At 39.6% G+C, this 72,089-nt stretch overlaps 1 protein-coding gene across 3 annotated transcripts; it reads right to left on the minus strand.

Moving 5' to 3' along the window:
• Positions 1-213: 213 nt before the first annotated feature.
• tasora (transcription activation suppressor a) lies at positions 214-55,964 on the minus strand. 3 transcript variants are annotated; one of them, XM_043708103.2, is made up of 23 exons: positions 55,487-55,962; positions 45,538-45,686; positions 45,368-45,460; positions 38,577-38,649; positions 38,319-38,410; positions 37,773-37,907; positions 37,479-37,603; positions 26,679-26,698; positions 24,082-24,184; positions 18,353-18,456; positions 17,569-17,672; positions 17,142-17,211; positions 16,959-17,030; positions 15,644-16,384; positions 12,628-13,151; positions 10,471-10,609; positions 8,804-9,786; positions 6,445-6,570; positions 5,217-5,376; positions 4,720-4,828; positions 3,120-3,298; positions 2,873-3,031; positions 214-1,776 (listed from the first exon to the last, which is right to left on the minus strand). In XM_043708103.2, the coding sequence occupies exons 1-23, from the start codon at positions 55,818-55,820 to the stop codon at positions 1,166-1,168; spliced, it is 5,205 nt and encodes a 1,734-aa protein (XP_043564038.2). In that variant the 5' UTR covers positions 55,821-55,962; the 3' UTR covers positions 214-1,165. The 3 variants fall into 3 exon arrangements, with proteins under 3 accessions (XP_043564038.2, XP_043564037.2, XP_043564039.2); XM_043708102.2 differs by having other exon boundaries at positions 8,804-9,828; XM_043708104.2 differs by having other exon boundaries at positions 1,637-1,776; positions 2,862-3,031; positions 8,804-9,828; positions 55,487-55,964.
• Positions 55,965-72,089: the final 16,125 nt, after the last annotated feature.

Genomic DNA, 72,089 nt, shown 5'->3' on the forward strand with positions numbered 1-72,089 from the left:
ACACTAAGACAGTATAGCCAAATGGCCCATGTGAAAGTACGGCAATGGTTTTCTGGATGAGACTATCACAAGTAGGATAGAACATATATTTCACCTGGAATACTCATACATCCTTTGTGGGATCAAGTCATCATCTACACAGCAATCACTCTTTGACTCAGTTACTTTGCCAAAATTCACACAACAATTAAAAAATCAAGAAAACAAAATTGCCCAGACTAATTTGACAGGTCTAATTTTTAATATACAACAGTGTAAGAAAAACAGTTTTATTCTCTCTCTCATATATATATATATATATATATATTTATATATTTACACACATACACAAGTATCCTCAAGTAATCTGTATGCAAGTGTTTTGTTTAATGCTCAATTGAACAAGTGGCAAAATAGGCTCTACACTTGAAAATGAGGTATATGAATATGTTTAGTTCACAAGCAGTCCAGTGTCTGCTGTAAGGCCATTAAATAAAATACCATTACCAAACAGCAACCGCACAACTTGAATTAAAAAAAAAAACTGGTTCATGGAACATTTGTACAAAATAAATTAAATGTATCAAAAGATTAACCACGTGAGAAGAATTTTGTGGCATTTTTCTGAAAAATTAAAAATGTCTTTAACCAAAAAGGCCCATCAAGATACATTTTGGATTTTTCTTAACATAGATCAAGACTGCCAACATGTAATGGATCGAACCGCCAATAATCATACTTAAGTTTACATACAAACTGATTGCCCATCAATGTAACATGCTTCAAAGAAGTGCTTACAGTACAGATGTACTAAAGTTTCAGACCTTGATAATTCTAACAGCCAGATCTGAATTTCTTGTCTAAGAAAGAATATAACTGACATCTTAATTCAAGAACAGAAATGTGGTTCAGGAATTTAAAAAAGCTTGTTTCTAAGAAAAAGCAACTGTAGAACAAAAAGGTCTTAAATCATTTTAAGTAGAAAACAGCAAAAAACTGTAGTTATTTAAACAGAAGAGGAACAAATGTAATGGTTTCCATCTCAAACAAAAGTCACTATAACCAACATATGTATGGTATGCGTCTGAATAAGTCCTTTCAGCACCACAGCACAAGGACACGAGTGTCTAGAAACGTATTATGTACAGTTCAAAAATCACCACAAAAAACAGTTCAGAGTTGGAATTTAGTGATACCTCTGCTGATGTTGTTTCTGCTGGTAAGACAAATTTGATGCACCACCAGCATTCCAGGAATTTTTCCAGTTGTTCTTATAAGGTAAGTTTTGATTGTACTCTGATGAAAAATAACTATTGGCGTCCTGGCTGTTCTGGTTTAAAGGAGGAATATATGATTGCCCAAATCCACTTGTTAGAAAACTCTGATGGGTAATTACATTAAAATTCCTGTAATCTGATTCAACATTTGAATGGGAATAAAATGGAGTACTGTTATATGCAAATCCTTCTCCTCTTTTGGAATCTTTATCTCCTTTGACCAACTGCAAAGTAGAAGTAGGAATATCATTTGATGGCACTTCAGAAGTGATATCCACTGATGGGGTGATCTGAACACCTGATGCCTGTTGTGCAGACTCCTCTGAATGGATCAGCACACCTTTTGTTCCCTGTACCTCAGTTTGAGAGCTATTAGCAACATTTATATCTTCAGATTTTTCACTACAGATTTCTATCTGTGGTGAATTATCTTCAGAGTCCAATGACATATCTTCCTCTTCATTATTTCCTTCGGTTCTTTCCACTTCTGCCAACTCCAGTGAATTAGAAGAAAACGTACCTAGCCATGATAAATTACTGATGAAAATATGGCAAATCATTCAGGACAAAATCTGATCTGGAAGAACTCTTTAAAACAAAATTACAACATTGAAAATTTCCATTTTAGTAAGATAAGTGGATACCAATAGAACCTAACAGCCAGGTAGTAAAACAACTTATTTGTTTCTAAAAGACTATATCCTCAGTGTGTGCAAGGATGCATTGTTGGGCAAAGTAAACAGGACCAATTCCACAATGCCATGTGACAGAAATCACTGGCTTGACTTTACAGGGGCAATAATAATGGATTGTGACCAAAAGGGAAGAATCCACAAATCAACATCTGCCCTTCTGAACAGTCTTTGAGCAATCATGTTAATTGATTTAGTTTTCAATTGTTTGATGAAGTACAGTGCGCCAAAGTAATTTCTTCAATTAGACAGCAAGTAGCATTTAAATAAAAATTAGAATAATTTTTTCTAGTTTAGATTAGCTTCTTAAACCAGAGGTGATAAAAAAATTTCCAGGTAATTTTTAAGTTTTAGCAGTTTCACTCAGTTTTGTTTTTGCATATAATTGCTCTGCCTTAGAGATATGTAATGTTTTGAAATTGACTACATTCAGAATATGGAATTAGAAAATTAATTTTCGAAGCTTTCCAATTTTCATCATGTGCAGGATCTGTCTTCCAGTTTTCTCTATTTTAATTAAACCATGCTTTTGTAGCCTGATCAAAACTGAACACGGTATCTAAGGTGTGATTAATGTAAAACTTCTTAGCTCAATGGATTTCCACATAATTCATTGATAACAATCCTCAGCATTCCTGCATCTTTCTAATAAAATTGATATTACTGAAATTAGTTTGACATTTATTGCATCTCATTTTTTGAGTAAATATGAAAATGCACTACACAACATCTTGATTTTGCAACTATTCTAAATCTTTCTCCTTCATATTTATGATTTGATTTTGCCTTCAGCAAATTCAAGCAGTCAAAATTGAGTTTGTTCATGTAAATTTTAAGCAATACAAGTCTGAGTATTAACTTATTAAGATTTCATTCAACAATTCCCTGAAATATTAAAATAAATTTCCAGTACATTTCACTTGCCTTGCGGGCCATCTTGAGATCCTAATCCTAACAGCTGTTTATCTTCCATGCTGGAACTATGATAGCCAATAAGATTTTTGAAGTTTTTCACAAGATCATCAATACTGGCCACGACTACTCCACATTCTGAGTAATTGAAGAGAGGCTCCATATTTTTCTCTGAAAGTACAACCCCAAAAGTAGATTAATTTATAATCTATATGTACAAAAGGTGAAAATTACATTGTAGCTGGAATTCAATACTTACCAGTCAGGAACACTGCATGTCTGTGCTGTATTGTTTGAGCTTGCAGTTTAACTAAACAGTCTAATTCAATAGTGTTTCGTGATCTGGAGTCACAATCATGGTAAGACAGAACTTCGACTAAATTACACTTCTGATATTTATTCAGCAGTGATAGAATATTGAAAGCTGCTGTATTTGTTCTGTAAACAAAAATAGTTTTATTATTCACAGTACACAGCAAAAAGCTTCTAAGTACCATTACGATTTGAACATCTGAATCAGTTCACACCAATAACAGAATCATGCAAGATATTTATACTAACAAAGACAGCATCTCCTCAATAAAACTTGTACAGATCTTCAGGTCTATATATCCCATTAGAAAAATAATTCAATCCCATTTAGTGCTCGGTAATTTTTATTTTTATATCAATAATTGTGTGCAGTCATAAACAGTCCGACCTTACAGGATAAAATATCACGAATTGTACAGTTTGGGAAAGATGGCATGTTAATTGTGGAAAGTCACAAGCTGTTTAGTCAGATTTACATTCAAATTTACTTGGTTATAGAAACTGTGAAACAGGAGAAGCAGTCCATTTACAGCCTTCACCATCCTCAGTGAACCCACTGGGCACCTTAGTCCCAAATAACCTGCCCTTGCTCTGAAATCATGTCCCTACCTAAGAGCAACATCTTTTCTGGCTCCACCCTGTTGCGCTGTTTTCTACATTATATATTACAATATTCTTCTTTTACGTTTTGTTGAAGTACTTTAACGTTAATAATAAAACATTTAAATTTTCCTGGTTTTAGTCTCTGAGGTTGGGAGGTACTTGGTAGCAATAGTGGTGGGCAGGGCAGTCAAGACACCCAACCAGCGACTATGGTCTAGCCGGGTGTCTCAGGGAGGGATTCAAGCCCAGAACCCAGAGGCTTATTCTGTAAATCTGAGGTAACAGTCAAGGATTAAAGTAGGCAAGGTTAGGGGCAAGGAAAAGTCAAGAGAAATAAAACCAGAAAGAAGAAATGTTTCAGATGTGTAGAAGAAAAGCAATAAGAAATCTGTCTTGCTGTAGGTAAGAAGTGATTACTTAACCCTCTGCACTTTCAGTAACAAGAATTTCCATCATATTTGACCAGAACAGAACAGTTCAGTTTCCCACATAATTTAGAAGTGACTGTATTGGGAATCTGCAATATTCCCTAACAAGCCTCTCTGGAACATTCCAGAAAATCCTTTACAAAAAGTAACAAATATTCTGGGGGAAAACCTCGTCTACTTACATTTCAAATGCCAGTTCATGATAAAGACCAAGAAATAGTGCTCTGCTGTTTGCAGACTAAGGAAGGCCATGAAGGATTAGCAGTCTAAAGAGGGCAACTTATTCAAACAGCAAATGGAAGTGGGGAGGAAACAGCTCACACGAGCATGGATGGTCAATATCCATGCAAATTCATGTAGGAAATGTATATTATTGAAAATTGTGAACATGACCTTTATATTATTGAGATCTATGTACCAAAAGTCAACTTTAATCAATATTCAACAATGATATCTGCAATAGATTATGACTGATTTGTTACTATTCAATAAAATTAAATAAGACAACACACTGACCTTGCCAGCTCCTTCAACTTTTTGTGCATTTTGCAATGAACTTTCCAGACCCACTTACTATCAGGAGTACTCAAATCTTTAAGGAAGTCCAGGAATATCTGAAGTTTTTCTGGAAAAATTGTTTTATATTGTTCAACAAGTACAATAATACTTATGCCAAACACAAATAATACTGTATTTGGAACTTCAATAAACCATCACATTGTGAGCCTAGATCTTAATAAGCAGAGTAAGAGGATTCTGATTCTCAAGACATGTTAACTAAGACATTGAAAGTTGGGGGTAGAGAGCTAAACAGAGCGAAGAGGAGAAGGAATGACTCACATCCTTCATTTCAAAACTTAAAAACGGAAGTATTAACAAGACAGAACCATTCATAATTCTTTATTTTCTAATTTGAAATTAGAAGATTGTCTAAACTCTTAACAATGTCCAACAATGAAATGGCAGAGTTATTAAAACTGCCAGGAAACATTGAGCTGGAGCAGATCACTTACCAACAGTAACACATTCTGGATTTAGGACTGTTTCATCTGACACCATAAATCCACCAGATACGAACAGTTCATTGTAAGTGTGATTCTGTACATCATCCAAGCTATCTACTCCAGCAAAACTGACACGGGACAACTTCTTTAAAGATATCAAAGATGGCACCTGCAATTAAGGTAAATTAAACCTTTCAAATAAATGTACTCCTCAGCTGCAAGTGCTGATACCTCCACATTCACACCAAGTCGAAAAGCAAATCTGAAATATCTTAGTTAGTACAAATGCTGCCTAAATCCACCGAAGAAGTCGGTGCAGACAAGTAGATGAGTGTCACTGCAAGTTTCAACTCGTTAAATTAGGCTAAGCTTTACCTTTGGGCTAACACTGCACCAATATAGTACTTCCTCATTTGTACTAAACTTTACTTGAGGGTTTCCCAAATTTTAGGTCATGACACCCAGGTGAGATTTTGGAGGCAGCACGGACCTCAGCTGTAAAACCTCTAAATGCTGACTTTTCCTTTTATCAGTATTAACTCATCACTGAGGCTTTATCCTGCTGCTTTAGAAAGCCTGTGAAAAGTTGGATGGCCTCTGCCTGCCTTTTCATCAACTTCTCATGAGAGAGGGAGGGAGGAGGTGGTACTGAAGGAGATGGATATAGGGAGGATAGGGTGGGTTAAAGGAGGAGAAATGGAGAAGGGTTAAACAAGAGTGAAATGGGGTACTCCAAACTTCTTTCATCACTACTGTTCCACCTGAAGCCCCTCTAAAAAGAAATCCCACTCCCTACCTCAGGTATTGCTGAAATCTTCACCTGTGGTCACACCAAGTCTGAAACATTAAATTGGGTCACACCCATGATGATGTTTTGGAAGCACTTGACTCCCTCTCAAAAAGTGTGCTCAAAGCAACATATCACCAGACTACATTCAAAACTGTCTTGGAAATATATACCAATAAATTCCACTAAATCCAGAAAATTCCTTTCAAATTTTGTACTCTTAAGTAAACAGATACATTTATATCGAAATGTATAGTACAAGCATGACATTATTTACAGACATGACAAAAGTAACTTCCTGCAATAAGTTCAATATCTCAAAGCTGCAGGAAATTACTTTTTTTGCAGTATATATATATTTCTGGAAATTATTTATATTTGGTTGAACTTCAGGAGAGTAGAAAATACTCAATCAAATGCAAAGGAAGATTTGAAGAATGATGTCTTCACCTTGTGAATGTGAGATGCAATGTCTTCATTTTGAATTATAATCAGTAATTTATCCATCGAACCATCTTTCTTTTTCAAAAACTCCTCTGGATGACACTCCTTATTACCCAATCCGGTCAAATATTCCTGCATCATTCAGAATTAATGAATCATTCACAAAGTGTGTCACAATTTAGAACATTTTAAAACTGAAATTCCATTTAAAACAACTCGTGAGCATATCCCTCCCACCTATTCTTTCACTTCTTCAGTCTATGTTAAACATGCTTTTACATTAACACCAGTGTATCTGTACTGGTCACAAAAACAGAGGGCACAGTTATTAAATTAGACTTCTCAAAACTGCTTATCAGCCTGTCTTGGTATTATAATTATCTATTATCCATCCCTCTAAAAATGAAATTTGTAAAATATGCTCGAATATTATAACTTCCTTATTCCTACTTACATAAAATATTACAAAAAACATGAATATATCTGACAATACTGTTAGAAAAACAGAACAAAGACATTCCCAACTGTAAAACTGAAAGGGAACATAGATGAAGTAACTTATTTCCCCTTCCATGTCACATGAAGGACAGAGGTTCCTCAATTTTCTTCTAACTTCAAAACTAAATCCTCAAATAAGGACTTAATATCTGATTGTATTAAAGTCGTTTGGAGTATTTTATAGACCCATGACCTCCCAAACTGGTTCTCTCCAGGAAAGACTCTGTCAAACCCAGGATTACACAGATAAGATGGAGAAGACCAGCATGTTAAGGGGAAGGAAGTAGTTTCTAATATTCTAATAATCAACAACACAGCAGGTCAGTGCATCTCAATATCACAACAATAGCGTGAGGTAGCATGCACTTATGTCAAGTTAATATTGTTTGGTAATATAAACCAAGTATTTACAAGCAATTAGCAAGCTTTGAAAATATTTGTAGCTCAGGTTGAGGTTCTGGATGTGAGCTAGCTCACTGAGCTGGAAATTTCAGTTTCACATGTTTTGTTACCATACTAGGTAACATCATCAGTGAGCCTCTGGTAAAGCTCTGGTGTTATGTCCTGCTTACAATTTGTGTTTAGTTTGGTGATGTTATTTCTGGTTCTTTTTCTCAGAGGATGGTAGATGGGAACCAAATCAATGTGTTTGTTGATAGAGTTCTGGAATAACGTCCTAATGCCATTCCTAGATATCACAGTAGAGCAGTCAATGGGGAACTTCAAACCAGCGTCTACAGGAAAACAACACATACAGACCAAATACTTAACTACAGAAGCAATCATCTCAACACCCACAAATGAAGCTGCATTAGGACATTACTTCATCAAGCTACCAAATACTGCAGCACCGAGGAACTACGAAGAGCAGAAGAAAGCCACCTATACAATATATTCAAGAAGGTTACCCAATAAATACAGTACATCCATTTCTCAGCAACAAACCCAAATAAACAGACGAAATGTGTCCAGAAATCCTAACCACTTTACCCTACATCAACTTGCACTGAAATGATTGCCCGACCACTCAGACCTCTTGACATCATGGTAGCCCACAAACCCACCAACACACTAAAACAGCAGCTAATGAACTTCAAAGACCCTATACAGACAACATGCAAAACAATTATGTTATTTACAAAATATCTTGCAAGGACTGTAACAAACATCACATTGGACAAACAGCCACCAGAATACATGAACATCAACTAGCCACCAACAGATATGACCCACCATCATTAGTATTCTTACATACAGACAAAAGGAGGACACCACTTTGACTGGGGCAACACATCCATTCTAGGTCAAGCCAAAGAGAGAGAGAGACACGAGAATTTCTAGATGCATGACATTACAACCGGAACTCTTATCAACAAACACATTGATTTGGACCCCATCTACCATCCCCTGAGAAAAAGAACTGGAAAGGATATCACCAACCCAAAGAAAACTAAACACAAATAGAAAACGGGACATAACACCAACTCTTCACTGGAGGCTCACTGATTATGTTACCTAGTATGATGACAAAACATCCAAAACTGAACCTTTTGGCTCAGTGAACAAGCTCATATCCATTTACAACCAATCCTTTCAACTTAACCGTTTAAGTGCTGGCATCATTAGAGTGATCGTGCACTACAACCCTTGTTCAGTTGTCATATCCCAAATTAAGTGCAGTGCTTTAGGTAGGGTCAGATCAAGGCTCTGTACCATTTTGCATACCCATGATACAAACAGAAATAAATTCTTCCTGTGAAACTCCGAATGGTTCAACATTCAGTTAAAATTCAACATTCCCTCTGATTTACTGAAAACATACAAGAACCAAGTTCAGTTCAATTGTCATTTATGAGTGTCATTGTACCTTTATTTCTGCACAAACAGAAGTCTTCTCCACTTCATAAATGTAAAACTTCACGGTGTTCTTCTGAACATCCTTAATAATTTCAACTAAGCTGCAAAATACTTCAGGGTTTAATTGCTGAATTAAGTTGGTTAAACATGGTTGTGCTCCAGGAAGCCCTACAGTCCCACTGGGTTCTTGCGATGGTTGCACCATCTCCTGTTGGTTTCCCAAGCCTGGGGTTTTCTCTGGTGACAATCTTTTGTCCTCCCCTGCCATGTAACTGGAATCATTGACTGAGCTAGTGTGCCCAGAAGTTTGCTGTGATTGCACTACACTCTCAGACAGGGAGACACCAGTTTTTGGATCTTTTTCAGGTCCTTGAATTTTTTCACAGGGAATCGCTTCTTCATAAACGGTGTTTTTGCAGTGAACAGATTCTTCTGTTGTGCACACTGAAGTATTTAACTGAGAACGTGTGGATGGGAGTAGTTCTTGTGCGACTCTATTACAGGTTAAAATCTCTTTTTGCATTTTCTGAGCTACCTTTGGGGACGATGATGGATGAAGATTCAATTTTGTGCAAGTTAAGTCAGAGCAAGCATCAGCAATTACACTGTTCATCCTCTTGCGTAATTTATTTACATAATTTTGGACAGAAACTTGATGTGACTGGACATTTGAATACCTGGATAGTGCTGGGACCTTTTGTGGAACAAGAAATATTGGTTTTTTGTTGTCATGGCCATATTGGACCTTTTCTTTCTTAAGCAACTGTTTCATTTTATCTGAGAATTTGCTGTATTCTGATAGAACAGTATTTTCAATTGCTGAAGCAGAGTCACCCTTCAGATCAAATGGATGGCCATTGGTTTCATAAGTTGCAAAATCCGACTTGAAATCCTTTAGAACATTGCTTGCTCCAGCTTCAGAATCAATGGGCGACTGATGACTAATGTTCGACTGGCGATTTATGACACGTGGATCTTCAGGACATGAATCCTCTGGTGGTAAATAGAACAGTTGTTCAATCCGTGATTTCATATCTACAAACGAAGACAGCTATTATCGTACATCCTATAAACTAGACACGAGGCGTTCTAGTAACTCTAAGGCTTGATGTTATTCAACCAGAACGCCATCAGAGGATTCCACAATTTTAAAATCAACACTCCAATGAATACACTGGAGTGGGAGACAGCATCTATACTGTTTCATGAGGATTTCTAACTTAATGTACTCAACATCGAAAAACCGCCTCACTTTTTCAAAACCTTTGCCACAATGCAGTAAATTTTAAAGAAAGCCCTAATGGCAAGCAGTATGACAATCTAGTTACAGTCAAAAGAGACGCATTACCTTCATCTATCTAACTCAAATCAATGGAGCTCGTCATAAGATGGTGGAACATTAATGTCAATCAACTGAATACAAATTATATTAACTTTTATAATTTCTGTTTCAAGTAGTTAACTATCTGAACAGAGAGAAGAAAAATTATTATAAAGACAAGTCCACAGATTAATCAAGTAGTTTCGAAATCTGGGAAGGACAAAAAACTAAAAGATATATAATTTTTTTTAATAACTGCCTCTCCTATATTAAACATTTAATGCCTTCAAGTTTGAAGTTACAAACAAACAATCACTGCACAGTATTTTTCAACTATCAATTAGACAACATCTTACCGGTTATGGGAATAAGTTTCCAGTTGATTTCACTATCACTGGTGCAACCTGAGGTGGTTATCTTCTTGCTGTACAGCTGTTCAAGGGACGCATTTGTGGTGCATGGACTACAACTTCCTATACTTCCAATGCTCTGTTCCTTAGCAAGAGATACATGAGCACAAAAACAAATTCAGCGATCTGGATTAAATGCTGACACCTATTTATTTTTGAGTGTTGTGAATGGCCTTATTCTTTTCTGGAAAAACTTAACATTCCACACTAGCAATTTAGCACTTCATTTTTCATCAAAAGGTTTGAGGAAATAATCCAAAGTAAGGCTTTAAATAATTATATTGTTTATACTTCATGTGTTCGTATGAGTCAAACTAACTATCAATCACCACTCATTCACGATTTCCACTGGATGTGTAGATTTCCCTAAAAAGTACATGTAAAGACAAAGGGAACTGACTGGTCAATTACAAAAACAAATTCGGCATTAACAGGATTTTCAGAGCAAAAAATGTGTTCTTCAGGGTAACTATAGTGAACCCTTGAAAGAAAAACTGCAATTGAAGCAACTAATGGCACTGAAGAGAACAGCACACAACTTTAGAGTCCCACACTAATATATTTAACTGTTTTCCAGAGTCAGAACTTGTTGTGCCAAATTAGAAGAGAGAGACATGCTGTAATTCCATGGAACCATTAGTTTGTTTCAGTTAAACGAATGATGCTTGAAAGGATCATAACATTCCGTTTGATCACCCTAACAGGGCAGTTATCAAACCCAATACTGCAACCTGCATCATTTTGCTTTTGCCCGCACTAGGCTGATGCAACATCTTATTTAATGGCATTATTGAACAGTCTATTTAAAAAATTGAATCATAACAGAGGTGACTGCCTTTAGGTCAACTGAATTCATGCAGGCCCTGTAGGTTTCATCAGTGTTAGCAGCCAGTCTATACCCACTGTACTGTAAATATTCTTCATTGCTCTTCTAAATTCCTTCTGAAATTACTCATCGCTTCTGCTTTTCCATCCTTGTAGGCAGGTTTCAGATTGGTTTGCTGTGTTAAAGCTTTTGCAATTTGTTATCTGCTAATGACCCAGGTGAAACCATTTATTGCTTTGCACATTTGTGCAAACTTTAGGATTAATGATAAAATGCTTCCCAGTGTAACAACCAGCTAGCAGGTCTAATGGTTCTGGAAGTTGGCACCTAAAGTTTCTGATAAAAGATTTCTGACTTTTAAAGATATCAATATAGTAACGTACAGGTATGTAATCCTTTCAGTGATGGCAGTGATTTGAAACATTAAATCATACAAATTAAATATGATACAAATGCACTTGCTTCCTTTCTCATCTCACCCAGTCTCAAATTTGTATCAACAACTTAATAACAGTCAGAAAACCCCATTGTAAAGTAATGTTACTTTGCTTATTGAATTATCCAGAATTTCTGTGATAGTGGCAAAAATGATAGCATTCCCCATCATTAAGCCATTGAAACAGACAGCAACTCTGCAGTTGGCATATGAGCAGTTAAAAGAAGAAATCTGGAAAGCTGCAGTCAATGAGACAATGATGCACTGTAACTTTTCCCACAGATTGCAATCCTTATTGCCATCCTGATTTGAGAGAAATGCCCATGTCTACACTTGCAATTTCACTGAAAAACATCCTTGTAAAGAAGTACACTTTGTTGAATGAGATATCATTTCACTAACTTTGGTTTGGGAATGTTCCACAATAAAACTTTTTAAAACAAAAAATTATCTTAAACATTTTGCTAAATTTTAGTTTCAATCATTAGCCAACTGTTGACCTTTATTTCATGATCTAAAATTTTCAACTGAAGGGAAAAAGATTCAATGGTTTTAATGTCCTAATTTCCATGTGAATGTTTCACTATGATTGCTCTACATGCTTGACGGTATTAATGCTTCTCCACTGCAAGACATTCCCCTGACTTGGCAAGAGATTTAATCTGCCAACAATAACTGGAAATTTCACCATGGAGATTGCAAAGTAACCTCTGAAGAAGTCACTGACAAAAAACCCTTGCCAATTTACTACTCACTACAAAATCCAGGTTGTCAAATTAATCCCTTAATTCATACAGTTTCAAGCATAGGCAACTAAAAGAATCAGACTAGTAAGCCTTACCTCTGGGTACTCTGCTCTCAAATTGTACTGCAGTGAACGTTCTCCAGAAGGTTGGTCCTTCGTTTTTATTCTGAAATGAATATCATCAACATATGCTAAACCTGAACCACTTCCACATAATCTTGGACTTTCTTGCTCAAAGACAGGAATAAAGGCTTCCTGAGTGTGATCTTGATTTGCTGCTTCAGTGTGTGGTGTGTGACTGATGTTTTTCTGATTCAGTTGTTCTTTCTCATTAATCAAGCTGTTACTTGGGTCCCAAAAGTAATCCAAATTCTTGTTTTGTAGATCACCACCACTGGAACAAACTGGCATTCTTGCATCCTGGTTTAATGGAACTTCTGAGCCAGTGCTCTGACAATTTGACGATTTGAATATACCAAGCAACAAGCCAACGAGTTTTTCAGTATCTGGGGCAAATGTCGTCGTAGGCTCACGTTGCCTTAAGTCAGATTCATTAAAACCAAGCCCATTTATTATTTGATCAGTTTCAGATAACCTCGATTCATCAACTGCCACTGACCCTGCAAAGAAATTATCTTTTTAAAACAAAGAGGCTGATTTTAATTGTACATTAATTGTGAATTTAACTATATGTACTGTTACAATGATTTAAAATATAAAAAGCCAACATATTTTGAATCCTACTAGCCATTTTAATACTTGGTACTTTCACGGACAGAATCTTTTTAAAAAGACAGATCAAAAACACTGATTTCAAGTAGTTACAGGCAATACCCGAGTTACACAGGTTGACCAATTTCATGAAACTTGGTTTTACAAAAAACAGTCACATTGGACTCAAATTGTTAACTGTTTCTCTCTCCACAGATGCAGCCAGATCTGCTGAGTTTCTCCATCACTTCTATTTCATGAAACCATGATCAGACAAAAATGATAGTCTGAACTGGTTAAGATATTTCCCCTCCCATTCGAAAGGCACCAAAATCAGTTAGCACGCAATCCCAGAAAGCATGAAATAGCTTTCATCATCCAGTTGATTTACACCATCAGTAGAACCTGCACACTGTGGAGTTGGAAACTCACATACAATTATCAAGCCTGATAACAAAACTTCAGCAAACAGGGAATATACAACCAGCTAATATTTCAAAGGGCTTCTTTGGCAGATCAGGAGAGATGCATTTTAGACCACAGATCTAAACACAGGCTGGATAAGACCCAGTGCCCAGTTAAAGCACTGGATGGAAATAAACATAAGGAAACAGAACTTTGAAGACTACTGTAATTTTATCTTCTGATGTTTCAGTAAATGACCTGAACAGTTGCTGTCTTAGGTTAAAAGCTTATGCCTCAAAGACATCCAAAATATTCATGTTGGGTTTGGAATTACATGTTTCCAATGCTTATTTCTGTAAAAGAAAGCTTATGAAGTGTTTCAAGATTAGGATGCAGTTCTATTCTTCATCACTCGATTTCCTTGAACAGAACATCTAGTAAATGTTGGGATGTTCCATTGCACAGGATCCGCAACTCCAGCAATCTTGATTATTCATTCACTACACCCATATAAGATGAGAAGAAAAGGCAAGAATCCCATGGTAGGAAAAAAATTGCTCACAATTTCCAACACAGAAAATTGCTGGCATTGTACTAGAAAGCTTTCCCAGGTAGGACAATAAACTTTAACGTTAAAGACCTCAGGTTAATGGCCCTCCATCAAGGCTACTTCGATTCACTGGCACTGACAAGGACAATATTGTTTTCAAGTCAGCGTATCATCTACTGTTTAAACAATATGACAACCAAGGGATGTGGCTCGTGTAATGCAGAATTAGCCCAACAGCACGGGTTCAATATGTGTACCATCTCACCTTGACCCATTGCTAACAGTGATGCCACTCAAGCTATATGTAACTAATTGCTTCTCTCTAATGGAGTGTGTAGCTAATGTTTCAAGTCTGAAAAAGGATCACAGACCTGAAATGTTAGTGGTTTCTCTCTTCGGTGTTGTGCCCGACCTGGGTATTCCAAGCACTTTCTGGTTGTATTTCCAAATTTTCAGATTAGGGCACTAGGGATTGTCGCCAAACAGAGACCTAAGGATGTAGGTCCACAGTTCCTTGAAAGTGGAGTGGCAGGTAGACAGGGTGGTGAAGGCTGCATTTGGCACACTTGTCTTCGCTGGTCAGAACATTACACAGGGACCTCACATTGCAGCTGTACATGACATTGGTGAGGCCACTTTTAGTATACTGCGTACAATTCTGGTTGTCCTTCTATCGGAAAGATTTTGTTAAACTTGAGAGAGTGCAGAAAAAATTTACAAAGAAGTTTCTGGGATTAGAGAATCTGAGTTATAGGAAGTGGCTGAATAGGCTGGGGACTTTTTTTCCTGGAGTGTAAGAAGCAAAGGGATGACTTGATTAAGATTTATAAAGTCGGATAAGGTAAATAGCCAAGGTCTTTGTCGTAAGGTGGGCAAGTCCAAAACTAAAGGGCATAAGTTTATGGTGAGAGGGTCAAGATTTAAAAAGGACCTAGAGGTAACGTTTTCCCACAGAGAGTGGTGCGTATATGGAATGAGGAAGTGATGGAGGCATGCAGAATTACAACATTTAAAAGGCAACTGGATGGATATATGAATAGGAAGGGTTTGGAGGGATATGAGCCACATGCTGGCAGGTGGGACTAGGTCAGATTGGGATGTCTGACCAGTTCAAGCTGGTTAAATTGGAGGGCTGTTTCTGTGCTACATGGCTCTATGATAGTTATTTTTACATGTATACGATCCTTATGAAGTCATAATATCAAACCAAATTACCATGAGTCATGCTGAATGCTTGTTATCCTCATGTTAAGTAACTGGTTTTGAAACTAGCCAAATCCATTTCAAAACAGAATTCTTAATCAGTGAAGACAGTTTTCATCCCATAGGTCGGACCTACATCCATATTACTTATCCTTACAAATTAAGTTGATAACCAAACAAACTACCTATAACACTGCATGAAATTTAACATTAAACTAATACTTAAATGCTGTGTTCTATTACCTTGAGTGGTCTTCATGTGCTTGTTGCTTCTCTCAGTAACAGATTCCAATTTTCTCTTTATTCCAAGGTTATTTTTGTCAGATATACAATGTGCAAGTCCTTCAATATTCATTATATTAGTTTCTCCTGGACCATACCTTTTCCTGCTGTAGATCAAGTCAATAAGCTCTTGAATTTTATCAGGATCATAATCAGCCATATTATCAGAAGGCATCACAAAGTTACCATCAGCTACGATGTTGCTCATTTGAGGATTCAGAGGCTCCTGAGCAGCAACCTCTGGCACAGGATTCTCAAATTTTTGCTCCTCTCCAAAACACGTAGCAGGTGAGCTCAGTAACTCAGTTTCAGAGATTGGATATTGGTCTAACATCCCAATAGCTTTGGAAACTTCAAACTGATAGCGAACAGGGTGAAAGAAGTAAGAGCGCAAGATTCTTGATAAATTTGACCTCTTTTGCCTGGTTGAAGAGAACCTTTTTTCCTCGTAAGTAGGAATGACAAATTGAGCAGGATTTCCATTTTCCACACAAGCCTCTTTTCCTTGTGAATTCTTTAAGTAACCAATTAGATTATTTTCAAATGCAGCATCTATAGTTGAATTCTTTAAGCTACAAGGCAGCTCCTTTCGAATTTTATCCAAAGCAAAGTGCAATGCAGGTACAAACTTGGATAACTGCGGCATGACCTCTGGATTATTGCAAACAGTTGACACAGACTCTGCATTTCTCTTTATCTCATCTACAAAAGGAACACAAATAACCACTAACTTATTAGGCACATTTACGTAACAGACCAACAGAATTAAAACACAGAACTCAACAGAAAGGGAAAGAAAATCTGCAGGAAATATATCCAAGCTTATGTTACTTCTGAGAATAACTTTTGCAACAAAGTTGGCAAATTTTATTCCTCCTGAAAACAATCTGTACTTCACGCTATTTGTTTAAAGAAATTCAGTAAGACTGACATTCAAAAAATAAATTTTAAGGTTGTGTCAACTTCCAGTATAAGATATTCAATTAAACAAGTGAGGGCAAAGATAGTCGCCTTTAATTAGATTCTGGACTATTTTAATCTATTAATATCAACTGAGACACACAAGGTAATTATACAGTTGCTACATTCAACCCGTCCAGCCAGAGTGGTAATGAATACCTGCTTTTATTAACAAATTGGTGGATGTAGGAGAATGCAAAGATAGGCAAGTAGATACTGATTATGACACAATTGTTTAAATGATAATTTCATTTAACAAGTTTGCACGTTTATGGTTTCTGCACTTATTTCTGCTACTTCATACAGATTAACTTACCAATAGCAATCAATCTAGACTCAGGAAACAAAAATAGTGCTTGAAGAAACTTGGACTTCGAGCTTTGAGATTCTGATTTAAACAAAAATACATTCAGAATGAGAATTATTAATCAATTAGCTGTATTTAAAATTACATAATTCTATGTCAATATTTAACAAAAATCTGAATAATCACACTTACCATTATCTGCCATCTCTAATGGAGAAAATAAAAGTAGAAATCCCCGATCACCCAACGGTTTGATAAGAACCTACGTATAAAGATATTAAGCCTTTAAAATGCTACAAATATGAACAAGAGTAAATTGGCCCAAGGAAAACAGCAGTGCTGATGGCAAGTGCTTGGAAAATACAGCACTGTAGTGCTTCGTGTGCAAGTAAAGGAGCAACAACAACAGCATACATGCAGTACATTTTTAAGCTTTAATCTTCCACTTGTTAACTGAAGAGCAGACATGCACAAGCCAAACTGAGCAGGACTTCCAAGCATTTTAATTACTCTCTAAGCAAGCTATGAACACAAATGATTATATCATTTTATTCAAATGTTGAATTACTTTTCAATAAATCTTTCACCAGACCTCAATGGAATTAAACATGTAACTCACTAGCTTTTCCTCTTCCAGTTTATGAAGCAGAGACTCCAAATTGCTTCCTGCTTTTCTGTGTTCCACAAACTCATACAAGCTATAATATAATCCATTCTTCAGTGCTGGGGGGAAAAATTAAACTGGCTCTAAGCATTGTTGAGCAGAACTCATTGGCCTGACATTTCAATAAATGAGACACCTGCAAGAAAATTTACAAATCAACTTCTCTTCAAGGACAGCAGGCTGTTTAAAAATGCCTGTATTGTGGGTTGTTTCAAATGGCAAAAAGGAGGTGAGGATGAGGAGAAAGGATAAGGGTAGGGCAAGCAAGCTAAGTTTTCATTCTGGTTTTAAAGATGGTATGGTCCGGAAATCTTCTAATTCAGAATGGAAAAAAATAAAACAGAAATTGCTGGGAAAGCTCAGCAGGTCTGGCAGCATCTGTGGAGAGAAATCAGAGTTAACATTTCAGGTCCAGTGACCCTTCCTCAGAAGGGTGCTGAAAAAGGTCACGGAACCCGAAAGATTAACCGATTTCTCTCCACAGATGCTGCCAGACCTTGCTGAGCTTTTCCAGCAATTTCTGTTTTAGTTTCCGATTGACAGCATCTGCAGTGCTTCCAGTTTAAAAAAAATACATTGGTTAGCTATCCCCTTCTCATCCACTCTTAATTACGCATGCAGAAGATGAGGATTATCAAGAATTACAGCTCAAGTGATTTTACTTAAGTGATTCACAAAAGCTGAGAGTGGAAATTGTAACAAAGTCAACAAAATGTTTAATCACAGACTTCGTTCTTACCTTCTCTTGTCCCCGAGAAAGTTATTTTCTGGAACACGGTCATTGGTACCTTGTTCTTTAAGCAATCAACACTCATAACTGTTTCAATATCAAGTTTCTCTGGCCTAAAAGAGAGATATACTTGATAAAAGATCTTTGTAAATTCAACAAATAAAATCTGCATTAACACCAAATGCCCCATCTAAATTGGAAAAAGCAGGAAGTATTTAGCTATTCAGCTTGTTTAACAGTCTTACGGTCGGTTCTGATATAACGCGACAGTTCAGTTCTCATATATTTTTGTGTTACAAGAAAATCATGCAATAGCCGCGTCATTTAAACTAATGGGGCCGGAACTGCATTATACCAAATACAAGCAAATAAACTTCACGTTCTGCAAATAATGGTCTAAATGCTTCAATCGCCTTAAAGCTTATTTGCATAGAAGGAACACGTGTTATAGCAGAACCAACTGTATACCTAATTTGATGGGGCCAGATAAGGTCATCACCATAAACATGGACCACCATAAAAAGATAGCCTTTTTAAAAAATGTGTCAACATTCAAGGCTCTGCAGAGTGATAAGAGTCTAACACAGTCAATGTGAAGATAACATCTGGCATTTCACACAGCACAATCTTCCTGTCTGGAATTGAAAGACAGCATGAAAAATGAAGTTGGTGAGCTATAGGCACAATTCACAACATGGGAATATGAAAAAATAGCAATAACAAAACTGATTCAAAGAACAGGAAAAGCATTGATAAATGAAACAATGATAAACACTGAAAATATATAGCTAGGGATTAAAAGCAGCATTTGTTTAGTTATTGAGTAGCTCCTATCAACTATAACGTATTTTACAGGTCACCAGATGCGGGGACGAAGTTCAAAGAGCACATTTCTGGACAAATTACAGAAAGATTCAAAAACTGCTTTCGGCATACTCTGCATGGCAAACCAAGCTAACTGACCACTTCACACTACAAAGTAGTAATGAAAGAAACTTTAAATTATCTTAAGTGAACAAAGATAGTAACTAGCAGTGTAAAAGGTAAAGACACAATTCTTAAAATAGGGACAGGGAATTTTTTTGGTCAGAGTACTCTTAGCCTGATAAGTAACCTGCCATATCTATTTCCTGAAATGAAGTGGAGGATGTTTCAATGAAAGGATTTAGGAACAGCGATCATTTTATCATAATTGAAATTGTATCGAGAAAGGGCAAGATATAAGCAAGAGTTAAAAACACTCAACTAGGGGTTAATTTCAGCGAGAGTTAAAGGATCTGATCCAAATGCAATGAAATTAAAAAATGGATACGGAAAACAAATATTATGAATTCTATGCCACATAAGAAAAGATTGTTACTTTTAAGTTCTGATTAAGGAATAGATACATTCCTGCAAGGAGTACAGTTTCAAAGGAGTACAATTTCAAAAGCTAGCGCTCCGGGGATGCATTTTGACAAAAAATATAGGCTTGTGACAATTATCAGGCTACTAATTTAGTAGAGAAACAAGGTGAAGATAGAAAGCAAGATGATTTTCCTGAAGAGAATAGAGGGTAAAAGCAAAAGTACAAAAATTAAATTGATAGCCTTCATAAAAGAGAACATTAGAAAACCTTTTATAAATGTAACTAGTGGAAAAGTAATCAAAGAGGACAGTTAGTTTTAAGTACCAAAAAATAGGTATTCTGGAAGATTAAGTGGGCATAGTTAAGTTGCTGATGAATACATTATATCTACCTCACTACAAAGTGAGTGTGGCCCATGTAGCAGGAAAAGGAGGCACAACACAGATTTAGATGGAGAACATTCGACAACGTACCACACAATTGCTTCAATCTTATGGGACCTTGGTCAGATCACACCTAGAGTACGTGTGTAGTTTTTATCTCCCTACTTCACGAAAAATATTATAGAGGGATATTGTTGCCATGGACAGAGAGCAACAAAGGTTCAGCAGACTTGCCCCAGGGATGGTCTCCATGAAGAGAGACTCGGCAAACCAGGTCTGTATTTTACAGAGTTTCAAAGATCGAAGGGTGATCTTTTGTTGAATCTTACAAAAACCTTAAGTAATATTTAAGCAATAAATGCTGGAAATCACAGCGGGTCAGACAGCATCCATGGAAAGAGAACAAGCTAATCTTTTAAATATCAGTGGCATATATGATTTTGGGGATGGAATGGGCAAAAGGCATGTTCAATCAGCCATGAGTGTAAGGGGGGAGGGGGAGGGGGCGGCACTACTGGACTTGAAAGGTTAACTCTGTCCAAGATGCTGGCAGACCTGCCGAGTTTCTCCACTAATTGATGGTTTTACTTGTATGGCTAATCCAGTTCAGTTTCTGCTCAATGGTCATCACCAGGAACTTTATAGTAAGGAATTTAGTGATGGTGATGCCATTGACTATCAAAGGATGATGGTTAGATTCTCTCTTGTTGGAGACAGCCATTGCCTGTGTGGTGTGAATGTTATTTGCCACTTGTCAGCCCAAGCCTAAATACTGTCCAGATCTTCCTACATTTAGGAATCGACAGCTTCGTACCTGAGAATTCGTGAACATCGTACTGTTATCAGCAAATATCCCCACTTCTGACCTTATGACGGAGGGAAAGTCATTGAAGCAGCTGAAGATGGTTGCGCTTTGGAAACTACTCTGAGGAACTCTTGCAGAGATGTTTTGGACTGATCTCCAACAACCAGAACCAGGTTCCTATGTGTCAGGTATAGCTCCAACCAGAGTTTTCCCGATGATTCCAACTGTATTGAGTTGATTCTGGTTTTGCTAGAGCTCCTTAATATTCTGTCAGATGGGTCCTCAGTGACAAGGGCTGTCACTCTCACCTCATTTATGCAATTCAGCTTTCTCCATGTTTGAGTCCAAGGTTATGGTCTGAGGCTTAGTGGCCCTGATAGAACCCAACTGAGGGTCAGTAAGAATGCTATTGCTAAGCAAGTGCTACTTGACAGCACTGTCGATGACATCATCCATCACTTGACTGATGAAGCAGTAATTGTTTGGGTTAGATTTGTCCTTTTATATAGAGGATGTACCTGAGTATTTTATAGCTGTACTGGAACAGCTTGACTAAGGTTGTCGTAAGTTCTGGAGCAGAAGTCTTCAGCAGCATTGCTGAAATCTTGTCAGGGCTGATAGCCTTTGCAATATCCGGTGCCTTTACCCATTTTTTGATATTACATGGAGTGAATGAAACTGGTTCAAAATGGATGTATGATGCTGGGAATCTCTGGAGGACGACAAGCTGGATCCCAACACAGAACGTCTAGCTAAAAATTCTCACAAATGCTTCAGCCCTATCTTTTGCTCTAATTCGCTGGGCTTCCCCATTGAGGATGGGGATGTTTGTGCAGGATCCTCCTTTTTTTATATAATTGTCCACCACCATTGACGACTAGACGTGGCAGAACTAGAGTTAAAATCAGGTCCATCAGTTGTGGAATATGTAGCTCTTGCTGTTCATGTGGTCTAGAATATAAGCAGTCATATTCTGTAGCTTCACCAGATTGACCCTATACCTTTGGGTATGCACGATGCTACTCCCAACATGCCCTCCTGCACTCTTCACTGAACCAGGAATTGATACCAAGCTTGATGGGGAATTATGCCAAGCTGAGGTTGCAAACGGTGTTGGGAGTATGACTCACCTGAAGCTGATGGCCCACAGCATCTCATGGATGCTGAGTCAAGCTGCCAGATCTGTTTGAAGTAATTTAGTAAGGTGATAGTGCCACAGAACAGGGAATACTCTCAACGTGAAGACAGGATGCTGTCTCCAATAGGTGGTGGTCACTCTTACCAATATTTTCATTGGTCACTTATGCATCTGTGGCAGACAGAACAATGAGGATGGAGTCAAGTATTTTTTCCCCACTTGAATGATTCTCTCACTACTTACTGCAGATCAAGTCTAGCAGGTATGGTCTTGAGGAACTGACCAGCTCGATTTGTTGCATTGCTTTCAAATCACTACTGGTTTCATTCTCTTCTTCCTTTCTAGCAGCTGATACACCTGAATGGAATTTCTGGCCATTTCAGAGGGCAATTAGAAGTAAGCCACCTTGTTATAGGTGAGGAGTCAAGCCAGACCAGATAAGATTAGATTCCTTACAGTGTGGAAACCGGCCCTTCGGCCCAACCAGTCCACACCGACCCTCCGAAGAGTAACCCACCCAGAACCATTTCTCTCCTAACACTAACACTAGTGGGCAATTTAGCATGGCCAATTCACCTGACCTGCACCCAGAGGAAACCCACGCAGACACAGGGAGAATGTGCAAACTCCACACAGACAGTCACCCGAGGCTGGAATTGAACCTGGGTCCCTGGTGCTGTGAGGCAGCAGTGCAACCACTGAGCCACTGTGCCGCCCTTAAGGACAGTATTTCCTAAAGGGCATTACTCATCCATGAGTTTTTACAACAATCGACAATGGTCATCTTTCGACATTTGTTTCTAGATATTTTTTTAAAAACTGTGTTCAAATTCCACCATTTACATGGTGGGATTCAATCCTGGTCCGCAAAATATTATCTAGGTTTCTGGATTACTAGACCAGTGACAATATCACAAAGCTATCAGCTCCCCAAAACGCAAAAGCAAGTTAAGCTTAACCTTCATAAACTAGCGTGACCTCAACTGGAGTGATGTAGTCCCACTTAGGTACACTTTAGGAAAGGTGTAAAGGCCTTGGAAAGGATGAACAGATTTGCTGGGATGGTATTGGGGATGAGGTACTGCTGGTAATTAATGACATTGGAAAAGTGGTTTTGTTCTCCTTTGAATAGTAAACTTAATAGGGGTGTTCAAAAACATAAACTGCTCTGATATGAATAATGATAAATGAAAGCAAACTGTCTCCAATGGCAAAAAAAATTATAACCATAGGCCTCATTCCTAGTGACTGCCACAGAAGTCAAGGTAACATGAGAAAATATTTTCTTTTCAAAGTTTGTTACTACAATCCGAAATGCATTGCTTGAACAAGAACTGGAACAAGATCAATTGTTAATCTTTGGAAGAACACACACTGGTCAGTGCTGCATCAGTCTGTGACTTATTGCAGAAGTAAGCATTGTTTAGCAGTTACTATTGCTTTGGTTAACCATTTGGGCAATTGCAGTTAAATCATGGTATGCTTTGTATTGAAGTATTTAGGGTTTTTCCTCAGTAAATTTTCCCATCTTTGTACACCTACACAACACAATGGCAGTTTTAAAAATATTTTTAACAAAGACTGCCTTAACAATTTAATAATCTATTTTGAACAGACTTGGTAAGTTGTCATTTAACTATAAATGATTTCTTGCCATAATTACGAAGTGCACACTAAAGGCTGTCCTCAAAACACTATTCTAAATTTTTGACAGACTTTAAACTTAATATTCCTTCAAAAAAAAGACATTTCACAGCTATACTTATACCAAAATCCTACTCAGAACTAGAATATTAGCAAATTCTTCACCCATTACAGGATATCTCCATGTCATTGCATTGCAATTTCTTTTTTAGAATAAGAGTTTACTATCATGTGTATTCAAGTATAGGAATACAGTGAAAAGTGTACAAAGTTGTCATTCTCTGGCACCGTCTAGGCTACAAAGTCAGAATTTTCAAAACACTAACATAGAGTAGCAATACCATATGGTCACTCCCAGTTAATTCTTAAATTTCTCCATTGTGCAAATAAAATTGAAGTGAGTAAAACAATACTACTTACAGTTTGAATGGCAGAAACGGTTGAGTAGCTGATCGTAAAAAGCCAAAGCATATAAATCTCCCCTTGTTCATGAGTTGTCCCTTCCAGATGGTGTAAGACTTTCCTAAACAGGCAGAACTCAGTTTTTTTGACTGACCTTTGAAAATTAAGTTAAACTAACATAGCAGATAGCTATTGTTAACTCAGGAGTAAAAGTAATTTTCAGAAAATGTTGAGATATAAAACTGAGAGATGAAAAGGAGTCTAAAAAGATCAAGGCACAAAAGCCAAGGGTTGTGTGTGAAATGAACCACTATAATCTGCCAAGAAAATGCTCAAAAAATAAAATCAAAGGATGAACATAAATTTCAGAAAGCTCAGTTCAGAAATATATATCAAATCAGGAATTGGAAGGGGAAGGGAGGAATTCACAAAAACTGCAAATTATGGGAAACTGTGGGTCAACAATTCCCCAAGTCCTGATGGCATTCGTCCTATGGTCTTATAAAAGTTGCTAATAAGAAAGTTGATACACTGCTTTTAATTTTTAAAAAATCTTTAGATTTGAGGAATGTTCCATTAGATTGGAATGTAGCTGATATAACTACTTTCTTCAAAAAAAGGAGAAAGAAAGCAGGAAACTATGGAGTGTTAGCTTAACATCTGTCTTGGGTAAAAATGTTTGAAGCTATTAAAGATACAATATTTGAAGGCACTTAGTTAAGTTCAAGGTAATCGGGCAGCTACCACAATTTTGTGACAGGAAAAATCATGTTCAAGCACTTTATTGAAGTCTCTGAAGGACTAACATGTATGGTGGATAAAGGGGAACCAGCAGATGCTCTGTACTTAGATTTCTTAAGACATTTGATAAGCTTCCAAGCAGAAGGCTACTGCAGAAAAGGAAACCTCATGGTGTAGGGGACAACATATGTTGACATGCAATGCAGGAAACAGTGGACATATAATGGGTTTAGTTGGTAAAGGGATCAGCGCTAAAGCATTAACTCTTTCCAAATTATATAGAAGATGTGGATGAAAGAAAGGTATAGCTGCTAAATTTGCTGATGAAAAAGAAAAGTAAGAAAGCAAGTTGAAGAGGTCACAAGGAAGCTACAAAAGTATACAGATAGGTTAAGTGAGTGGGCAAAGATGTGGCAAAGAGAGCGTAATATTGGAAAATTGTTTAAATTGTCCATTTGGCAGGGTCAGTCAAAAACAATAGTTGAGAGATGGAAGAGCTCTGAGACACACAAGGATCTGGGTGTCCAAGAGCATGAATCACAAAAGTTAAATATTCGGGTAATAGAATGTTATCATTCATTACAAGGGGAATATAAAAGTCGGGAGGTTATACTTCAGTTGCACAAAGTACTGGTAAGACTAAATTGGAGTACTATATATTGCTTTCCTATTTTAGGAAAGATAAAAATGCATTGGAGGCAGTTCAGAGAATGTTTACCTGGAATGGATGGACTGTTTTATGGGTAAAAGCTAATCAGACTAGACTTATATTTACTGGAGTTTAAAAGTACTGAGGCGACTTGACTGAAACATAGAAAATCCTGAAGAGACTTGACAAGGTGAATGTAGAAAGGATGTTTTTGCTGGTGGAAGAATCTAGAATTAGGGGTCACTGTTTAAAAATAAGGATCTGTAATTTAAGACAAACAAGGAGAAATGTTTTCTCTTGGAGAATGGTGAATGTCTGCAACATTCCTCAAAAAGCAGTGCAGGTAAATTCCTTGAATATTTCAAGGCAAGAGATAGACAGATTTTTGATAAGCAATGGGGTGAAAGACTATTGGAGGTTTGCAGAAATGAGTTTAAAATCAGATGAGATATCTTTTTGAATGGTGGAGCTGACTCAAAAGGGGCAAGTGGTGTACTCCTAATCCATCAACTTGCAGGTAGGTGAGGGACGACCACAGAGAAACACATTCTCCACAAATGTAGGAGATCTAAAATATTTTAAAATGCACACTTGTTAACAGACTGTTTAAAAATGAGCTACAGTTAACATACTTTTCACTGAATCTAACCCAGTGCATGTAAAGTATTCAAAGCAGCCCAGCTGGAAAGGTCAGACAAAGTAACACTAAGTTTGATCACTGGGTTGGTTACTTTTAAGCATAGATCTAGAATAGAATAATTGGTATATACTTGCCACCAATGTGCATGTAATTTTCAAATGGTAATGAAATTCAAACCATTCTGCAGTAGCACTGATATGTACTTGTTGCCAGCAGATCAACACAACACAACTCAGTTAGTAGCCACAAATATACAACATTTACTAAGGTTGATACAATCTACTGTTTGAAAAAAATCAGTAGAACTGGTCATGTCCTTACACTATTACTATTAGCCATTAAGACTCTGACGTCAAGACTGGTGGGACTGGCATACCATTAAATGCAACAACAATAAAACTCTTTCTGGATGCCCAGTTTCTTCTGAACAATGAAAGCTCTTGGGAGTATTCGCATTCCTTGTCCTCATCACTGCTCCTGCCTCAGAAGACAGAATTCCACCTTGGTTATAGCCAAATCAAGGCAAAGGTACACAGTGCATTATGATATCTACCAATTCAAACATGCAAATGAGAATGAACGTACCTGATTGGATGCCATCTATGCTGCAAGAACAAAAAGTAAAAAAGTGTATTACTATACATAAGCAATTCTGTCCCACAAATGACATCCTTAATAGAGCCTGTCTGGTGAACTTTGCAAATCAAAACATATTTGAAGAAACTCAACATGGTTGTGACTTGGTTCATACAATATTAATTATTTTCAGTCATTGCTCTTTCATGAAATATGAAAATTTCTGCCTACTCAAGAATTTCCTCTCATGCTTTTCAAAGGCACAGACTCCCTAGCATAGATCCTGGGTTCCCAAATCATCTTCCTTTACCTCACCCAAGTGGCCATTACTTCTAACAAGCATGTCAGACCACTCCATTCCTCGGAGAAGTGGAAGAGACATTATAGTTCAGTCTATCTCCCCCAACAGCAAATACTGTAGGACTTAAACAGCTAACTGGGGAGGTGATGGCGTAGTGGTATTATCGCTGTACTGTTAATCCAGAGTCCCAGGTAATATTCTGGGGACTGGAGTTTGAAACCTAATACTGCAGATGTTGAAATTTGAATTCGAAGCAAAACTGGAATTAAGAATCTAGTGATAACCACAAATTCATTGCAATTGTCAGAAAAACCTAACTGGTTCACTGATGTACTCGAGGGAAGGAAACTGCCAAACCTACCTTGTCTGGCCTACATGTGAGACCAAACCCACAGCAATGTGGTTGACTCTTCACTGCCATCTGGGCAAATTAGGGACAGGTAAGACATGCTGGTCAGGTCAATAATGCCCTCATCCCCGTGGATGAATAAATGTTTTAAAATCTTAAGTTACTCCTCTCTGATGCAGAACTGAAAAGGCCAAAAGCAGCATTTGGTTGCCGCCTAGAGCGGACCAAATCTTATAAGTACCAAAACTGAATTTTTCAAGTCTATAATCATTACTGTAGGCAGAAACCAAGGTAAACATATAGACAATCATAAAGACAATCATTTCAGAGAGAATAGCTTTCAAGCAGCCTGAAAAAAAAAGTCACATTCCATTAAAGACCACCAATCACAAAATTTCCTGAATACAACTGCAGGTAAGCTGAATACTATCTTAATTTGGCACCATAAAAACACTGAGGAAACAAATAAAACAATCATTCCAGTTATATTCAATCAAGTTTCTTCTTGGCAAGCAGCCATCTCAGTGGTCGAAAATTAGGAAAGACTAAAAAACAAAATATGTAAAGGAGGAGTTTGCCTCATTATAGCTCTGTTATCTTTTTTCCACCTGGAAGAATGGTACAGATTGGTGAGTTTTAAAAATCTGTTCCTGGAATGTTGGATCACAGGTTAGGCCAGCATTCACTGCCCATCCCTAATTGCCAAGAGGGCAGTTAAGAGGCAAACACATTGTAGGCCAGACCAGATAATGATGCCAGTTTCCTTAACTCAAGGACATGGGACTTTCCTGACAATCAATACCAGTTTTATGGTCATCATTAGACTCTTAATTCCAGATTTATTTTAAAAAAAAAACAAATCCAAATTCCACCATTTTCCATGGTAGAATTTGAACCTGGGTCTCTAGAACAACAGGATTATTAGTATAGCAATAATACCACTGGGCCAATGTCTCCCCATAATGGAATGGCTGATCTGTCTAGAAGGGAAAAGCCATGTTCAGAATATTTAGAAAGCCTCAAGCTGACTGCGAAAAACACAGAGGTATATAAACCTTCATTAAGGAATTAATCCAAGATAGAATCACAGGTTTTAAAAGATATATACATTTGCTAAAAACCTTTTTATTTGCTGACCTAAAATTATGCATAATGAATACTTTCATTTAAATATCAATTTTTTACTGTATAATAAATCATTGTTTTCTTTACAAAAAGTCATTGCTCGTTTCTTAAGTACCTTTAAGGAAGGAAAGGTCCAATAGTATAAAATATGAAAAACAAAAAGGGATCACTCTCAATGAAAAGGGCAGACTGAACATTTTGTATCTCTAAAGTCATTTAGCAGAAATAACATTACATATTTGCACAAATGCTTGGGTACGATTTACAACTCCGTGTTGACAATTATTTTGTGTGGTGTGATCTATAGGCCACCAACTAGTGGAAAGGTACAGAGCAATAAATTTGCAAGAAATTTAGAGTAGTGCAGGAAATATTGTGCAGTTATAATGGAGAACTTCCATTATCCAAATACAGGCTAGCATAGCAGAAAATTTTCTCAGTATTATTCTTCCAGTCCACTAAGAAATGCAGCACGAGTGGTCAGAGTTCCAATGAGTCATTTAGGGCAAGTGGCACTATTGCATCATAATGTTTAGACTGCATCAGGAAAAAGATAAGAACAATCCATAGCAGGAGTAATCCACTGGAGGAAAACTAACTTCAAACGTACCACTTTAGAATTTTTTATTCATTCACTGGATGTGGGCATCATTGTCTGCGGGCTTTTATTACCTTTCATTGTTGCAAATAGATCCACAATGCCATTAGGGAGTGAGCTTCAGGATTTTGACCCAGTGACACCGAAAGAATAGCCATATTTTCAAGTCAGAATGGTGTACAGCTTAGATAGGAAATTAAAGCTGGTAGTGTTCAAAAGTATCTGCTGATCTTGTCCTTCTAAATGGAAGTGGTCCTGAGTTTGGAAGGTGCTCTCTAAGAGGTTTTGGAGAATTTCTGCAATGCATCCTGTAGATGGTACACACTGCTGCTACTGAGGGCTGGTGGATGTGGTGCTAATCAAATGAGCTGCTTTGTCCTGGATGGTGTCAAGGTTCTTATGTGTTGCTGGAGTTGCACTCCTCAAGACAAGCAGGAAATATTCTATCATACTTTTGACCTGTGCCTTGTGGATGATGGACAGACTTTAAGGACTCAATCACTGCAAGATTCTTAGTGTCTGACCTGCTCACAAAGCCAAAGTATTTATATGGCTAATCTAGTTTAGTTTCTGGTCAAGAGTAATGCTAATGAGACTGAATGCCAAAAGGCAATGGCTAGATTTCATTTTGTCAGAGATGGCCATTACAGTGCACTTACGATCTCATTTGCAAATGGATTGTTCAGTACCTGGGGATTCAGGAATGGTAGTGGACACTGTACATTTCTGAACTCATGATGGAGGAATTATCATTGACAAAACAACTGAAGATGACTGGGACAAGGGCACTACCCTAAGGAACCCCTGCAGACATGAGCTGGAACTGAGCTGATTGACCTTCAATAACCAGAACCAGATTCCCTTGTGCCAGGTCTGAATCTAGCCAGAATTTTCTCCAAGATTCCTATTCATTTTAGTTTTGCTTGGAGTCTTTGATAGCAGACTCATTCAAATGCAGCCTTGATGTCAAGGGCAGTCACTCACATTTCCCCTCTGTACAGCTCTTTGGTCAATGTTTGTGCAAGGCTGGCATGAATCAAGTGCTAAATGGAACAAAAACTGAGCATACATGAGCAGGCTAAGCATGTGCTATTTGACACCACTGTTGATCTCACCTTCCATCACTTTACTGATGAACAAGAGTAGACTGACTAAACGGAAATTGGCTGACCTACTGTGCTTTCCCAGCACCACACACTTGACTCTGATTTCCAGCATCTACAGTCCTCACTAAGTTGATTTCAACCCTATTGTGAAGCCCTCTTTCCAGGATGTCTACCTTGGTTAGATTAGATTAGACTCCTACAGTGTGGAAACAGGCCCTTCGGCCCAACCAGTCCACACCGACCCTCCGAAGAGTAATCCACCCAGACCCAGTTCCCTTAAGTTCTCCTCTTTTCTCTGTAAGGATCTCAGTAAATCGCTCTCTCACCGCACCCCGCAGTTCATCTGGTCTACCCTGAAGCTCTTTAGCCACATCCTGAAGCAGACTTGCTACCACAGCCATATCTCCTTCCTCAGTACCTGCCTACGGAACCAACTGATCCCACATGGACTCCGAACTACATAAAGACGAACACAATTTGGACCTGAACAGGACAACCTATATACAATTCCTGATGAAGGGCTTATGCCCGAAACATTGATTCTCCTGCTCCTCAGATGCTGCCTGATCTACTGTGTTTTTCCAGCACCACAGTCTCTACTCTGATCTCCAGCATCTGCAGTCTTCACTTTCTCCTAATTGTTAGGTAGCTGTATTGTATCAGCACTGCAACTCTCTTGAACAGCTTGAGTAGGGGTGTGGCAAGTCTTGAAGTACAATTCTTTAATACTATTGCCAGAACATTGTCAGGGCACATAGACTTCACAGTACTGGTGCCTCTAGTTGTTTGTCATTACACAAATTGCATTGAATCAAATTGGCTGAAGACTGGCATCTGTGAAGTGGAGGACCTCTGGAGGAGGCAAAACAGATCATGTATTCATCACTTCCAGCTGAAGGTTTTTGTGACTACTTCAGCCTCATTTTTTGCACTTGTGCTGGGATCCCCTTTAGTGAGAATGGGGACATTGTGAAGTCACCTGCTCCAGTGAATTGTTTAATTGTCCACCACCATTCATGACTAGATGTGACAGGACTGCTGAGCTTGGATCGAATTGGTCGTAGAATTGCTTTGCTCTGACTTTTTTCTTATTTGCTGCTTATGCTGTTTAAAATGCAAGTCTTCCTTTGTTTTTGAGGTTTCACCAGGTCAGAGTCATAGAGATGTACAGCATGGAAACAGACCCTTCAGTCCAACCCGTCCATGCCGACCAGATATCCCAATCTAGTCCCACCGGCCCATATCTCTCCAAACCCTTCCTATTCATATACCCATCCAAATGCCTCTTAAATGTTGCAACTGTACCAACCTCCACCACATTCCATACACGTACCACCCTTTGCGTGAAAACGTTGCCCCTTAGGTCCTTTTTATATCTTTCCTCTCTCACCCTAAACCTATGCTCTCCAGTTCTCGACTCACAGACCGCAGGGAATTTATCCTATCCATGCCCCTCAATTTTGTAAACCTCTATAAAATCATCCCTCAGCCTCTGACACTCCAGGGAAACCAGCCCCAGCCTGTTTAGCCTCACCCCATAGCTCAAATCCTCCAATCCTGGCAACATCCTTGTAAATATTTTCTGAACCCTTTCAAGTTTCACAACATCTTTCCGACAGGAAGGAGACCAGACTTGCATGCAATATTCCAACAGTGGCCTAATCAATGTCCTGTACAGCCGCAACATGACCTCCCAACTCCTGTACTCAATACTCTGACCAATAAAGGAAAGCATACCAAATGCCTTCTTCACTATCCCATCTACCTGCGACTCCATTTTCAAGGAGCTATGAACCTGGACTCCAAGATCTCTTTAATCAGCAACACTCCGTACCATTAAGTGTATAAGTCCTGCTAAGATTTGCTTTCCCAAAATGCAGCACCTCGCATTTATCCAAATTAAACTCCATCTGCCACTTCTCAGCCTATTAGCCCATCTGGTCCAGATCCTGTTGTAATCGGTGGTAACCCTCTTCGCTGTCCACTACGCCTCCAATTTTGGTGTCATCTGCAAATTTACTAACTGTACCTCTTATGCTCGCATCCAAATCATTTATGTAAATGACACAGGCCTCCACCCTGAAAAACAACCCTCCACCACCATCCTCTGTCTTCTACCTTTGAGCCAGTTCTGTATCCAAATGGCTAGTTCTCCCTTTATTCCATGAGATCTAACCTTGTTCACCAGTCTCCCGCGGGGAACCTTGTCGAACGCCTTACTGAAGTCCATATAGATCACATCTACCGCTCTGCCCTTATCAATCCTTCGTTACTTCTTCAAAAAAAAACTCAATCAAGTTTGTGAGACATGATTTCCCACACACAAAGTCATGCTGACGATCCCTAATCAGTCCTTGCCTTTCCAAATACGTGGACATCCTGTCCCTCAGGATTTCCTCCAACAACTTGCCCACCACCGACGTCAGGCTCACTGGTCTACAGTTCCCTGGCTTGTCCTTACTACCCTTCTTAAACAGTGGCACATTTGCCCACCTCCAGTCTTCCGGCACCTCACCTGTGACTATCGACGATACAAATACCTCAGCAAAAGGCCCAGAAATCACTTCTCTAGCTTCCCACAGAGTTCTAGGGTACACCCGATCAGGTCCTGGAAATTTATCCACCTTTAGGTGTTCCAAGACATCCTGCACTTCCTCCTTTGTAAGATGGATATTTTGCAAGGTGTCACCATCTATTTCACTACTTTCTATACCTTCCATATCCTTTTCCACAGTAAATAATGATGCAAATTACTCTTTTAGTATCTCGCCCATTTTTTGCGGCTCCACACAAAGGCCGCCTTTATTGATCTTTGAGGGGCCCTATTCTCTCCCTAGTTATCGTTTTGTCCTTAATGTATTTGTAAAACCCCTTTGGATTCTCCTTAACTCTATTTGCTAAAGTTGCCTATTATACTCTAAGGATTCACTCGATCTATCCTGTCTATACCTTATATATGCTTCCTTCTTTTTCTTAACCAAACCCTCAATTTTTTTAGTCATCCAACATTCCCTATATCTACCAGCCTTTCCTTTCACCCTGACAGGAATATACTTTCTCTGGATTCTCGATATCTCATTTCTGAAGGCTTCCCATTTTCCAGCCGTCCCTTTACCTCCAAACATCTGCCCCCAGTTAGCTTTTGAAAGTTCTTGCCCAATACCATCAAAATTGGTCTTTCGCCAATTTAGAACTTCAACTTTTAGATCTGGGCTATCCTTTTCCACCACTATTTGAAATCTAATAGATTTATGTTCGCTGGCCCCAAAGTGCTCCTCCACTGACACCTCAGTCACCTGCCCTGCCTTATTTCCCAAGAGTAAGTCAACTTTTGCACCTTCTCTAGTAGGTACATCCACATACTGAATCAGAAAATTTTCTTGTACACACTTAATAAATTCCTTCACCATCTAAACCCTTAATACTATGGCAGTCCCAGTCTATGTTTGGAAAGTTAAAATCCCTTACCATAACCACCCTATTATTCTTACAGATAGTCGAGATCTCCTTACAAGTTTGTTTCTCAATTTCCCTCTGATTATTAGGGGGTCTATAATACAATTCCAATAAGGTGATAATCCCTTTCTTATTTCTCAGTTCCACCCAAATAACTTCCCTGGATGTATTTCCAGGAATATCCTCCCTCAGCACAGCTGTAATGCTATCCCTTATCAAAAAAGACACTCCCCCGCCTCTCTTGCCTCCCTTTCTATCCTTCCTGTAGCATTTGTATCCCGGAACATTAAGCTGCCAGTCCTGCCCATCCCTGAGCCATGTTTCTGTAATTGCTATGATATCCCAGTCCCATATTCCTAACCATGCCCTGAGTTCATCTGCCTTCCCTGTTAGGCCCCTTGCATCGAAATAAATGCAGTTTAAATTATTTGTCCTACCTTGTCCCCGATTGCCATGACTGTTTGATTCTCTTCTGTTCTCAACTGTACCAGTCTCAGATTGATGTCTTTCCTCACTATCTCCTCGGTCCCACCCCACCGCCTTACTAGCTTAAATCTTCCCGAGCAATTCTAGCAAATCTCCCTGTCAATATAGTCCCCTTCCAATCTCAGTTCAAACTGTCCTTCTTGTACAGGTCACTTCTACCCCAGAAGAGATTCCAATGGTTCAAAAATGTGAGTCCTTCTCCGATACACCAGCTCCTCAGCAATGCATTCATCTGCTCTATCCTCCTATTCATGCCCTCACTTGTTCATAACACTGGGAGTAATCCAGGTATTACTACACTTGAGGACCTCCTTTTTAAATTACTGCCTAACTCTCTGCAATCTCCTTTTAGAATGTAAATCTTTTCTCTTCCTATGTCGTTGGTTCCAAAGTGGAGAATGACCTCTTGCTGGCCCCTCTCCCCCTCGAGAACATTCTGCACCCTCTCTGAGGCATCCTTGACTCTGGCACCAGGGAAGCAACACACCATTCTGATTTTATGCTGCTGGCCACAGAAACATCTGTCTGTACCTCGGACTAGAGAGTCCTTTAACACAATTGATCTTTTGGAACGCGACGTATCCCTCATTGCATTGGAGCCAGTCTCATTTCCAGAAACTTGGCTGGTCTTGCTACGTTCACCTGAGAATCCATCACCCCTACATTTTCCAAAACAGCATACTTGTTTGAAATTGGTATAGCCACATAAGGCTCCTGCACTAGCTGCCTACCTCTCTTACCTTTCCTGGAGTTAACCCATCTATGTGACTGTATCTGAGACCTTCCCCCCCCATCATATACTGTTGCTGTTGCAAATTCCTAGTTGCTTCTAACGGTCTCTCCAACCAATCCATTCGATCTGATAAGATCCGCAACCAACAGCACTTATTGCAGATATAATCCACAGTAACCCTCAACTCTCTTTGAACTCTCACATCTGATAAGAAGTGCAAATCACTCTACTAAAGGCCATTTTTGCTCCTTCACAAACTACAGACCAGAAAATAACACCATTATTCCTCTACAAAACACTGCCCCAGGTTAAATTAATAGTTATGGCTTATATTTTAAGTTTAATCAAGAGACATATCTCAAAAAACATATAATCAAGAAAGAACCCACTTTACTCACTACTGCAGACTTTCTGTAGGTCCCACTTAAAAACAATACTTATCTGTTTCTGTGATGTGAACTTCGCCCAAACAGTTCCTCCAAGATCAGTTGTGAATTTCACTGTTTGTTCATTTTCCCAGACACGCTCCGATGTCCAGCGATACATGAATTCAATCAAAGACAATAACTGTGCAGGTTCACTTCTATGTCAGTTTCTTTCTCTCTCTCTCTCTCCTGCACTGACCTCACCATGTACTTCCTGTGTTTGTTCTTCTCCCTTTTAAAACTGTTGTTTTGACTTTTTTTTCCCAAATTCCAAAACAATGCAACAGCATATAAAACAATAACTGCTGCTCCTGGAATTCGAGGAAATCACCTCAACACCTAAAATACCTCGATAAAGGAGTTGTTACAGCCAGAAATTTTTCCCGTCCTCCCAGAATCCTCTTCATGTTTACATTTGCATTTTGCTGCACATGGCATGCCCTCCGACACTGCTCATTGAGCCAGGACTGATCTACTAATTTGATGGCTATAGCAGATTTGGTGTTTTGCTGTACCATGAGGTTGCAAGTTGCTTTGGAGTACAATTCGACTGTGCTGTTGGTCCACAGTGCATCATGCAAATACAGTCTGGAGCTGAAATACCCGATCGTAGTCTATCCCATTTAGCACAGTGATAAGTGTCACAAAACACATTAAAGGGCACTTTTATGTTGAAACTGGACTTAATCTCCACAAAGACTGTGCGGTGGTCACTCTCACCAATACCATCATGGACAGTTGCAGCAAGCAGACTGGACGAGAATTAAGTACAGCATGCTTTTCCCTTGTATTTGCTCTCTCACCACCTGCTGCTGACCCAAACTAGCAGCTATGTACTTTAGGGCTCACCCAGCTCAGTAAGTATTGATGTTTCCAAGCCAATTTTGGTGGTGGACATTTAAGACTCTCGCCAGAATATAATCACTGTTACAACCTCAGTACTTCCTCCAAGTGCTGTTCAAAATGAATGAATACCGATTCACAGGGGGTCAGCGCTAATCAGCAGGAAACTTCCTACCCATGATTCACTTTAGGTCAGAGTCATAGAGATGTACAGCATGGAAACAGACCCTTCGATACAATGCTGAAGACTCTTAATGCAGATCACTCCTGACCTTAAACAACTTTGCTACTACCTCTGCTGCCAGTGGTACAGGACATACCCATGGATAGTAATGTTAGTGTTTGGGATGTTGTGTGTAAGATATAATTCTGAGATTATAACTATGCTAAACTGTTGCTGGACTAATCTGCAAGACAGCTTTCCAATTTTGGCACTAGCCCCCACATGTCAATAAGGAGGACTTTGCAGGGTCAATGTATGCCTTCATAGTTTCCAGTGCCTTAGTCAATGCCAGGTGGTCAGTCCGGTGTCATTTCTTGTTTCATTTCTTGTGGCTTATTCAACCGAGAGACTTGCTGGACCATTCAGAGTGCACTTAAGAGACAACCACCTCGCTAAGAGTCTGGAGTCATGTGTAGTCAGGCTGGGTAAGGATAGCAACTTTCTTCTCTGAAGACCTCTAGTGAAATACTTTGGTTCTGACGATAGTTGACATTAGTCATCGTTACGCCTTTAATTTCAGATATTTTTACTCAATTCAAATTCTACTACTGTGTAGCTTTATAGTAGGGTGGTGAACAGGAGAGAGTCAAAGTATAATTTGTAAATTCATAGATTATTTTCTGTATGTTAAATTATCAACCAACAAGATAATGATCCACAAGGAAATTCAAGATTCAGGCCAACACCTGTACTGACTCAGCTGATTTCATCTAACGCAATATTCTTCCTTACAGATAAAACCAAAACATATGGCACCGGTTTGCAAATAAGATTACAAAGTTCTAATTACATGAGCTGATACCGGGCACTTCTCTGGTCCAGTACTTTCCCCTCCGTGACTCCATTTCGAGGCTTGAAAATTGCAATGACCACATACAATGAGAACTGTGGAACATGAGAAAAGCTATGGCAGTATTTTCAATAATTTCCTTTTCACTGCATTTTTTGGAGTAGGAATCAGGCCTCAAATATTATGCATCTAGACTGTGCCTATCAATTAAAAAAAAAATTAAAAGGATCTCACAGCTGCTAAAGTTTCAGAGCCCCATAGCAGCCACTGTTGGCTGACAGCTCATGACTAATACACCCTCCGACAGCTTGTTCTGCCTGCTCCAGATAGTCTGTTAATTCACAGAATGTAAATTTCACACACATTTTCCTTACCTGAGCACAACCGGCTTTGGTATTTTTGGAATCTTTTCCTTGTAAACAAAGGATACCACAGCATATGGGCAAACATGTCGGGGATACTGTCGCATGCCTTCATTTCCAAATTCATAAAGATAAAACTGAAAAATCAAAGTATAATGTTAATAACCCAGTGAAGCAAACAGTTAATTTATCTATTATTTTCTATCATTTGGCATTAACAATAAATTGAATTTGCACCTTCAAAAATTACGAACAAATTAAGTCAAATGCTTATTATTTCAGATGCATAAAATTTTGTAAAGATACCTGTGTAAGGTCAAATGCTCTGTAAGTGAACAGTGAAGTGACCCGGTTAAGGTTTCTAAACACATGGCAATCATGTTTCGGAGTCGGAGGGGTTAAATTCTTGGTGGTGTTATCAAATACAGCCTTTACTTTTCCCTGAAGAATTGAAATTAAAGTAAAAAATTAAACATATGTTAACATATCATGAAATGGTTCACCATTTTCAAATGAAAAATTTGATAGGATCTACATCTCTTGGCCCTCGCACAAACAGATCACAGAAGGTCAATCAGTACTTTTCACACAAAAACCAATCTGCAATTAGCATCTATTCAAAGCCTTCCCTTATAATTCGTGAAGATTCATCAACCACATTAGAAATTATAACAAATATAATTACAAGACAAAAGATGTCTTTCAACACTGGTATTTCTTCCTTGTTCTACAAACTAATATTAAAACAACATAATAAGTACATTTCATTGCAAAGGAGATATAATGATGCTGGAGACAAGGGAGAAAAGTGAAAACATAAGGAAACAGCTGGCTTTAAGAGTCAGGCATTACCTTTATGATTTTGAAAATCATCATCTCGGCCTTCCTTCCACTATCCAAAGGATTGGGCTGAAGTATGTCACAATATTTTGAAAGGTAAACACCTGTGATTTGGAGGGGGGTGGGTGCAAACATTATACTCTCAATCATTATTTTTAAAGGTTTTCATTAGATTAATGATCAAAATTAAATGCTCGAAATTTCATCAAGAACATAAAGGTCATCGAAAATACAATGCATCTTTAAATGCTTCAGAATTTTTTATTTTACCCATTGCTGGATTTCCAAGAATTGTTACTTTTGAGTGCCCCACAGGCAATCCTCTTTCACAAATAATGGGAACCTGGTGAGGAAACATACGGTTATCCCAGAGCCATCAATTCATTTATAAATATATAGATAAAATTTTAAAAGATGAAATATATACTTTGGAGTGTTTTCACTATATGCATCCTCTACATAACGTATAAATTAATCTTCTCTATCTGGAGCACTGAATATCATGGACGTACATATAATTGTCATCATCACATGGTTTTTAGATATTACCACATATTTCCTATAGCAAATAAGTTCCAGGGCCTCCAATATATTTTGAGCTGAGGTGACACTGAAAGGCAATTACTATATGCACTACAGGAATGAAGGAAGGAAACCAAAATTACTCTACCAGTGTGAATATTTTTGCATGACTATCAGCTGAAAGAGACAAAATGCCTACAGAAATGTATTCTAAAAAAGTCTTAATTTTCAAGCAGAAATTGTAGCTACAAGCCAAATAGATGGTTGTAGGGATGTTCGTAAACCTTGAAATATTACCTATGTACATGATACATCACCTCAAAAAGGGCTGGAACTGATGTAGTGATATGGGTGGGCAAACATCTCTTATGGGCGGAAAAATGGCAACTTATAACCTAAATGAGCAAACTATTGGGATTGAATACAGACAATCCCAGGGTGTGATGATGTACATCCTACGGTCTGAAAGGAAGTGGCAGAAAGGATAATGGATCCACTGGTTATAATATTCCAAAATTCCTTGCATGTAGGCAAGGTTCCAGTGATTTGGAACATTTTAATAGAATGCCTTATTCAAAAAGGGAAGAAGGCAGGAAGCAGGGAAGGAGAGACCAGTCAGTTTAACAAGCATAACTGGGAAATTGCTAGAATCCATTAATATGGAAATAATAAGAGGGCAATTAAAACGTCAAAACACAATTCAATGGAGTCAGTATGGCCTTAATGAAGGGGCAAATCATATTTGACTAATTTGCTTCGAAGATGTAACAAGGTGAATAATGGATATATAGATATAGTATATGTGAACTTCTAGAAGGCATCTGACAAGGTGCTGCAAAAAATTTTAATAACAAGGGAAGTTCATATGGATTAGGGCTAATTTATCAGCTTGGCTAGAGGACTGGCTAACTAGCAAAAAGCAGAGATAAATGAGTCTTTCTCTGGTTGGGTGTAACTAGCAGGATGTCACAGGTTTCAGTCCTAGATCCCATAATCTATATTATGGATCTGAACATAGGAATAGAAAGTACTATAGCCAAAATTTTAGGTAACACTAAAATAGATGAGAAATAAAATTGCAATGAAGAAATAAGAAATTTACAAATAGATATGGATATGTGAGGTGAATAGTCCAAAATCTAGCAGATGAAGTTTAACGTGAATTAAGTGTGAGGTTATTAATTTTGGTCCGAGGAACAGAAAGGCAAATTATCTAAATGAAGAGAAACTTCAGAGTGCTTCAACGCAGAGGAATCCAAGTGCCCTTCTGCATGAATTGCAGAAAACGAGTGTGTAGGTAACAGCAGGTAATAAGACGCATAGAATTTTGGTATTTATTGATGAAGGAATAGACTATAAAACAAAGCAAGTGCTACACAACTTTGCAAGGCATTAGGGAGATAGCATCTGGAGTGTTGTGTACAATTTAGGTCCCCTTACTTTTGGGGAGACTTCATTGCATTGGAGGCAGTAGAGAGGAAGTTCACTGGATTGATTCCATAAAGGGTGTATATTATGAAGAGACATTGGAGCAGTATAGACCTATACTCTCTAGAGTCAGTCATACAGCACAGTAACAGACTTTGATCAAACCCACCCATGCCAACCAAGTTTCCCAAAGTAAACTAATCCCAGTTGCCTACGTTTAGCCTATATGCCTTGAAACCTTTCTTATGTACCTCTCCAAATACGTTGCATCTATCCCTTCCTCTGGCAGTTCATTTCATATACATGGTGGGAAAATGCTGCCCCTCAGTTTCCTTTTAAAATTTTCTCCTCTCACTTTTAAATTATGCCTTCTAGTTTTGAACTCCCTATCCTAGGAAAAAGACTTTTGCTATTCATCTTATCTATGCCCCTAATAATATTATAAACCTCTACAAGGTCACCCCTCAACATCCTATACTCTAGGGAATAAAGTTCCAACTTATCCATATAACTCAAACCCTCCAGTCCCAACAACATCCATGCAAATCTTTTCAATACTCAGTCTATTTTAGCAATATCCTTCCTACAGCAAGGTGACCAGAACTGCATGCAGTAATCCAAACGTGATCCCACCAAATGTCCTGTACAACTGCAACATGACACCCTAACTCCTAAACTCAGTGGTTTCAACAATGAAGGCCACCCTGTCTACCTGTGACCCAACTTTCAAAGAACTATGTACCTGAACCCCTGGGTCTCTCTGTTCAACAACGCACCCCAGGGCCCTACCATTAACTGTGTAAGTCATGCCCTGGTTTGTCTTACCAAAATGCAACACCTCTCATTTGTCCAAATTAACTCCATTTGCTACTCCTCACTGTCCACTATACCAACAGCTTTGCTGTATTCCACAAATTTACGAACTATGTTTCCTAAACCCTCATCCAAATCATTTATACAAATAACAGTGGACCCAGCACTGATCCCTGCGGAACACCAGTGATCATAGGCTTCCAGTCCACAAAACAACTGTCTCCTACCATCAAGCCAATTTTGTAGTTTAGAAGAATGAGAGGAGATTTAGTTGAGGCATTCAAGATGCTAAAGGGGATTAAAAAGAAGAATTATTTTATAGATCTAACTTCAACAAGGATTTCTGAAAATTGAAACCAAACACTTTCCACCTAATCAGTGTTTCGCCTAAGTAAAATAAATCAATTCCTGACCTTTCTAACTTAAAGCAGATGCTCTCCAACGTTTAATCTGTCTACTCACAAAACTCTTACAAGTTACCATTAATACTCTGAAGTTAGTATCTCATAATGGTTGCAAAAATAAAAATCATGGTTCCTGAAATACTGACGAGTTAGTCACTAAGCCATCTGTCCACACCACCAACACACACACAGCTCAAATCTGATTCAATTCATTACTCAATGCCCCTACCAATTAAGGTAAGCTTGCTGCACCCCTTCTTTACCACCTTATTTGCTTGCGTTGCCACTTTTAGGGAGTACCTCAAAATCGGTCTGTAAATCAATGTTCGTAAGGGTCCTGCTATTTACTGGACACTTTTCTCTTGCATCTGACTTCCCAAAGTGCATCATCTCACGCTTACCTGGATTAAATTCCATCTGTCATTTCTCTGCCCAACTTTCCTTCTGATTTATATCCTTCTGTATCCACTTGACAACCTTCCTCACTATCAGCAACTCCACCAATTTAGTGTTCTGCAAACTTATCAATCAGACCTACATCATCATGCAAATCATTTTATGTATATATCACACAAACAATAGAGGTCTCAGCACTAAACCTTGCGGAATACCACTGGTCGTTGACCTCCAGGCAGATGAACACCCCTTCACAATCACCCTCTGTCTTCTATGACCAAGCCAATTTTGTATTCAACTTAGCAACTCACCACACATCCCATGTGACTTAATCTTCTGGACCAGCCTACCATGAAGAACCTTGTCAAATGCTTTATAAAGTTCACTTAGTCTACATTGTTCTAACCTCAATCACCTTTGTCACTTCTACAAAAAAACCCACTCAAATTTAAAAGACAAGATCTCTGGCAGTTCTATCTGGGGCAAATAGATTGGTGAATGAGGATATGTAGGTTTTTGCCCCATGTTAGTTCCCTCACCACCTGCCATAGAACTAGTCTAGCAACTATGCTCTTTAAGACTTGGCCAGCCTGGTCAGCAGTGGTGCTCCTGCTCCACTCATGGTGAAAGACATAAACGTACCCCTACCAGAGGACATTCTGTGCCCTTGCCCATCTCAGTGCCTTTTCCAATGAGTGTTCAACATTGAGAAAGACTGATTCCAGTTCCAGACAGCGCTGCAGCACATGTTTCAGAGGGCCACACAGCCAAAATGAAAATTGGAGGGAAACCTGGTCATAGTGGTGTCTGGGACATTGTCTCTAAAGTATGATTCTGTTAATAGGATTCCGTTTCTAAACGTTCCTTGACTAGTCTGTGGGACATTGTTCCTAACCTTACTCCAACCTTGACGTTCCAAAGTATGGCGTTGCTAGATCAGCAGGCAGGACTGGATTTGCCTTCAATGATTCCAGCAATCTGTACAATTTTGTAGGTGTTTCAGTGGTCCATTGCTAGATCCATTACTGTGGTCTTGAGGTCAGACCAAGCAGTAATGGTAGACTTTTCTTTCCTTAAAAAGGACATTAGTGAACTAGAAAGGTTTTATCACAAACAACATGGTTGTGGTAGCTCTAGCTTTTAATTCCAGATTTATTAATGGAATTCAAATTTCACTGTCTGCTCAGTGTGAATCAAATCCATGCCTCTAGCGCATTGGCCTGGGTCACCAGACTACTCATCCAGCACATTACCACACTGCCATTACCTCGCCCGTAACTTATAATGGCAATATCAGTGAAGCTATAAAACAACAGCACCATGGCTGTAAAAGGAGATTACGAAATGAGGGCAAAGATGAAGAGGAGGGATGCATATCACAATTGCAGTTATATTGTATATTAATACATTTAGATCAGCAAGGTCTCAGCATTGTCAGTAGAGAAAAAAGTTGATTTGGGAAAACTCAAAACAAGGATTAAATAGAGTGACATTCAAGCAAAAGAGAATTTTGTAGGACCTCAGAAGAAAGGAAGATAACATCAGCTTTTAGAACATAAGAACTAGGAGCAGGAGTAGGCCATCTGGCCCTTCAAGCTTGCTCCACCACTCAATAAGGTCATGGCTAATCTTTTCAAGGACTCAGCTCCACTTACCCACGTTTTCACCATATCCCTTAATTCCTTTATTTTTCAAAAAAAAATCTACCTTAGCTTTAACAGCGATTACCGAAGTAGTGTCAACTACTTCCCTAGGGATAGAATTCCACAGATTAACAACCCTCTGGGTAAAGAAGTTCCTTCTCAGTTCAGTTCTAAACCTGTGTGAGGCCATGCTCTCTTGTCCTAGTTTCACTTACCAGTGGAAACATGCTATCTATTTCAATTTTATCATTTCCCTTCATAATTGTATATGTTTCTATAAGATCCCCCCTCATTCTTCTGAATTTCAATGAATATAATCCAAATCTACCCAGCCTCTTCTCATAAGCCAACCCCCTCAACTCCGGAATCAACCCAGTGAACCACCTCTGCACCCCCTCAAATGGCAGTACATCCTTTCTTAAGTTAGGAGGCCAAATCTGCACACAGTACTCTGGGTGTGGCCTCACCAGCACCTTGTAGAGCTGTAACATTACTTCTCTGCTTTTAAACTCAACCCCTTTAGCAATGAAGGACAAAATTTTATTTGCCTTCCTAATTACTTGTTGTACTTGCAGACCAACCTTCTGCGATTCATGCAAAAGGATACCCAGGTCCCTTTGCAAATCAGCATGCTACAACGTTTTACCATTCAAGTAATAATCTATTTTGCTGTTACACCTACCAAAATGTATGACTTCACATTTACTAACATTGTATTCCATCTGCCAGACCAACATTGTATTCCATCTGCCAGACCTCTGTCCACTCAATGTATCTATGTTCCTCTGCAAAGTTTCACAATCTTCTGCACTTTGCTCTGCCACTCATCTTAGCGTTATCAGAAAATTTTGACACTGTACGTGTGGTCCCCAACTCCAAATCATCAATATAAATTGTAAATAATATTGGTCCCAACACTGATACCTGAGGCATATCACTAGTCACTGATTGCCAACCAGAATAGCATTCATTTATCCCCACACTGCTTCCTGTTAGTCAACCAATCCTCTATCCACGTTAATACTCTACCGCTAATACTATGCATCCTTATCTTATGCAGCAGCATGTGCTGCACCTTGTCGAAGGGGGCATATTTAGGGGGACATGGTTGTACTTTCTAATGGCCTGATGGCAGATTAATGTCATCACAGATCAGGGAGTCTAGACAAATCAAGAGGATTAGTGAACAAAAAATATTTGCTGGAACAAATTGACACCATGTCACTGACCTGGACTTCATACAAAACACAATTAAACCCTTGCCTGCAATACTGTTACATTTTTATATGCTTAGTATTTAATTTGTGCAGAACCAACCAAGTTAGGCTTCACTGCCACTGCGTGTGAAAGTGCTCAAATGCATAGCAATGGGTATGCAGTTCAAAATTTCCAATGAGGGAAATATAATGCACTTAAATAATAATCAAGTACATACATGCTCAAACAATTAACTTAAGTCGTTCTAAAATGGACATTTCCATTTGCTTACAGCAGTTAGTTACTGATATGTGTAGACTTGTACTCAGTTTTGTGAAGCTGCTTAAAAAAACATGAAATCAAGAATCTTTACAAATTGATTTGGCATTAACACCGAAATTAAAACAAAGAACTTTCAAATTTTAAGTTAAAGCTGCCCTTAGCATTCAATTAGCAATGTTCATTGAGTGCAAATTTGAGTTGGAGGTACTTAGATTTGACGTGACTCAAACATGTTGGGAGGTTAACACAGGCAGATGTGTCTGCTGCACAAGCTTTAAGCTGCTAAGTGGTCAAGTAACAATATGTAATACAAAAGCAGCGCACATCAGGCTACTTTTGGGAAAAAAAACACCCAAGATAAAGGTGTGATACATACTTGCGAAGTGTCAAGAAGTAAGAATGCATACGATTCTGTCAACTCCTTTTCAGTTCGACCTTCATTTCTCAGCTCCTTCCTTTTTTCCATGTACTGGAATTTAAAAAAAACTATGTGGATGCAATTCAGAAAAAAAAATAAATTCAATCAAAATGATCAAATATACTAACCTCTTTTTCTAATCGCTCACTGTGAACCATACTAGCTTTCACATAAGTGAAGTTAGCACTGGATGAGGTATCCAAGTAAGATGAATTAAGAATTTTCAAAATGTCTTGTTTAAATTCTCTGGAGTCTACTGGTACTAGCTGACAAAGCTCTGAAAAAAAAAGTCAATTATTATAAAAGCAGCGTAGGTACTTTATATTTCCCCTAGTTTGCAACTTTTTTTGTTACTGTAGTCTGCAATTATCAATAAGCATTGCAGAAATCATTGCATTGTTGGGAGTTCACTTAATGATGCAAAATGCACTAATGCATCAGAATGTGATTTACATCCAAACCTCTCCACAAACTAAATTCCTGAACTCAACCATACCATCGAAAAGAAGCACGTTGCCATAAGAAAGAGAAAAATCAGTTCACTTTTGCGCACAAGAACATTAAGTATATAAGTGGCCTACTGGACTTTTAAACCAAAGTTAGGGAAACAAAAACCTCAAAATGTTTCCTAAACACCTTTTTTCAGAAGTCAAAGTTTTCTTTGTTATGCCTTAAACTTAACTGCCACTAAGAAAAATGCACCCTAACTACAGAAATTGAAGAAACAGGAGCAAGAGTCAATCAGACTCTTAAGGACACAAGGCCACTCTTACACTCATGGCCAACTAGCCCAGGCTTTGACTCCTATTTCATATTGGCTGCTCTCAGACCTCAACTCAATATTTTAAAAATCTATCTGCCTTCACTTTCATACTTCCAGTGATCAAGCCTGTTCAACTCCGAGGTGCAGAACTCTACGCATTCACTACCCTGAGAAGAAATTCCTTCGAATTTCAGTTGTAAAAGAATATTGTCTTACTTTGTAATTATGTCCCCGAGTTTGAGATTTCCTCAAGTGAAAACACCTCAAACTTTACCCAGTCAAACCCCCTCAGAAAATTTTATTTCATTAAGATCACCTCTCATTCTTTTAAACTCCAACCCTCACCAATAAAGATCGCAATTTAATTTGCCTTCCTAATTACTTGCCGCACTGGCATGGTAATATTTTGTACATAATTCACAGTAACACCCAGATCAAGTGAAGTCGGCGTTTGGTATGCTTTCTTTTATTGGTCAGAGTGTTGAGAGATCATGTTGCGGCTGTACAGGACATTGGTTAGGCCACTGTTGGAATATTGCATGCAATTCTGGTCTCCTTCCTATCGGAAAGATGTTGTGAAACGTGAAAGGGTTCAGAAAAGATGTACAAGAATGTTGCCAGGGTTGGAGGATTTGAGCTATGGGGAGAGGCTGGACAAGCGGACGCTGTTTTCCCTGGAGTGTCGGAAGCTGAGGGGTGATCTTATAGAGGTTTATAAAATTATGAAGGACATGGATAGGATATATAGGCCAAGTCTTTTCCCTGGGGTTGGGGAGTCCAGAACTAGAGGGCATAGGTTTAGGGTGAGAGGGGAAAGATATAAAAGGGACCTAAGGGGCAACTTTTTCACTCAGAGGGTGGTACGTGTATGGAATGAGCTGCCAGAGAAAGTGGTGGAGGCTGGTACAATTGCAACATTTAAGAGGCATTTGGATGGGTATATGAATAGGAAGGGTTTGGAGGGATATGGGCCAGGTTCTCGCAGGTGGGACGAGATTGGGTTGGGATATCTGGTCGGCATGGACGGGTTGGACCGAAGGTTCTGATTCCATGCTGTACATCTCTATGACTCAAAGATCCTTTTTAGGAATCTTCCGCTATTTAAATAATAATGCCTTCTGATTCTTCCTACCAAAATGCTGCCATTACACTTTCCTACATAGGCCTGTGAGGTTTTGCCTACTCACTCAATCCATCTACACCCCTTTGCAGATTTCCTATGTCTTGATCACATCATGCGTTGCCAGCTATGGATTTGTTTAACTCAAATCTTGATGACGTCACAAGGTTTAAGGTCCTTTAAAACCTTACACTACATACTTTCTACTTATGAAATAGTAAAGAGTATTTTCCCAGTGGCAGACATGTCAAAGACTAGAGGGGACAAATTTAAGGTGAAAAGTGGTTTTGAACAGGTCAGTGGAATTTTTTTTTCCACTCAGAGGTTCGGACATTCCTGATGATGGGTATATGCCTGAAAAGTCAACTACCCTGCTCCTTGGATGCTGCCTGACCTGCTGTACTTTACCAGCACCACAGTTTTTTACTCTGACTCTCCAGCATCTGCAGTCCTCACTTTCTCCTAGTTGCTGAAAACCTTACTGAGAAGTCTCTTCCAACAAATATGGAACATGTTGCCTGAGAGGATGATGAAATCTGGTACTCTCATAACATTCAAGTATCTGGATGAGCACTTAAAATGCCAGGGCATGGTAGGCTATGGACAAAGTGCAGATAAATGTGGATTACTGTAATTTGATGTTTGCTGGTTAGCACAGCCGGTGGGCTGAAGGGTCTGTTTCAATGTTATATGACTCTACAAACTTGCTCAAGATTTTTCGATTTGTTTTTTGTTGACAGATAAAATTAAAGAGAAATTTTGACACATGAGTCTTCATGATGTAACTATAGATTCTGGCTACTAGAAGAAATTACACCAGCTCTCTAATTTTCCTATCATTTCAATTTAGAAAGAAAAGTGTATCTAAATAATAGCAACATTAAGACAATGCTTTCTCGTCTTCACTGGTCTTCAGTTTGAACTACCGAACCATGTCCGACTTGACTATTATACAACTGATAGTGAGCAATACTGGTTAACATACAAGTTCATCCTGCCCTGCTATAGTCAACTATGAAGCAAGATATCTAGCTACAAAGCCTTTGGGAACTTTAGTTTACTCATCACATGTGCTGCTTCCTGTGCAGAAAATTAAAATCACACATTATATTGAATTCCCTTTTCATGGTTGTTTGTATCAATGCACTAAACAGTAACTGTTGCTTAGTACTGAAGTATTTGATTGAAGGTGCGCCTATGTATATATAACCTAAAGCAACTTGCATTTGATCGCAGCAGGATACTTTGAAGCAATATAAAATATATTCTCTCAAAATAATCATATTTTTGAAGGTGGTAGGACAAGACTGAAGCAGCAGAAATTGGTCTCCTCAGAGCAGAGATAGTTCAGGGCAAATTAATAAAAGGAGTCCAAACCTATAATGGGTCTTAATAATTTGTTTAACATTTGCACTGACAGAATAATCAAAACAGGAACATTAATTGAGAAGACAATTAACTGGTCAATGGTGAGAATTTTTAGCCAAGTGAAGTTACCTAACGGTACCTTTCATAAGGTAATTCAGTAAGTACATGAAGGAGAGAAAAATGTAGGACAATGGGAAAACAGCAGAGGGATTATTTGATCTCTTTCAAATTACTAAATGCCCTCCTGTGTTGCAAAATTCTACATGAAGACATTTCATTTTAATTCTAAGCACTGGGAAAAGTTGCAAAGCTTGAACATCAAATGACAGTTCTATTGCTATTCACCTGATACATTTCAAGCCTGGAAACTGATGCAAAACAATTTTCCAATGTTGCAGTTAATACATAACGTTTTTAATACAATGTTGTAGATATATCAAGTTTCACAGTACTACTTCTGACAATTCCAAGACCACCCTGAAATGCAAAAAGGTGGCCACAGGCTTCTTCCTCAACTGAAAGCAGTCTAAAAATATCTCTCCCCTGTCTCTTTGCCCTCACCTCCAACAAATGCCAGGAGTTCACAGACTTTGTATCAAGACTGAAATAATCTGATCAATTGCCCCTTCCACATCCCTTCGTTTCACCATCTCACCTAGCGATAACTTCCTGTAATGCCTCCAAACGAAGTAGCCGTAAAAATGGAGCTTTCTTTAGTTTGTCTGTCTCTCATCTATTTTTATACTCACTCTCTGCTCATCTGACATATGGAACTCCACTCCTCCCTCAATCCTATTTTCACAAAACTGCAGATCATCCAATTTTCCTTCCCGATCCGCCTGTTCAATTATACTGTAAATGGCTAACTCTCTTCAGCTGTTCTTTTTCCTCCTCAAATCTGCAAGGGTTGCCACTCTGAAAAGAATCAATGACCCCACCGTCCAATCTGCAACCTTCTTTTATCTTCAAAGTTTTCATACATGTTGTTATCTTCACAAATCTGCTTCCATCTTTCCCAGAACTCCATGTTTAAATGCTTTCCAATCTGGTTTCCACCCTTGCTTTTGTACCAAAGTCATCTCATGTGACTGTGCCAAAGCTTTTTCTTTTTTTAAAACTTGGATGAAGTTAGATTAGATTCCCTACAGTGCGGAAACAGGTCCTTCGGCCCAACAAGTCCACACCGATCTTCCGAACAGCAACACACGCAGACCCATTTCCCTACACCAAACACTATGGACAATTTAGCATGGCCAATTCACCTAACCTGCTCATCTTTGGACTGTGGGAGGAAACCGGAACACCCTGAGGAAACCCACGCAGACACGGGGAGAATGTGCAAACGCCACACAGACAGTTGCCTGGAGGCGGGAATTGAACTCAGGTCCCTGGCGCTGTGAGGCAGCAGTGCTAACCACTGAGCCACCGTGCCGCCCAAATAAAGCATATTTTCTCTCAGACCTGACTGCTACCATTGACCTGGTTGTCACCACAGCTCTTACCTGATTTGATTCCTATCTAACTGTACCCAGATAATCACTTGCAATGTCTCCTCTTCCTGCTCCCAAAGAATTACCTCATGTCCTCCAGACATCCATTCTTGGTGGTCTCCTAATTCTTAACTACATGCTGTCAATTTTAAGTGAGGATTCTAACACAAATTAATATCATTATTATTAATATCAGCAACAACGAAGAAGTAACTTTAATATTGTACCTGAAAATGACTTCACTTTCTTACAGGTCTGGTATATACAAGTGTTTTTTTGAACACTTTAGTACAAGACAATCCTGAAGAAACACATTTCAAATGGGCAAAGCAAGACTATTTAAAAATGCTGGCAGGTATATTTTTTAAAATATGAAGTTAATACACAGGTAATGCATAGTGAAGCTAATATTACCATGAAATCACTGATGAAACGAGAGGTAACAACAAATTAATCATATTCTAATTTCCTGAGTACTTTGAAAGGCTACCTGCTAGATACCTTCGTATTTTTAAGAAAACTCAGCAAGTCAATACATAAATTATATATTTCACCCCCCTAAATTATCCAGCACATAAGCAACACAAATTACAACCACAAAATCAACTTCAAGTATGTTGCAAGGTTCCATAGTTTCCAGGTAACAGTCCTGAGCTGCCTCCTCTTCATGGGCATGCAATCCCTCTACATGTCCATCCTCCATCAGGGGTCCCAAAACATTAACTCTGATTTCTCTCTACAGATGCTGCCAGACCAGAGATTTTTCAGCAATTTGTGTTTTTGTTCGAGATCTCCAGTTCATTCAGTTTTTTGCTCACACTTTTGTTGTTGGCCTGCTGCAGTTTTCCAAAGCTGAATGCAAATTGGAGGAACAACACCTCACTTTCTAGTTAGGCACTTTACAGCTTCTAGAACTCAAATATTGAGTTCCACAATGTCAGAGTAAGATGCCTGTACTCCAATGTTTCTTACATTCTGCACCCTTCCCCAGCTATGTTTTGTTTCATGTCTCGTTGACTTTGCTATCAGCAAGTCGGGCCTATTTTCTCCTTTTCACAGCTAACATTCACACCTATTTTACGTACCTATTTCTCCATTTCCACATTATCACTCACTTTGTCCATTGCCCTGGGCACACTCACTATCTGACCAACAGACTCCTTTTCAACAGTATAAAACCCATAATTTTACAGCTCCTTTCATTTCCAAAGAATAGTCAAAGAACTTGAAACTGTTTCTCTTTTCACCACTGCTGCCAGCGTTTCGGCCAGCACTTTTTCAAGCTTATGCAAGTTCCAAGCAGCTGGCTACAATATATTATCCACTTCCACTGTAATCAGGAATCAACCATAAACTGTACATAGTAAATTTGTTTACAAGGTGGTTAGCCTCACAAACATCCATGCTTTAACAAAGTTAATCAGATCATTCATTTCAATAGCCCAGAAGTAGAACACTTCACACAAAGCCCAATTTTAAAATATTTATTTATTGACTCTTCAGGTAGGGTTATTTATAGTGCTAAAATGTAATGAGTGGAAATTGATAGTGGCAAGGCAACATCAACAGTATATCTGGATACTCATGACTTTCGGGTTAAATTGTCCATCTCCGTAACCAATTACATTTAAATATAAACAAACAAACAAACAAACAAACAATGTCATAACAAAATAGGGCAAACGGGATAGAGACAGAAAGCAGGACAGGAAGATTGTTTTGAGGGAACGAGAGTTTTCTTTAGAAAGCCCCTGGAATTGACTTACTGCATGCAAGAATTAGACTGACAGTTCAGTTGTTTCCTTTCTAGGTTTTCAAGGTCCTATGGACCAAAACATAGGAACTCCATCATTGTCAGTGCTCTTACAAACTATTAGCCCTAAGTGGCCAATGACATTCACCCATAAATTACAACACAAATCTAGCATTTTTGTTTTTTGACAATGAGCTCCCATTTTTGCAAGAACAATAGTGAAGAGTAGCATTTTGGGCAGCACGGTGGCACAGTGGTTAGCACTGCTGCCTCACAGCGCCAGAGACCTGGGTTCAATTCCCGCCTCAGGCAACTGACTGTGTGGAGTTTGCACGTTCTCCCCATGTCTGCGTGGGTTTCCTCTGGGTGCTCCGGTTTCCTCCCACAGTCCAAAGATGTGCAGGTCAGGTGAATTGGCCATGCTAAATTGCCCGTAGTGTTAGGTAAGGGGTAAATGTAGGGGTATGGGTGGGTTGCGCTTTGGCGGGTCGGTGTGGACTTGTTGGGCCAAAGGGCCTGTTTCCACACTGTAATGCCTAATCTAATCTAATAATGGTCATCTACTCATGACAACTCAACTCATGGCATACATCGCTTCTTTACCGAGAATTGTTTTTCTAAAAAAAATCAAATAATAGCAAGCACCATGAACTTGCCTAATTTTTGGTTTCAATTGCGCTACACAAACCAAGTTTGAATTCAAAGTTATTTATGCACAAACTGATTCATTAAAGTGCCTCTGAAAATTGGAAACTTGGAAGACGGTGTAAAGTTTATGTCTGACCAATATTTTCACATTGCTTACACTGTTACTGCAAAGAGAAACAATAAAATCACTAAATAATTCAATTGGATCCCATGGAATTTAAGCATTAACTGGGAAGATAGGAATAATAGTTATTTCTTGGCTAAAATACACCTAGTAATTAGTCAATGATAATTTACCTCAAAATGCAGATTTGCAGTCATATTGTGCAAAATGAATAACATGCATTTATATGGTATTTTCCAGCAAAGACCAGTCCCAAGGTGATTCACCGAATTATTGACCCAAAGCTACAAAATGAGATGAAGTCAGATGGTAAAACATTTGGCCAAAGATACAAGTTTTAAAGTGTCTTAAGAGAGAGAATCTATGTTGAGAGGTATAGAACAAGCAGTAATGCCTAGGCAACTGAAATCATGACCATCAATCATGATGCACTTAAAATCAGGGATGCAAATAAGTCCGAATTCAAAGTGCAGGTGTGTCAGAGGATTGTGAGGGGTGAAGGAGATTAGATTATGAGGGTAAAGTTATGAAGGCATTTAGAAACAAGTTTGAAATTGTAAATTCAATGCACAATCATGTGACAACTGTAGGTTCACAAGGTCATAAATCTCTGTAAAGGACAAGGGGAGCAGAGTTCAGAATGACATCAAAGATCGCATGATCACACAATTAGGGATGAGAATTTGGGAGACACACCAGGAAGTGTTGGAATAGTCGAGTTTAGTGTAGCAAAGTCAGGAATGTAGGATTCTGCATATAAAGTGTAATCATAGCAATGTCAGGCAACTGTGAAAATAGAAATAGGTGGTCTTGGTGAGAGAAACCTCATCTCAGAGTAAACTAAGCAAACAGACTGGCGTAATTTCAAGACTGTTGCTAGGGGGAAAGAAGAGAGTGTTTGGAGTGGGAACTAAAACAATGATATCAGTCTTACCACAGACTAACAAAGAAATTTCTGCTCATCCAGTACTGGATTTTGAACAGGATAAATTAGCAAAAATGGAAGAGTTGGGTGAGATGACCTTATTTCTTATGGTCTTCTTAGGTGGTGGTGGTGATGTACTGTAAGTTAGAACTAGGAGGAGACCAAGGAGAGCCCAGGCAGCTACTGGAGATAAAGTATAAGAGGAGGAATATAAGCCATTCAAAGTAATCTTCTGGCTATGATTAGATATTTAAAAGTGGAACTTGGTGAGTGCAGTCTCAACCAGCTAAGCTGATAATGGAGAGGTGCTGAGAGAGGATGGTAGTGTCAATTATAACAGGCACTGCAGATGGGTTGAACAGAGTGGGATCTAAGTTGAACACTGTTGCTCATACTTATGATTCAGTTCACAGCTTGTTCAGTACTGTGAGCTGGGTAGAAGCTTGATTGAAAGGATTCACACAAAAGTTCCAAGAAAGATGAGAACAGTCTTTGGAGAGAAAGGGAGTTTGAGGGTAGGGACAGGAGTTTGCAAGGGCAGTGGAGTTAAGGATTTTTACCTCGCTTGAAAGAAGGGCAATGACAACAGATTAGTTTACATTAAGATTAATAAATCTCCAAATTTTGACATGATAACTACAAGTAACCATAAGAGCCGAATTGGGCCAGATATCAATAGTAGTGCACACACTGTTAATTGTCAACTGGTCAAGAAGGACATTCTACTTGCTTACTCCAAATGCATATTAATAACGGTGCTAAGCTATTATGTCCAAGATCATCAGTAGATGCTACATTACACTTTAATCTAAAGTGTAACAGCTACTGGACTTAAAAAAAAATTGTAGAAAATACCAGGGAGACAAAGAAATATTTGACACATCAATGGTAGAAACACAGTAAATGTTATCTTTAAAAAATTGAACATATATGTGAAAAGGGAACATTTGTAGGGCAATGAGGGAAGGAAGAAACAGTATGACTCAAACTGGACAACTCTCTTGAAGGGCTGGTGTTGGCACAATGGGCTGAACAGTCTCCTTCATTCAACGATTTCAAGAATAATGAAACAGAAAGAAATCATAAATCCTTCAAGAAACTTACATCAACGGCCGCAAGATATTTTATTATAGCTTTGAATCCGGTGAATGTATAATTACATCTTGTACACCACTGGTAATAAAGTTAGATTATAGACATTACAAAAGAGCTTCCTCTTAACTGTAAGCAATAAACTAGTATTGAAGAACTGATGCTGACTTCCCAAATTTGGTAGCTTTTCAAAGCCGAAAATTAGGTACAAAAGGAAACCACCGGATTATCCCATCCAAGCCTCGACAACTCCAATGGCATTTAGGGCATGCAAAAGGAACTATTTCAAGGAACCAATCACCACGTCTCCAGCGTCTTCCACCAGGCCCAAACCTTTACATGTGGCCAGGACGAATCAAGTCAGTCATATGGCCAGATTAACGAGACAAAGAAATGGATGTTCCTTCGAATAAAATCGAACGGAAAGGGTCAATAATGCCCCAACTCTCCACTGCATCAATGCGGATGAAGATGAAATGTGGAGTGTAAGTAAGCAGTCTCTCCAGCAGACCTCATAAAAGCGAGAGCCCTATATGGTTGGAGCTACCATGAAGATCTGGTAGGTAACCATAACAAGAATCGATTTCCACATTTCTGACCATAGACCACATGCTGGCCTTATGGTCCACTTACCTGTCCCAAGAGTCAGAAGCAGAAATTGGGTATTTATGTTCTTATTTGCTAACGACCCCTGTCAAATAAAATGGTGCTCTGCCACTTCCCAGCAACGAGCACATGAATTGCTGGCCAGCATCAAGAAGCAAATAGCGCTGCGTGTTAAGACATTAAAGCACCTTTCTTTTCTTTGTTCTTCTTGGGGATCTGAAAACTCTTCCGAACATGATCTTCGGCGGTTTTCTGAACTCCGTGCTCCTCGCTTTCTGCAGCGAACGTTTGAGGAGCAGGAGCCGTGTCGGCTCGGAGCAGCCCGGGGCCGCCGCTTCCTGCCTGCGGCCCGCTCGCTTGTTCGCCATTTTGTTGTTTGGGTTTCGAGGCGTTTCGAAGGAGAGACGATGGCTTCGCCTTGCCGCCGGCTCTGAGACCGCTCTCACTGCTCGCGTGCCTCTCCCGATCGTCCTCTCTCAGAATCGGGGTTCCTTTCTCTTCAGTGTCGCTATGAGAAGCCATTTTGTTTTGTACCCGATGTGAGAGCGGCTGTGTATGTACAGTATATATATATATATCGCTTCATAAATATATATATTTGTGTCTGTGAACAACAGCAGCAGCGCGGCCTCCTCTCTAATGTCCCTGCGCCATGCTCTCTCTGCCTCTTCTCCTCGCGCACAGGAGGGCGGGGCCACGGCGGCACAGTGGCCAATCAGCGGGCAACTGGCTGCACTCCGTATAAAAGGGGGCGGCTGGCGCACCGAGGTCATTATTTGAGAAGCCGTCCAAGGCTGTAGACAGGGAGGACTTCTTCCAAGAGCTTGACTTGGCGACTACAGAGAAGAATGTGATCAGACAACATCCAAAAGAAGGCTTCGTGCAGCAAAATAAGTCCATGACGTTTATTGGTGCCACAAGCATAAGAAGTCAAGCTAAATAATCTCCCCAGACAACAGCCAAATGGCTCCCCAATATAAAGTAATTGAGGTTGAATGAACTATAATAGTCACGCAACGGAACATCAGATTTATGTGTCGTTGCTTTTTATCATTTGGATTTTAATGTTTTATCCCTACAATGTGAGATGCTGTTTCGTAAGTGGAGGAGGTTAATGATATTTTGGAAACTCAATGTCTCCTTAGCAGTTCAATTGAAAGAGTTAAACATGGTCATTAATATCCCATTATCCTGATGTAGATTGTGAAACTGGGGCAAACTGCTTGGTTTAGATTCTTAGTATATTGGATGAACTCCAAACCATTGTCAGTACCTTTATGGAAGCATATGAGAGCATGGTCTCATCCTGAACATCTTCAAGACAAAGGTCCTCTAACAACCTGGCCCAGCATTGCGGAATGAAACCCCAATCATCAAGGACCATGGGGAGGCCTTAGAGAATGTTGGCAACTTCCAATACCTTGGGAGCGTCCTGTCAGCCAAAGCAGTTGTTGAGAAATCCAGCACCACCTCCAGTGTGCTAGCACAGCCTTTGGCTGTCTGAGGAAAAGGATGTTTGAGGGCCACAACATCAGATCTGACACCAGCCTCATGGTATACAGAGCTATGGTGGTTCCTGCCCTCCTATATGGCTCTGAGACATGGATTATCGACAGCGGACATCTCGAGGTTCTGTATCAGTACCAACAACGCTGCCTGTGCAGGATCCTGCAAATCTGCCAGAAAGACAGATGTACCTATGTCAGCATTGTCAACCAGGCCAACGTCCCCAGCGTCGAGGCACTGATCACTCTTGATTGTCTGCAATACGCTGGGCATGTCCACATGACTGACACAAGATTCCCCAAACAGGTGCTTTACTCACAGCTCCAAAATGATGAGCCCCAGATGGACAGAGGAAACACTTCAGTGACACCCTCAAGGCTCACTGATGAAGTGCGGCATTCCTACCAACATCTGAGAGTCACTGGCCCAATATCGTCCAAAGTAGAGGAGGACCATCTGGAAAGGCATCAAGAACCTTGAGACTTGGCAACGAGAAAAAGGGGAAGCCAGGCAAAATCAGCATAAGGAGCATGCTGCCACACAAATGCCCCACCCTTTCCCAGGATCGCCAGTGATGATGGTAATTTACAGCTTTGATTTTTGTAAAACAAGAGCATTGTAAGTGAAACAGTCACTTGTTTCAATGCTAGTCCTGAAGATCAGATTCCCTACAGAGTGGAAATAGGCCCTTCAGCCCAAACGTCCACACCAACCCTCCGAAGAGTAACCCAACCAGACCCATTTCCCTCTGACTAATGCACCTAACACTATGGGCAATTTAGCATAGCCAATTCACCTGACTTGCACACCTGTGGACTGTTGGATGAAACTTATGCACACAGACACTGGGAGAATGTGCAAACTCCACACAAACAGTCGCCTGGGGCTGGAATCGAACCTGCGTCCCTGGCACTGTGAGGCAGCGCTGCTAATCACTGAGCCACTGTGCCACCAAATCTATCCTTTTTGATATTAAAGTTCAAACCTGTAGTGATTACAAACCTTACTTTGTTATTTTTCTTTATATAATTGGAAATATTCTTATTGACATGCCAATGTTTTTGTTTAAAAAAAACACTAGCATAACTGCATATTTGGACCTTCACAGATTTAATGTCTGCCCAACTCTGTGTAGAGGCAGTGGACTTGATTCCTTGCCCACTCCTCTGAAAGTGCCCCATTGGCAGATATATCAGAGAGCCATCCTAACACATCTCACCCCTATTTTCCAATCTCCAAGACTGCAATCGCAGAGTCAGAAATTTTCAGGTCTAAGGTTTATAAGTGTGGGAATAGAGCTACTGTATATTCTTACAGCTGCAATGACCAGATATTGTAGTTATCTGAGCAATAGGACTTGTACGTTTTCTGATTCTTCTGTTTGCAAGGCTGGCTCATACTAGCTTGCATTTGGATTTACCACACATTGGATCATCTGATTCCTGTGTGAACAGACTTAACAATGCTTGTCTTTATTGAACTCTATTTCTATCAGAAATATATATTCCTGATCTGTCTGACCATACTGACTAGATGCTAGTGTTCAAGAGTCTTGGTGGGTGAGGGAATGTGCTACTTGCACATTTGTCCAAATTAGGCAAGAAAAATAAAGCAAGAAAGTCATAGTTATGTGATAACATATGTGTATGTAGTTCAGTGGCAAAGTTGAGCAGTTTGAAGCATGTGAGCTTAAAGTAATAATTGGAGGACTAGAATATTCTTGGAAATAAAACAAATCAACTTCAAAGTGACTGCTCAGAATGGTTCCTGCATGAAGGAGTAAGAATCATCTATTGACCCAGATATAACAGACCTCCAAAATAAGTTTCTCAATGTTGTATTGGCCTCAGATAAGAGGAAACAACAACAGGGCTGCATTTTATTCATATCAATTGGAAGTGGTAGAGCCTAGTTCTTTGCATTTGATAGCCCCAAATTCACTTGTATTGAATGATCAATCAGATACCCAGAACCAATTTGCTTGTGATCCATTCCATGTATTGAAGATACTTTTGGAAAACAAAGCAACACACATAATCTGTAATGAATTTTAAAAACGCCACAAGCTAAATGCTGCATGTGACAATCCTGATTACTTCAAGATCAGAGAATTGGAGAAAACATTAAGGGGGCAAAAATGTGTCAAGGCAGCAGGATATGAGAACATTGCACCAGAATTCTTAAAACAACTTGGGCCCTGTGCTCATGCCAGCTGACTCATTTCTACACAAAAATTATGAAGACAAACCCATTCCCAAAGTTGTGCCAAACCAAAGGCAAGAATCATTACACTACACAACAATTGCTGGACAGGAGTGTTCCTTCACAGTCAGGGCGCACTTCAGTGGTCAAGGGCATTCAGCCTCCAATCTTTGGGTAAGCATCTCCAAGGCGGACATTGAGATATACAACAAGATAGAATCACTGAGCAGAAACAGGTAGCCAATTTCCATACCCATGAAGATGACCTCAACCATGATCTTAGGGTCATCTGTAGCACGACATGAACCCATCACACTTCTATATCTGTAAAATCTTCCTTACTGTTCTGTTTTGATAGTATCACCTTGATAAATTATGATCTCTCTGTCTTAATTATTTTGTACAGTTTTGGATTACATTTCTCTCCCTTTCTCTCACACACACACACTCACTGTCACACATACACTTTCACATATACACACACAAACCCTCTCACGCAAACTTACACACGCACACAGACCCTCTCTCTCAGACACACTCTGTCACACTCACATACCCTCTCTCAAGTGAACACACACACCTATAAATCTGTGGGATGAATCTTTCATCCAAGATATTTGTTCATTTGCAGATAGAGTCATAGAGATGTACAGCATGGAAACAGACACTTCAGTCCAATCCGTCCATGCTGACCAGATATCCCAACCCAATCTAGTCCCATCTGCCTGCACCTGGCCCATATCCCTCCAAACCCTTCCTATTCATATACCCATCCAAATGTTTCTTAAATGTTGCAATTGTACCACCCTCCACCACTTCCTCTGGCAGCTCATTCCACACATGTACCACCCTCTTATGTTAAAAAGTTGCCCCTTAGGTCTCTTTTATATCTTTCCCCTCTTACCCTAAACCTATGCCCTCTAGTTCTGGACTCTCCGACCCCAGGAAAAAGACTTTGCCTATTTATCCTATCCGTGCCTTTCATAATTTTGTAAACCTCTATAAGGTCACCCCTCAGCCTCCAATGCTCCAGGGAAAACAGCTCCAGCCTGTTCAGCCTCTCCCCATAGCTCAAATCCTCCAACCCTGGCAACATCCTTGTAAATCTTTTCTGAACCCTTTCAAGTTTCACAACATCTTTCCGATAGGAAGGAGACCAGAATTGCACAAATATTCCAACAGTGACTTAACCAATGTCCTGTACAGCCGCAACATGACCTGCCAACCCCTGTATTCAATACTCTGACCAAAAACGAAAAGCATACTAAATGCCTTCTTCACTATCCTATCTACCGGCAACTACTTTCAAGGAGCTATGAACCTGCACTCCAAGGTCTCTTTGTTCAGCAACCATTAAGTGTATAAGTCCTGCTAAGATTTGCTTTCCCAAAATGCAGCACCTCGCATTTATCTGAATTACACCTTTTCTGCCACTTCTCAGCCCATTGGCCCTTCTGGTCAAGATCCTGTTGTAATCTGAGGTAACCCTCTTTGCTGTCCACTACACCTCCAATTTTGGTGTCATCTGCAAGCATACTGACTGTACCTCTTATGCTCGCATCCAAATCATTTATGTAAATGACAAAAAGTAGAGGACCTTCCACTGGTCACAGGCCTCCAGTCTGGAAAACAACCCTTCACCACCACCCTCTGTCTTCTACCTTTGAGCCAGTTCTGTATCCAAATGACTAGTTCTCCCTGTATTCCGTGAGATCTAACCTTGCTAATCAGTCTCCCATGGGGAACCTTGTTGAACGCCTTACTGAAGTCTATATAGATCACATCTACTGCTCTGCCCTCATCAATCCTCTTTGTTACTTCCTCAAAAAGCTCAATCAAGTTTGTGAGACATGATTTCCCACGCACAAAGCCATGTTGACTATCCCCAATCTGTACGCAATCAGGTCCCGGACCTTCCCGTGGCTTGCCACTTCAACGCACAATCCTGCTCCACATGTCTTGACCTGCTGCAATGTTCCAGTGAAGCTCAACACAAACTGGAGGAACAGCATCTCATCTTCGGACTCATCATGTTACAGCCTGCCGGTCTCAACATTGAATTCAACAACTTCAGATGATCATCCCATCTCGACCCCTCTGTTTTCATTCTGCTCCATAATTTTATTTCATTTATTTTATTTAATTTTTAATATTTTTTCACTGTTCTGTACCTATTATTTCTTGATCGTCTCTCTTTCTCTCGCTCCCACTCTGTCATCACCATATTTCTCTCCTCTTTCCCCTTTCTACCCTTCTCCCCTGTTTTCCATTTTGCCTCTACTTCACCCATTCCCCCCCCTCATCCCCCACATATTTAGTTACATAGCTTCAGCCTTGGTCATTCACAGCTCCTAATCTCCCTATAATCTCTGTATGCACTGTCATTATCACCTTTGCTTCTGGAGCCATGACTCACCTTCTCTCACCTTCATACTTCTCCCTTTTTTTAGCTTTGACAAAGGGTCAGTTAGACTCGAATCGTCAGCTCTTTTCTCTCCTTACAGATGCTGCCAGACCTACTGAGATTTTCCAGCATTTTCTCTTTTGGTTTCAGATTCCAGCATCCGTAGTAATTTGCTTTTATCCCTAATCAGTCCTTGCCTTTCCAAATACATGTACATCCTGTCCCTCAGGTTCCCTCCAACAACTTGCCCACCACTGAAGTCAGGCTCACTGATCTATAGTTCCCTGGCTTGTCCTTACCACCCTTCTTAAACAGTGGCACCACGTTAGCCAACCTCCAGTCTTCTGGCACCTCACCTGTGACTATTGATGATACAAATATCTCAGCAAGAGGCCCAGCAATCACTTCCCTAGCTTCCCACAGAGTTCTCCTGTACACCTGATCAGGTCCTGGGGATTTATCCACCTTTAACCATTTCAAGAAATCCAGCACTTCCTCCTCTGTAATCTGGACATTTTGCAAGGTGTCACCATCTATTTTGCTACTTTCTATATCTTCCATATCCTTTTCCACAGTAAATTATGATGCAAAATACTCATTTAGTATCTCCCCCATTTTCTGCGGCTCCACACAAAGGCTGCCTTGCTGATCTTTGAGGGGCCCTATTCTCTCCTTAGTTACCTTTTTGTCCTTAATGTATTTGTAAAAACTCTTTGGATTCTCCTTAATTCTATTTGCCAAAGCTATCTCATGTCCCCTTTTTGCCCTCCTGATTTCCCTCTTAAGTATACTCCTACTTCCTTGATACTCTTCTAAGGATTCACTCAATCTATCCTGTCTATACCTTACATATGCTTCCTTCTTTTTCTCAACCATACTTCCTATTTTGTTCAAAAAACCACAATTTGTAGTCACAGTCAGTCAGTGTGGCATTTTATAAATCCATGCTTTCAGAACAGGACCAGCCTGATTTAAAACTCAGAGACAGGCTCTAAACGAGGTCTCACACCTGCAACTTAGTGTCTGACCTGAGATGTCATTTTTTGTACCTCTGACTGATTGATGTTTGGAAACTTAGGCAAACATTAATAAAACCTTTAATTATCTCAGGCCAGTGACTTGAAACAGATTCTGAATTTGCATCTTCATCAATTGAAACTTGCATCTCCTTTCTAACAGAGTTCTCCAACATTTTTTTATTTCAAAAATATACTTTATTCATAAAAATATTTTGATGGTCTGTACAATTGGTCATGCCATACATAAGTAAACATTCCATTTCTTTGCATACAGAGATCAAGTAATCATTCATATATACAGGTCTGTACGTTTACTATCCATATATTTAGCTGAGGTGTCAGCAGAGCCCACTTACTGCGTGGGCCCCCTGTTCTTTGGCAGGCAGACGTTAACAGTGGTCTTTTCCCACCGCGCCTTAGCAGCAGCTGCCCCAAGCTTCAGCGTGTCCCTCAACATGTAGTCCTGGACCTTGGAATGTGCCAGTCCGCAACACTCAGTTGTGGTCAGCTCCTTCAGCTGGAAGATCAACAGGTTTCAAAGGAACAAAGAGCGTCTTTCACCGAGTTGATGATCCTCCAGGCACAGTTGATGTTCGTCTCGGTGTGCATCCCGGGGAACAGACCATAGAGCACGGAGTCCCGCGTCATGGAGCTGCTCGGGACAAACTTCGACAAACACCACTGCATTCATCTCCAGACTTCTTTTGCATAGACACATTCCAGAAGGAGGTGTGTGACAGTCTTGTCCCCTCCGCAGCCACTTCAAGGGCAGCGTGCAGTGCGGCAGAGAGTCTGGGCGTGCATAAAGGATCTCACAGGCAGAGCCCTTCTCACCACCAGCCAAGCCATGTCTTGGTGCTTGTTGGAAAGTTCTGGCGATGAGGCATTCTGCCAAATGGCTTTGACAGTTTGCTCAGGGAACCGCTCGATAGGATCCGCCCTCTCCTTTTCCCGAAGGGTCTCAAGGACACTACGTGCTGACCACTTCCTGATGGACTTGTGGTCAAAGGTGTTTTTCTTCATAAATTTCTCTACAAAAGACAGGTGATACGGAATGGTCCAACTACTCGGAGCATTCCGCAGCAGCGAGGCCAGGCCCATCCTTCGCAACACCGGGGACAGGTAGAACCTCAGTACGTAGTGACACTTTGTGTTTGCATACCGGGGATCCACGCACAGCTTGATGCAGCCACATACAAAGGTGGCCATCAGGGTGAGGGTGGCATTTGGTGTGCTTTCTCCCCTGTCCCCCAGAGCTTTGTATATCGAGTCCCTTCGGACCCTGGCCATCTTTGATCTCCATATAAAATGGAAGATGGCCCGGGTGACTGCGACGGCATAGGTTCTTCTCCAACACCCATTTTAGGTTATTCACTCCACTTACACTAGTTGTATGGTCCTTTGATCTCTCTGCCTATAAACTATGTGTCGGTGTGCCCTCTCACACTGCACCTGACAAAGGAGCGTCGTTCCGAAAGCTTATGATTTCAAATAAACCTGTTGGTATATAACTTGGTATCGTGTGATTTTTGACTTCATCTGCCCTAGTCCAACATTGGCATGGCCACATTATTTACAAAACCTGGTTAAAATTTCATGTGGGGGCCACCTATTGGTCAATTTTATTTCGTTCTGTGTGCTTCAACTTCTCTGAGCTCCTTATTCAGCAATACATATCTCCAACAGGAGATACCATCCTTAATGTTGACCAAACTGATTTCTGTAAGGGGTGCAGCACGTTTGATCAAGTTCTGATACTCATACCTACTTTGAAATTGGCTTCCAGATGCACCTGAGGACTGAAAAGTGCTGCTGGATGTTACAGCTGCTGACATAAGTGTGCGGTAAAAACTGGTCTGTTTCTAATGCAGTTCAGAGTGCTTACAGCCTGGGTCGGGACAGTCGTTGAAACATTCCTTTGCAACACATGATTTTGAGTCCACTTTAGACAAGAAAGAAATACATGGGGAAAATTAGCTGACAGACTGCCACAGTGCGCAGTGCTAACCCCAAACCTTTTCAACATATAAAAAATGACCTGCCAGCAACCACATCCCAGAAGTTCTTCTACGCTAAGGCAACTACTGCACCAAGTGAGCTCCATCCTTCACAACCTGACCACATCCTCAACGAAGATGTTAAAGAATTAATGTACTATTGCAACAGTAGCTCAACACCTCTCTCTTAGCTTCCTGTGCTCTCAAACAACACTCCCCGATACATCTGTTGGGTAACAAAAACCCAAAAGCTGTTTGAAACCATTTGTGCTGAAATTCACTTCCATCTCCATAATGACCAATTCAACCCATTTACCTTTCATCTCAGCATCCCAAGCAACCTTCAAGAGCAGGATCTACCAACAAACATTATTTATATCAAGGAATAAGAATCACAATAAGTCATTAACAAGTTTCTTGTGACAAATCCCATCTGTTGATTGATAACCTTTGGTAAGAAAAATTAACGTAATGTAGGAAATACAACAGCCAATTTGTGTACAGTAAGCTATGACAAACAATGTGACAGGAAGATATCTACATTTTCTGTTTATTTCCTATTTGAACTGAGAGTGTTTTGAGTCTCCTGGAGCCATGTTCTGATTAGATTAGATTCCCTACAGTGTGGAAACAGGCCCTTCGGCCCAACAAGTCCACACCGAACCTCCGAAGAGTAACTCACCCAGACCCACTTCCCTCTGACTAAGCGCCTAACACTATGGGCAATTTAGCATGGCCAATTCACCTGACCCGCACATCTTTGGATTGTGGGAGGAAACCTGAGCACCTGGAGGAAACCTACGCAGACACTGGGAGAATGACCAAACTCCACACAGACAGTTGCCCAAGGCTGGAATTGAACCTGGGATTCTGGTGCTGTAAGGCAGCAGTGCTAACCACTGCTGGAATTCTGGAATTCAACAGATGGGATTGGGAGGAGTGGTCATTACTATACATATTCAGGACATGCCAGGGTCCCTGTGTAGCCAAATCCCACCACTGAAATTCAAGTACAAATTCCTTATGCTCCTTTAAAATAATGAATGATTTTAAGCAATTAACATTAACATTCAGAAGTGAGCATGATACTGAAGACATAGAATCTGGGCTTCTCAAGTTGTAGGGGTGAGAAGATGATAGAAATACGGAAAGGCAAGGTCTTGCCAGGATTTGAAAACAAGGATGAAAATTTTTAAATCGGTATGTAACTTGGCTAAGAGAAAGGTGTTTTAGTGGCATAGGGATGATCAGTGACTGGAACCTGAAGAGTGAAGATCAGTGAAGAACCTAAAGAGAGAGCTAAGAGCAGCAAGGAGGGGACATGAAAGGTCCTTAGTCGGTAGGATTAGGGAAAACCCTAAGGCTTTCTATAGGTATGTCAGGAATAAAAGAATGACTAGGGTAGGAATAGGTCCAGTCAAGGATAGTAGTGGGAAGTTGCGTGTGGAGGCTGAAGAGATTGGGGAGACACTGAATGAATACTTTTCGTCAGTATTTACTCAGGAACAGGGCATTGTTGCCGATGTGAATACTGAGTCACGATTAAGTAGAATAAATGGCTTTGAGGTATGTAGGGAAGAGGTGTTGGAAATTCTGGAAAGGGTGAAAATAGATAAGTCCCCTGGACCTGATGGCATTTATCCTAGGATTCTCTGGGAAGCAAGGGAGGAGATTGCAGAGCCATTGGCCTTGATTTTTATGTCCTCATTGTCTACAGGAGTAGTGCCAGAAGACTAGAGGCTAGCAAATGTGGTTCCCTTGTTCAATAAGGGGAGTAGGGATAACCCTAGTAACTATAGGCCGGTGCGTCTCACTTCTGTTGTGGGCAAAGTCTTAGAGAGAATTGAAAGGGATAGGATTTATGAACATCTGGATAGGAATAATGTGGTCAAGGATAGTCAGCATGGTTTTGTGAAGGGCAGGTCGTGCCTCATAAACCTTTTTGAATTCTTTGAGAAGGTGACTAAGGAGGTGGACGAGGGGAAAGCGGTAGATGTGGTGTATATGGATTTTAGTAAGGCGTTTGATAAGGTTCCCCATGGTAGGCTACTTCAAAAAATACGGAGGTATGGCATTGAGGGTGAGTTGGAGGTTTGGATTAGGAATTGGCTGGCTGGAAGAAGACAGAGGGTAGTAGTTGATGGTAAAGGTTCATCTTGGAGTGCCGTTACTTGGAGTGTTCTGCAAGGATCTGTTTTGGGACAATTGCTGTTTGTCATTTGACCTGGAGGAGAGGCTAGAAGGTTGGGTGAGCAAGTTTGCGGATGATATGAAAGTCGGAGGAGTTGTTAACAGTGAGGAAGGATGTGGCAGGTTACAGCGGGATATAGATAAGCTGCAGAACTGGGTAGAAAGGTGGCAAATGGAGTTCAATGTAGCTAAGTGTGAGGTGATTCACTTTGGTAAGAGTAACAAAAAGATGGGGTACTGGGCTAATGGTCGGATACTTGATAGTGTGGATGAGCAGAGGGATCTTGGTGTCCATGTACACAGATCTTTGAAAGTTGCCACCCAGGTAAATAGTGCGGTGAAGAAGGCATATGGCGTACTGGCTTTTATTGGTAGAGGAATTGAGTTCCGGAGTCCTGAGATCATGTTGCAGTTGTATAAGACTCTGGTGCGGCCGCATCTGGAGTATTGTGTGCAGTTTTGGTCGCCATACTATAGGAAGGATGTGGAGGCACTGGAACGGGTGCAGAGGAGGTTTACCAGGATGTTGCCTGGTATGGTAGGAATATCGTATGAGGAAAGGCTGAGGCACTTGGGGTTGTATTCATTGGAGAAATGAAGGTTTAGGGGTGACTTGATAGAGGTGTACAAGATGATTGGGGGTTTAGATAGGGTTGACCGTGAGAACCTTTTTCCACGTATGGAGTCAGCTATTACGAGGGGGCATAGCTTTAAATTAAGGGGTGGTAGGTATAGGACAGATGTTAGGGGTAGGTTCTTTACTCAGCGAGTCGTGAGTTCATGGAATGCCCTGCCAGTAACAGTGGTGGACACTCCCTCTTTATGGGCATTTAAGCAGGCATTGGGTAGGCATATGGAGGATAGTGGGCTAGTGTAGGTTAGGTGGGCTTGGATCGGCGCAACATCGAGGGCCAAAGGGCCTGTACTGCGCTGTATTCTTCTATGTTCTATGTTCTAACATAACACACTTAAAGACACCATCAGCAGAGATTTTGATGACCACAAAGGTTAGAAAATGGGAGACCAGCCAGAATTGGGATGCAAATTCTTGACCTAATAAAGGCATGAATAAAGGTTTCACCAGCAGATGAGCTGACATGGGTGAAGGCATGCAATATCACAGACAGTAGAAGAGTGGTCTTAGTGATGGCACAGATATAGGATCAGGACTCATCTGATGTGACACCTATGGAGGAAGTTAGATGATCAGCAGTTTGTGGAATAGGATATAATGTTAAAAGATTTAATGGGACTATGTCTCTGGACATTAATGTAATATTAAAGGGTTAAACTGCACTGTCCTTGGGTGGGGACGAAAGTCATGAAAGAATGCAGATGACTATCCATTGTAATTTATACTTCATTTAGACATTACTCCCCTGCTATTGTCAAGTTAAACTATCAATTCAGTCTCTTCCATTCAGAATAATGATTCTGCATAACGATTCCCCAGGATTCGGGCATTAGCATTTACATCATCTCCAAGGATGATCTCATCCTGCCATTGTACCTGGGATAACATGTGACTGTGAGCAACTGGGGGTTGTCTTGAGTGAGATGTGATTGTGGGGGAGCGGCCAGAGTATCCATAAGCATTGCAACTGACCTATATAAAAGGGATGTGCTTTCTTTGTTGAGTGCCTCACTTTGACCCGACTTTGCATGCCTGTGAAGAGGGTCAAAAGGGGGTACCTAGCTTGTACTGTACTGTGTTTAATAAATTTGGTTGCTTGTTCACAGAAGTTTGTGTGTTGCATCAAGTGGGTAAGAACCTCAGGAGTAAAAGAACTCAACAAGGATTGAAGGAGCAGGAGGTGGGTCTCATTAACAAGTTAAGTTCAGAGATTGTAAGAGAAGATGTAGGACAGAAACTAATGAAAACTGTTGTGAGTTCAGGGCTAGGTCAGTGAGGACCATTATAGGAAGTTTAGTCAGGTGGCTATTGGGAAGAAGAGATACTAGAAGTAGCCAATTAGATTGTCGTGATCTAAGTAAAAAGAAGTTGAAGGAGATTCTCACAAATTGTTGGAGGTAAGTGTGGAGAGAAAAGGGGAGATTTATTTAAGAAGATGCTTTGCACTAAAGAAAGAAGCAAGGAGCGAATCTTTGCATTCTAGGAAGGTTGTCACTATCCAAGACAAAGCAGTCCACTTGATTAGCACACCATTCATCACTCCAACCATTCACTTCCTCCACTACTAATTCACAGTAGCAGGAATGTGTATTATTCTAAGTGTGGCTTACCTTTAACAGAGTTCACTTTTATGGACTCCATGTACTGTGTTTATATAACGTTGTGACTCTATCTGGTAGAAAATCTGCCAAAGGTTTGCAAATTACTCTCACAGCAATCTGTTAGTTTGCGAATTCATGACTTGTGATATGTTTTATTGTTTTAAAAACTAACCCACAGGGTTAATCAAACAGTAATAAACGATTGATCATTAGACCATCATTATTATATGCAGTGAACGCAGAGGAAAACAATGTCCTGATAAGGCTTATGATCCCTGTTAGTAAGCAAGTTAATTTACAGGTGAAACACAGAATTAATGGTTTTAAACCATGCTAAAATGCATGAGACGACCCTAAATGCTTTTGTTCATTGCTACACTGGAGAGTGTTGAATTCACAGCTTGCTGGTAAATAGATAAACCCTTACCAAGAAGCCAATTTAACTCACTTGAGAAAGGAAGGTGATCAGGGTATATGGGAGGTTGGTAACAATCAAGAGAGGATTGAAGGTGTATTGTCAAAATGTCCACAAAATTCACCAGTTTAAATTGGGACACAGCAGACCTCCCAACAGCATTCAAATGTTTAAAGAGCTTTAAAAGCCATGGTTTCTAGATTATAGATGTGTCTGTGCATAAAACAAGTAGGTAGGATTTGCTTAACAGATGAGAACGAAGGTCTGTACAGACTTGACAGGATTAACAGTCAAAGAGCTAGATGATCCCCAAAAAATATGAACCATATTGGAAGAACAATTCAGAATCAGATTAAATATGTGTATTAGTTGAACAGAATTCCTCTCATTTAAATAAAAGCCCACTGAATTTACAGACCACTTTTAGGTACAGAAAAAGTAGGCATAGAGAAAAGCGCTGATTGCGTGATTTGGATGAGAAGATAGGAAATAAAACTGTTTGTGTTGGTAATTCACATCCACATAATACAAAGTAATCTTCATAGGTCAATAAAGCTTACAGCTCCTATGTACAAACTCAGTGGTTGACACTATCACTAGAACCTGGATTAGTGGTGCTGGAAGAGCACAGCAGTTCAGGCAGCATCCGAGGAGCAGTAAAATCGACGTTTCGGGCAAAAGCCCTTCATCCACTATCACTAGAACACCCAAAGATAGCAAGACATTTCAAAAGTGTAGCCTTCTGCAACACGTTGGAAATGCCCAGCTTACAATTAATTTTGTGAGGTACGTCAAAGTAAAGACCATTAGCTGTCCAGAAAGAAAAATGTGGTGGAACTGGTAAATGTAACAAACTAATCTGACTCATATACTTCTAAATGGAGGACCAGTTTGACTAGTACATTTATTTCCAAGTGGTACTGGGTTTCCCTATTGGATAGGCAGTGCACTAGAGCAAAGGCTGATGCAACTACAAAGAGTCATGTACTAATCCAAACAGATTGCTCAGAAGGAGTAACTCCAAGCTACATTAAAACCATCTGGTTTTCTGCCAGGTTACATGAAATGATCAACAAACCAGAAATAATAATGTGCATGACAAGACAAAGAGTGGTGAATACATGCTTCAAATTACCAATTTCATAAAAAAACATCAATTTCATAGCAACATCCAAAGTGTTAGCAAAAATTCAAATGATCCGTCTTCAGAAAAACTATTCATTGTTGACTAAGATTAGCATGGATTAACTGCCATCCTGCAAATTCTGAAAACAGTAATCATAAAACCCCCAATGTAAAACCTTTTGGATACAACTGTTCACTAATTCCATGTGCAGCATCAGTAATGCTGGATTGCAAATACAGTCAATGGATCTGGATGTCACAGCTGCTCTACATTGTAGATACTGCTGAACGAATCATTGTAAGTCTATCTGCATGTTGCAGCATTGCTCCTAATCCATGAAATCAGTCAGAGATCAGACAATAAATCATTCTCAGAAATGTCATTGATCACTTTAATTCACGACTGAATGCTGAAATATCTCAAATGTTTTGGCAAAACTGGCTGTTTCAAGAGAGATGTAACATTGTACTTGAAGGAGAAAGCAAGCTCATCCATTGATCCACCATGTAAGTGCAGAGTCCACTGAAAGGATCATTGGACATTGAGCTAAACAGAATGGAGCAAGGTGGAATCACTAGAAGAGTACAGGTACGTACTGACTGAAGTAGTTCAATAACATGTTTCATAGTATGTGCCTGTAGTATGTCCTCATTCACAAAGCCTAAATGTTGCTTTGAAACAGTGCCCCAACACTTTAAAAGAGCTAAACCTGAGATTTGCAGGTGCAACATTCTTAAAGCTGGGTGTTTATCATAGTGACTGGTCAGTACATCTTGCAGAGAGGTCCAAGTTGCTCATGAAATTTTTGTACCACATTTGAATTATGCTGTTTTCAAAAACTCCCTTTCAGGCTTTCTGTTAGTCAGAATTTATTTCAAGCTAACATGTACACTGCCATGAAAACATATTGACCTTTTTGGGATGAGCTAGGATTTCCTCAGGATAAGTTTTTAAAGGAAGGCAGGTAACAATACCAAAATCTTTGCGACCTGATATTCTTCAACAGCTTCATCACTCACACATGGGCATAGATCAGGTGAGAAGAAGGGCAAGCGAGTAAATGTATTAACTATGCCTTAGGGGTAACATTGAAACATTTGCTATGAACTGCAAGGCGTGTCAGGAGCATATACCAACTCAGCATAACAAACCATTTTTTCTGCATGATACCTGGCTATCCTTTGTTCAAATTCACATCTGACCTTTTTCATGACCTTGGAAATTATATATTGCCATTTATTACCTTACCAAGAACCCTGTCATTCACCAATTGCACATTATGTCAACAACAACTATCACACACTCTCTAAATTTCAGTTTTAGTTTGTTCAGTGACCCTAGTGAGACTATCAAGGACAATGATCTGCAATTTAAAGATAATCCATATGTGAAAATTGAATATCGATCACGTTACTTCTTTGCTACATTTTCCCAGATCCAATTTTCTAGCTAAATGCATGATTCACACTGCCAAAATTTTAATCCTTAAATGCAGTCAAATCAAGCAAAATCTATGCATTGCAAAGTTAAATTTGAGAGCATTAATTAGTTGCAGGCAGAGGTTTGGCAAGCCAGTGTGTACCAATTTATTGATTCGTACCGAAAGTACTCTTTTTTAAAACTCGAGAATAGCTTGTAAAATTACAAGTGAATTGACCAAATGTACACAATTAAAATGTGTGTACAGAATTGTCAAG

The sequence above is a fragment of the Chiloscyllium plagiosum genome, unplaced genomic scaffold, assembly GCF_037043375.1.
Source record: "Chiloscyllium plagiosum isolate Xiang-an unplaced genomic scaffold, Cpla_swu_hap1 HiC_scaffold_14, whole genome shotgun sequence".
Classification (NCBI taxonomy): domain Eukaryota; kingdom Metazoa; phylum Chordata; class Chondrichthyes; order Orectolobiformes; family Hemiscylliidae; genus Chiloscyllium; species Chiloscyllium plagiosum.

What these genes read in the sequence shown, in the direction of transcription:
- tasora (XM_043708102.2), bottom strand. Translation starts at nt 55,820, where the DNA reads ATGGCTTCTCATAGCGACACTGAAGAGAAAGGAACCCCGATTCTGAGA. An exon ending in GAAGAACAAAGAAAAGAAAG is followed by an intron (nt 45,687 to 55,486) that starts GTGCTTTAATGT and finishes TTTTTTTTTCAG; the next exon opens with AGCTTTGTCAGCTAGTACCA. An exon ending in TGATTTTCAAAATCATAAAG is followed by an intron (nt 37,908 to 38,318) that starts GTAATGCCTGAC and finishes TCAATTCTTCAG; the next exon opens with GGAAAAGTAAAGGCTGTATT.